The 72089-nt window shown below is 39.4% G+C and overlaps 1 protein-coding gene across 1 annotated transcript; it reads left to right on the top strand.

Annotated features, from left to right (window-relative positions):
- Nucleotides 1-32890: 32890 nt before the first annotated feature.
- Nucleotides 32891-57277, top strand: LOC140513979 (dehydrogenase/reductase SDR family member 2, mitochondrial-like). Its single transcript, XM_072623926.1, is given in 10 exon segments — nucleotides 32891-32969; nucleotides 45358-45529; nucleotides 45808-45985; nucleotides 53997-54060; nucleotides 54063-54097; nucleotides 54702-54772; nucleotides 55457-55508; nucleotides 55835-55979; nucleotides 56356-56401; nucleotides 56683-57277. Coding segments are annotated over 10 exon segments (984 nt in total). The 3' UTR covers nucleotides 56825-57277.
- Nucleotides 57278-72089: the final 14812 nt, after the last annotated feature.

Raw genomic sequence — 72089 nt, 5'->3', positions numbered from 1 at the left:
TTTTATTTTAACTTTGTTTGTCTTTTTGTTTCACGTGTGTCTCTTGTAAACAACATATTGTTGGATTCTGGTTTCTAATCCAATCTGCTATCTGCTGCCATGATTATAAACTGTATGTTTTCCTCTATTCTCTTTTCTTCCAGTTTATCCTTCCTCTCTCTCTCTCTCTCTCTCTCTCTCTCTCTCTCTCTTTCTCTCTCTCTCTCCCTCTCTCCCTCTCTCTCTCTGTCTCCCCCCTCTCTGTCTCCCTGTCTCCCCCCATCTCTGTCTGTCTCTTTGTCTCTATCTCTCTGTCTCTCCGTCTGTCTGTGTGTTTCTCTCTCTGTCTCTCTCCCTCCCTGCTTCCCTTCCTCTCTCTCTGTCTCTCTCTCTCTTCCCTTTTCCCCATCCATCCTCAAAGTCTGTTTTCTGTCTGATCATTGCTTCCCTTAATCCATTCTCCCTTTTATTATCCCCCCCATAACTATCATCTCCTTCCCCTCTTATTTACCTATTGGGTAAGATAGATTTCTATACCCAACTAAGTGTGTATATATAGTCTTCCCTCTTTGAACCAATTCCAATGAAAGTGAGGTTCAAACATTGCTTACATCCCTCCCATGTTTTGATCCAGTATGAAAGCTTTTTTTTGCATGACTCTTCTATGCCAGAAAATCTTCCACCTCCTTTCCTCCTTCTCCCAGTTCCTCACTCTCTTTCTCATCCCTTTATTTTAAAAAGATCATTCCAACATAATTGACTCACACCCATGCGGTCTTTCTATGTAAACTCCTTTTAACTGACCTTATAATGATAAAATTTTTACAAGTTTTATATATCATCCTCCCAATGTAGGAATGTAAATAGTTTATTGAGTCCCTTATGATTGCTCTTTTATGTTTACCTTTTTATGTTTCTCTTGAGACTTATGTTTGAATAATAAATTTTCTTTTCAGCTTTGGTCTGTTCATCAGGAATACATGAAAGTCCTCTATTTCATTAAATATCCATTTTCCCCTGTAGGATTATATTGTTTTGCTGGATAGATTATTCTTGATTGTAATCCTAGCTCCTTTGTCTTCTAGATATTCCAAACCCTCTATTCCCTTTAACATGGAAGCTGCTAAATTTTATGTGAGCCTGACTGGGCTCCATGATATTTAAATTGCTTCTTTCTGGATTTTTTTGGGCAATATTTTCCCCTCAATATGGGAAATCTAGAATTTGGCTATAATATTCCTGGGAGTTTTCATTTTGGGAACTCTTTCAAGAGGTGATTGGTGGATTCTTTGCATTTTTATTTTACTCTCTGGATCTAGGATATTGAGACACTTTTCCTTTATAATTTCTTGAAATATGATGTCTAGGCTTCTTTTCCCATCATGGTTTTACATAGTCCAATAATTCTTAAATTACCTCTCCTGGTTCTATTTTTCAGGTCAGTTGTTTTTCTGATGAAAGATTTCATTTGTTCTTCTATTTTCCATTCTTTTGACTGTTTTATTTTTTGATGTCTCATGGAGTCATTAGTTTCCACTTGCCCAATTTCTAATTTTTAAGAAATTATTTTCTTCATGAGTTTTTGTGCCTCTTTTTCTATCTGGCCAATTTTGAATTTTAAGAGGTTGTATATTTCAGTACTTTTGGTGCCTTTTACCAAGCTGTTTACTCTCATTTTTTATTTTTTTATCACTCTCATTTGTTTCTCTAATTTTTCCTCTAGCAGTCTTAGCTCTTTCTTTAACACTTCTGGGGTTCTTTGGCTTAGGTCCAATTAGCATTTTTCTTTGAGGCTTTGCTTATAGCTATTTTCATGTTGTTTTCTTCTAAGTTTATGTCTTGGTCTTCCCTGCTGGTGTAGTAGCCTTTTATAGTCATATTCTTTTTTGGTTTTAGTTTGTCATTTTTTTCTTAGGGGCAACTAGGTGCCAGGCCTGGAGTCAGGAAGATCCATCTTCCTGAGTTCAAATCTAGCCTCAGACACTTACTACCTGCAAGTCACTTAATGTGTTTGTCTCAGTTTCTTCATTTCTAAAATGAGTTGGAGAAGAACATTACAAACCACTCCATTATCTTTGCCAAGAAAACCCTAAAATGATGAATTGGATATGACTGAAGAACAACAGCATTTTTTTCAGCCTATTTCTTAACTTTGAACTTTATTTTAAAGTTGGGCACTGTTTGAAGCTTTAAGGTTTTGATGTGTTGGTTGGTTTGGGGGTTTTTTTGAGCTACTATTTTCAGAATTAGTTCTGGGGATCTGTAATTTTTTTTTTGGTGGTTCCAAGGTGGTGTGATCCTAGGAAAGGTGTAATCACTGCTCTCCTGTTCTATGCTCTGGTTTTTACCTAGGAAGTACCCTTGCTTCCCTGCAGCTGCAAACACCAGTGTTCCTCTTAGGTCTGGAACTGTGACCAGGTCCTCTTTTCTCCTGTAGACACAAGCTCTAGTGCTCCTCTTTGCCTTGGTACTGAGACCAGGGCCTCTGCTAACTTGCAACCAACTCTAAGTACTCTTCTTTGCCCTAGAACTGTGATCCACAGCTGCATATGAGCAGTAGACCTGCCAGTCAGTGCCAGCTGCACCAAGTACCTGCAATGGGTCCTCCATTATCTGTCTCTGACAAGTTATCTGACTGCCTTACCACCTCTGAGCTGAGAGTCCTGAAGGCTTTGCTTCTGCTGCTATGGCTGTTGTAGACAAATAAGCTGGTGTGGTTGCCACCTTCACTTAGGACTCACCTTGGCACTCACCCTGGTATCACAGACCTCATAGGTTGTCTTAGGCTAGAAAAGTGTCTCACTTTTACCTTTTGTTGCCTCTGTTGCTCCAAAGTTTAATTTGCAGAATTATTTTAAAGTTGTTTAGAGGAGAATATTAGGAAAATTCAGCTGGATTCCTGCCTGCACTCCACCATCTGGCTTCACCTCTCAACATCAATTAGTTTTTACAAAAGGATATTAACTGAAAAACTATAGTAAGAATCAAAATACAAAAACATTCCCCCCAACTGGGGCACGTTCTCCCCTTTACTATTTCCAACCCTGGCCAGATGGGGCTCAAACCTGGCATGATCACTACAGATGTTTCTACCATAGCAGCGTTTATTTCAGGTTGTAGCATAACCAATGGACCAGTTCCTTCCCTATATGCTACTGGACTGAATCCCAGAGGCCACACCCCATGGAAATACCTTTTACCTGGCCTGGCTTCTGGCAAACAGAAGGATGGACTGCTGCCCTTGGAATTTCTGGTAACTTCTTTGATCTTTCGAAGCTCACAAGGTCTTAGCCTTGCCTGTTCCAAAGGGCAGATAAGAATGGAACCCAATAGAGACAGAAAGCCAACAGTGTCGTATGTTCAAGATTACATAGTGGCCCAGCTTGCGGAGAGTAAAATTATCCAACCTACAATCAAAGAGACTGAGACAGAACTCTGAGCCAATGGCACTTTATTAAATGGTTCATGGTCTCCCTAATGAAGTGGATGTCAGATCTTTCTCATGATCTGACCTGCTTCCTTCTTCCAGGAGTTTGTTTTTGTAGGGTTTGATACCAGATTTATTACCCAGATGTTTTAAAGCAGCTATAAATAATACATAATTCCACTGATTAACATATGATACATAAGACAAAATGAGCAAAAATAATATGTCAGCAGGGTGATGACCTGGGTGGAGCAAAGAATGCTGACTAAGTGATCACAAGATGGATGGACTCCTTGCTAGGTAAGGCAGAAGGAGATGGTACAAACCATCCATACACTCCAAGAACATTTGGAGGGGAGGGGGCTGGATCTATATGTCATCTTCAAGGTCTCTTTTCATTCATTCACCCATCCATTCATTCATTTATCTTTCTTCATGCCACCATGCCACCATCCATGCTTCATTTGATCATGGAATTTGAGTAAAACAGCATGGAGTTATCTTTGTCAGCATTCTTGTGGTTGTGTAAGTGAGCTCATAGCTGTTAAACAAGTAATGGACATTGCATTAAAGTTTGAGACCTGTTGTAGGGCCCTTCTGTTAGAATCTATAGTCTTATGTGATTTATACAAAGTATGGATTAATCCACTGCTTATTAAGTGATTGACTAGAAATGTATTATTAGATGAATATATTAAAATAATTACTAACAATCATTACTCCTTATAAAATCATAATGAAGTAACTAATACTGATTAGAGTTTGAGAAGAGGTCCCTCAATGGATCATTTCTCTCAAGGTGCAGGGAAAAGAGCCTGAGGCACCTCTCTCTACCCGGAGGCTTAGAGCATGTTCTTCTTCTATGGCTGCCAGAAAAGAGAGATGAGCTTATTTCTTGAAGCCTTTTCCCCTCCACAGCCATTTTAAAGGGCTTTCAACATCCCTCAGTAAATAGTTAGGAAACAGTCACCTTTAAGTTTTCTGATGTGGAAGACAGGTTTTCATTAAATATGTGTGGAAATGAGTTCCTTAAGCATTCATGTGAATTAGCACCAATCAGGGCTGATTGATCATGTTTGAAAGGTTGGGTCACTATTGACCACTGTTACATGTGTTTCATCTATGTGTTACATGTGTTTCATCCATGTGTTACATGTGTTTCATCTATGTGTTATATGTGTTTCATCTATGTGTTATGTGTTTCATCATGAATCCTGTGAAGCTATGCTTGCTCATTTCAGTAATCAGCGTTCTAAATTTTTCAAGGTTATTTTACTTTGCTTAATTATTGTGTATATTCTTCTAGTTCTACCCATGTTATTGTCATATCATATTTATATGAGTTCGTACAAGTCTCCCCAGGTTTCTCTGATTCTATCCCTTTTTGCCATTTCTTAAAGCACAGTGCTATCCCATTACACTGATATACCATAATCTGTTCAACTACTCCTTAATTAGAAGGCATTCTCTTGTTTTTCAATTTTTTGTTGCAACAAAAATGTTCCTATGAACTTTTTATACATATGGCTCTTTTTCCTCTTTCTTTGATGTCTTTGGATTGCATGTCTAGTAGTAGTGTCTTGGGGTCAAACAGGATGCATAGTTTCTCTACCTGTAACATAAGTATAATGATACTTATACTTTATGGGTTTGTTATAAGGAAAATATTTTTGTAAACACTATCTACATGTCAGTTATTATTACTTCTTCTATAACAGAATCTGCATGTCATCTCCAAGGTCTCTCTTCATCCATTCATCCATGCATTCATTCATTTATATTTCTTCATTCTTCAGCCTCTACTTCTGATGCTGCAGACTTTCCCTACCATAACACAATAGTCATCTCACCCTTGAATCAACCATTCATCCTTGAATCTTAGCCTTCGAATTGATGTCTTCTGAGTTCTTTCCACTACATCATGCTGTGAAGATGACATTTCACAGATGTTACAGAGAAAGTTAACTATAGGGATCAAGAAGAAAATGATATAAAATTTCAGGCTTATGGCATAGTGGTCAACTATGGTCAAGGTACCTAGACTACCAAAAAAATTTCCAGCACAGCTAAATCTAAATAATGAGAAGATTTCTGTAGTTTGGTGGTCCTGTCTCCTCTGGCCCTCTGGATTATAAAGACAGATACAACTCTGCTGATTCATAATGAGTTCCATCTCCTGCAAGTTCTCTCCATCTCTTGCCTTCTTACACTACACACTCTGCCTCTGTGGTTATTTCCTCTGACTTGCCTGTTCCTCCCAGAACCACCATTTTGGAAAGTGCCCAGGTCAAGTCATGACTTCATTTGTCTCTGGGCTTTATACTTCTCCTGGTTTCCAAGACCTTTTTCTCCATGTCCCTGAATGGATCCCTTCTCCATCCCCCACCTCCCCCTTGATTTTCAACTTCCTTTTATGTGTTCTTTTCCCCATTAGAATGAAAACTTCTTCTGGGCAGAAAATCTCTAATTTTTCTGCTTCTAGTTGTATTTTCAGCGGTTAGCACCTGGAACATTAGAAGTACTTAATAAATACTTATTGACTTGACTGAATTGAGTAGCCATTTCCCCTATAGTCTTTATCATTTCCATATATTCCCCTCTTAGCAGGCATCACCTTTTCCCTAGATCCTCTCAAGAACGTTTGACCTCATTTTCCTTTTCCTTGAGAACTTATTATACTTTGTGAATTCCTGCCTACTCTTGCTAGCATATTCACTGGAAGTCTGAGAGGCATTAAGACCCTCTTACTTAAAGATCATAGTTTCATATGACTGCAGAGTTTCAAAGGACTTCAGAAATCTTCTAGTCCAACTCTCTGATTTGGAAGATGATAAAATGATTGCTTTGAGAGGAAGGATGACTCTTGAAAGGTAACAGTGGTCACATAAAGTAAGAGAGGCAAGAAAGTCAGCAGGGTGCTCTGGAAAGGGCATTGGTTTTGAAGATAAATTCAAAGTCCACCTCTATCCCTTACTTGATGTTACATGATCTTGAGTACATAATATATTCCCTGTAGATCTCAATTTCCTTATCCATCAAATGAAGGGATTGGATTGTCCGATTGGGTGTTTAATTTCTCTTTCTTCCTTTTCTAACACAGGATTCGGCAATCAAACATTTTTGTTGTTCAGTTGTGTCTGACAATGGAACTCCATTTGGGATTTTCTTGGCAAAGATACTGGAATGATTTGTCATTTCTTCTCCAACTCATTTTACAGATGAGGAAACTGAGGTAAACAGGGTTAGGTGACTCACCAGGGTCACCCAGCTAGTAAGTGTCTGGGGCCGAATTTGAACTCAAGAGGATGAGTCTTCCTGAATCCAGGCTTGGCATTCTATCCACTGTGACACCTAGCTGTCTCACACCTATTATTCTAAATTTGTTGTTATTTCTACACAGTTCAATGGCTGCCCATCCTTTTGCCTTAAATAATAAAGTTTTGCCAGAAAATGGAGAGAAAAATGTTGCCCTTTTGTGAAATTCAGTGCTGCTGCTTGTCACTCATGGAAATATGGTTACAATCAAATATTTGTCCAGCCTGATCTACTGCCTCAATCTGTTCTATAGCTGACATTTCATGACTTCACAACAAGTGTGATCAATAACAGACAAAAAATCCAGCTCCAAGTCTAAAATTGTGTGATCTTATGATTCAGACTGAGGTCTTCTGAGTTCCTTCCACATACTGTGAAATGACATAGTGGTGACTATGAAATTTCACCCTAGAGATCAAAAAGAGATTCATATAAACTTTCAGGCTTAAGGCATCATAGTCAAAATTCCAGGTATCTAGACTACTAATAAAAAGAACTCCTAATGATTAAATAATAATAACAATAATAAAAACATTTCTATAGCTCGTTGGTCCAGTCTCCTGTGGCCCTATGCATTACAGAGACAGACACAGTTCTGGTGACTCATAATGAGTTGCAGGTTCTCCCATCAATCAATCAAAAAATATTTACTAAGTGTTTCTGTCTCAGTTTAATTCCACCGTTGACCACAATGACTTAGAACTTTAGGTTGCAGTCTTACTATTGGCTTTGGTCTCGATTCTAGCGCTTGCTCTAATTTTGCTATTTTACTTTAGATTTTATTCCTGGAAGTTTAATGCACTTACTGCTGCTAGGATGAAAAGTGGGTTGTTGTTCTTAGATTTTAGTGTCATCTCTTGTCTGCTAACCCCCAGGGCTCACAGAGTGGGACCCAATTGGACCCTAGTTCTGTATTTGTTTTTATTCTTTCAGAGGGATATTCTTCAAACTTTTTTCCACTCTCAGATTTTGGGGGATCTTACACACTCACCTACCTTTTCTCCCTCTATCCCTTGTATCTCAATCTCCTCTGTGGAATTCTCTTGTCTCCCCTCAACTATCTTTTGTCTTTGTGACTTCTTCTCTTGCACTCTATTAAAACTTGCAGAAAATGGTGAATGGGTTTAATTGGTAGGGAGGGGAGTAGAACACCTCACCTTGAGTTTATAAATGGACTATAAAACTTGATATCTCCAAGGGTTAAGGATCAGGGACCTTCCAGACAGCCAGTTTTAGTACCCTAAGAACCTAAAGGTTTCCTTTATATGAGTCCCAGGTTTCTGCTAGTAACAGTTGGCATTTCCAGCTTCTTGTCCCTCTGGGACTACCAGAGGCATAATTAGTGGTTTTTGCACCTGGGTCAAGAACTACCATCTGACCTTGAGTTGAGAAGCACAAAAGGAGCCCTAAACTGGGCCAGGGAATGTATGTGTATATCAGTAAGTCAATAAAAATTTATCAAGTGTTTACCATGTTCCAGCCAGTGGGATGAACCTCTCTCTGCAGTAGGGAGAAAGAAACCTGAGCCACTTGTATGTCCTGTTGCTTGGAAGGCCTTAGTGGGGGTAGAGTTTAGAAGAGAAGCAGACAGCAGCTTGTCTGAGCACATCCAAGGACTATAAATGCTGACGATTACCTCTAAATACGGTACTCTGGACAAAGCTTTGGTTTGCTCTGTCCCAGTGGAATGCCCTGCAGGTTGCCTCCTCGAATCACTATTCAGTGACTTTGCTTTGTGCAAATGTGTTGTCTCAAAAACCACAGCTTACAACAGAAAAAATGAATTATCACTTGCTTTTATCCATTTTAAAAAAATGCTTCACAGACTGACAGTAATTGAGAACTTGCAGCTTTTACTGCATAAGCTCTTGCTTGCCAAGAAATCTCTGAAAATGGTTTGAGAGTCATTTCAACAAACTCATTCAAGATATCCCACCTTTTAGTAAATCCTGCAAATGGCAAATATAATTTGTATGCGCTGCAAAATCTAACAGGCAGCTTTATGAGGAGAGCTTGCTCATTCAGGTTCCAAGTTTGTTAACAAACATCTTTGTGTCTATCATTCAGATATTCTCCATAAACATGACAGTTTTCTATTGTTAATTTTTATTCCCCGTTTCTTGAAAATGAAGGAATATTAATGTATTTGCTAGAGACTCAAGAAAATACAAAAGTACAAAAAGCATCTTTTGTGGCAGCTCCTCTCATGTCGTAGGTGTTCATTATTTTACATTTTCTGTTTGGTGCCAAAGAGAGAAGTTGGGAACAGGATGGTCCAGCTATTATCAAGAGCAATTGTTAGGGTTGTGGTATTCATGGGATCCAGTGGGACTTGTTTACTTTCAAAAAGAATTAACATTAATTTTCTTTCCCTCCTAGTTCTTTTCTCCCCTGTCCCCCACCACACCACTCCCTGAAAAAGAAAAAAGAAAAGAAAAACTTGTAAGTGATATGAATAGCCAAGAAAAATAAATTCTCCAATTGACTATGTCCAAAAGTGTGTCTCATTCTGCACGTTGAATCTACCATGTCTTTGGCAGGAGGAAGGTAGCAGGTTTCATCATTCATCCTCTGGAATTGGGGTTAGTTATTGCATTGATCAGAGTTTTTAAGTCTTTCAAGGTCGTTTGTCTTTAAAATGTTGGTTTTTTCTGATCTACTTTCCAAAGAGCAATATAGCAACTTTGTGAGTATTGTCTCTTGACTGAATATTCACTGAAGCTAACTTTTCTGTGGATGGAGCAGTATGTGCTTGAAAAGGGGCTACTCCTCCAGTTCGTCAAGGACTCCCCACTCCCAGATGGTGACAGTAGGAAAAGATAACATAGTCCATGAAGATATTAAGCAGCAGCTCCATCTGGGTTGGGGGAGGCATCTAGGTAATGGCAACCAATGGTGGTGAGACATGTGACTTTGATATCAGGGGGACATTTGGAGTTCTTTCCACTTTGGTTTTTGATGTCTGTGGGTGGGCTGCTGGGGTGGGTGGGAAGGAATTGAAAAGTTTCAGTGGTAACATCAATGACTATAATTTAGTCAAGCAGTATTTTGATACCATACCTTACAATTTTATGCCACTAATTGTACTCTGGGAGAAATAATTCATTGAGGACCCCCACTCAAACTCTAATCATTAGTCAGTTCATTATGATTTTATAAGGAGTAATGATTGTTAGCAATTATCTTAATATACTCATCTAGTAATACTTACCACCTAATAATAGGTATAAGAATAAGCAGTGAATTAATCTATATTTTGTATAAGCCACACAGGAATATAGATTCTAATGGGAGAGCCCTATAATAGGCCTCAAACTTTAATGTAATGTTCATTGCTTGTTTCCCAGCTATGGAGTTCACTTGCATAGACACTAATAAGGATATTTCCATTCTGTGTTGCTCAAATTCCATGATCAGACCAAGCATGGCTGGTGGCATGGTATGGAAAGTCCCCCCCTGACATGTTCTTGGAGCATATATGTGGTTTGTACCATCTCTTCTTGTCTAACCTAAGGAGGAGTCCATCCATCTTGTGATCTCCTATTCAATGGAGATGCATCTTGCTTCATCCAACCCATGACCTTGCTGACATGCCATTTTTGCTTATTTTAGTTTATGCATCATATGCCAACCAATGGAATTTTGTATTTTGTATGGCTGCTTTAGAATGTATAAATAATAAATATGGTATCAAACCCTATAAAAATAGGTCCCTGAAAGGAGGGGACATCTCAGATCATGAGGAGGATGTGAGGTCCTTTCATTAAAGAGAAAGTGGACCTTTTGATAAAGTGCCATTGGCTCAGAGCTCTCCCTCAGTCTCTTTTACTTTAGGATGAGCAATTTTAATCCCTACAACTTTAACACATATTGAATGAGTGAGAGGTCTTTTGGGGGTCGAGCTGAAGTTGGGAAGACGTTTGTAATCTGTGAGATAAAGAAAATATGTTTCAAGTGAATTATAAATTATGATGAATTTATATATATTTAGATAGAAACCAGGAATATTACTGAAAGGAGAAAAGTTGGGGATGTGTCCCAAGCAGGGCCTATCCATGCATGTACAGAAGTACTAAATAGAGTTCAGGACTGAGAATTACTAGTTCTTGTCCTTACACATAAGGTAACTCAATTTGACAAGCATTTATTAAGCATTCACTATGTGCCAGGCACTGTGCTAAGTTCAGGAGATAAAACAAAACAAAACATAATTGTCTCTATACTCAAACTCACATTCACATGTAACACCCTTAGAGGTAGCTCCCCTTCCAACTCAGATTCAAAGGTTAGTCCCCAGAGAGGTGACTTCCCTCAGGTTCAAGGTACTCTGTGGCTATGCACTCTTAAAGCATAAGCCCCTACTGGTGTGCTTACCTTCAATAATCAGCCAGTAGACACAATTAGCTCAAAGCAAAGGCATTTATAGAGATGGCATCCTAAGAACAAGAGTAAAAATCATTCCTTTCCCTTGCAAACCTGGGATATACTCTCATAAAGTGTCTGTGGGAAGAGTGAGAGCTTAATATAGAATATACTAGGGAAGACACATGGCCAAGGTGACTGACACCTCTAGCACTGTGGTGTTCCTATGTCCTTTCTCTTCTCATGGTGCCCTCATACTACTGTCCTTGGGTACAGTTCTTCTGCTTGGCAAGTCATTAAATTGGATTCCTTGGACTTGTTTCTCTACTCAGCTCAGTTTCTAACAGTCAGGGTTTACTCACTCTCAAATCACAAAGGTTTTCTTTGTCTTGTACCTTGACTCTCTATCTGCTCCCTGCTGAATAGCTTGGCTGCAAGATGATTTAGGCACTAAAGGAGGGAAGGAGAGAAGGCAAGAATCTCCTTCCCATTCTGAGGAGTGAAGAACAATTCCCTCACAAAACAAGGGCACTTTTTCCCTAGCTTGTTATTCAGAGTTGTTTTCTGCCTCAAATGTTGAATCCTTCCCTAGAAAATGTGTCACACTTCAAAGAACTATTAAGGTCATGGCTTGTCTTTGACCAGTCAATGACTAGTTTCCTTATAATCTTTATCATGCTTACATGAAATACTTCTCCACATCATTTAAAGGGATAACAAAATGTAGACACTTCTTTAAGTCTTTAACATCTGGTTGTCTTTGTTATCTGCCTCTTACCCTCAGTAACTTTATCAATGGGGCTATGGCTGAGGGTTTCCTGATTGGTTCCCCACAGTACACAGAATTTAAGAGCTGGAAGAGGCCTCAGCTACTATTTGGTCCAACCTATCTATGTCAGAATCCCCATTACAGATGAGTGATCATCCAGTCTCTGCTTGAAGATGTACAAAGTAGTAGATGGCAAAGTAGAAAGACTCAAATACACTAACTCTTCTCTCACAGCCCATAAAATACCTGTAAAGAAAGTCTCTCAACAAATTCTAGAGCAGCAGAAGCCACAGAACAACGGAGTGGAGGAGATTTCCAGCTCAGGGTGACCTGAAAGGCTGATGGGAAAGGTCTGTTGCACCAGATGCAGAGTGGAGCCCAGTCCAGCCTTGGCTCACTGGGAGGAGGACCTGAGCATGCCTCAGGGGCAGAATTCCCAGCAGCAGTAACAGCAGTTTGCAGATCCCTCAACCCACAAAGATCAGTGAGAGGGTTTTTTCAGCAGACCAAGAAGGGAGTAGTGTCTTCCCATAGCTCCAGCCTCAGGTGGCAGCCACATCAGGCAGCAGCAGCTCCTACAGCAGCACACATCCATTGTTGGATCATAAATTGGATCACCGGGGGATCTGAGCAGCTGATTTGTACCTCAGCCCTGTGTGGTGGCCTTGCCCCCAACTAATGCTCCTGGGGAAATTGAGCAGTTGATCTGAATCTCAGCCCCCAGTGCTGGCTTGGTGGAACTAGAAGCCAGGTGGTTGTGGAGAGGAAACTGATACTCACAGATTCTGGGCACAAAAGTTTCTTGTTGCTTCCAGACCAGTGTACATACTTCATTGTTCCACCTTGGAGGAACTGAGATCTTATAGATTCCCAGAGTATACTCTTGACAAAGAACCCCAAAGTCAACTAACTGGTTGGGAAAATGACCAAAAAAGGAGAAAACGTAAGACTACAGAAGGTTACTTTCTTGGTGAACAGATATCTTCTCCCATCCTTTCAGATGAGGAAGAACAATGTTTACCATCAGGGAAAGACATAAATGTCAAGGCTTCTGTATCCCAAACATCCAAAATAAATATTCAGTGGTCTCAGGCCATGGAAGAGCTTAAAAAGGATTTTGAAAATCAAGTAAGGGAGGTGGAAGAAAAATTGGGAAGAGAAATGAGAGAGATACAAGAAAAGCATGAAAAGCAGGTCAACAGCTTGCTAAAGGAGACCCAAAAACATGATGAAGAAAATAACACCTTTAAAAATAGGCTAACTCAATTGGCAAAAGAGATTCAAAAAGCCAATGAGGAGAAGAGTGCTTTAAAAAGCAGAAATAACCAAATGGAAAAGGAGGTTCAAAAGCTCACTGAAGAAAATAGTTCTTTCAAAATTAGAATGGAGCAGATGGAGGCTAATGACTTTATGAGAAAGCAAGAAATTACAAAACAAAACCAAAAGAATGAAAAAATGGAAGAGCTGAAAAGAAAATTTGACTTTCAAACACAAGAATCAAGAGAAGCATGAAAAGTTAACAGGAAAGAGAAATCCTAAGAGACTTACTAAATTTGAACTGTTTACATTCCTACATGGAAAGACAATATTTGTAACTCTTGAAACTATTTTTAGTATCTGGGTAGTTGGTGAGATTATATACACGCATGCACACACACACACACAGAGCACAGGGTGAGTTGAATAGGAAGGGATCATATCTAAAAAAATAAAATTAAGGGGTGAGAGAGGAATATATTGGGAGGAGAAAGGAAGAAATGGAATGGGGCAAATTATCTCTCATAAAAGAGGCAAGAAAAAGACTTTCCAATGGAGGGGGAAATGGGGGAGGTGAGAGGGAAAACGTGAAACCTACTTTTATCACATTTGACTCAAGGCAAAAATAAAATGCACACTCATTTTGGTATGAAAACCCATCTTACAACACAGGAAGGCGAGGGAGAAAGGGATAAGCAGGGTGGGGAGGATGATGGAAGGGAGGGCAATGGGAGGAGGGAACAATTAGAAGTCAACACTCTTGGGGAGGGACGAGGTCAAAAGAGAATAGAAGAAATGGGGGGCATGATAGGATGAAGGGAAATATAGTTAGTCTTATACAACATGACTATTATGGAAGTCATTTGCAAAACTACATATATATAGCCTGTATAGAATTGCTTGCCTTCCCAGTGGGGATGGGTGGGGAGGGAGGAAGGGAGAGAAGTTGTAACTCAAAGTTTTAGGGACAACTGTTGAGTATTGTTCTTGCATACAACTGGGAAATAAGAAATACAGGTAATGGGGTATAGAGATTTTTCTTGCCCTACAGGACAAAAGAGAAGATGGAGATAAGGGAAGGGAGGGATGTTAGAAGGGAGGGAAGATTAGTGGTAGAGGCAATTAGAATGCAAGGCATTTTGGGGTGGTGAAGGGGAGAGATGGGGAGAAAATTTGGAACTCAAAATTTTGTGGAAATGAATGCTGAAAACTTACAATAAATAAATTTTAAAAAAAGAAATAGAATTTTACCATATGAAAATTTTGTTTCCATGTTAGATTATTATTGTTTGTAGTACATAAATGCAAGTATAAATAAGATAATAAGACTCTACTTCCTAAATGTTAATTTAAATAGTTTCATATGGAAAATGCTTTCATCTTAAATTTTCTAATAAAGGTCCTATTCTGAGCTCTAACAAAAAAATAGAATATGTAGAAAGGAGAGGAACTCAACTCTGCCCCAACTGAATGATTCAGCTCAGAGAAGTCATTGTATCTCATATGGGAGTGGGGTGGGAAAACTTTGAAAACTCATGTCACTCAAAAAATAAAGTTCTCGTATCAAAAAAAGCAACCCATCCACTTTGAATATTTTTAATTGTTAGGAAATCATTCTTGACATCTCACCTAAATTTAACTCTTTATAACCTCTATCCATTGCTCCTGTTTCTGCCTTCTGGACCCAAATAGAACAAATCTAATCCTTCTTTCACAGAATAGTATTTAAATACTTGAACACATGTATCATGCCCCGCCCCCCCCCCCCCCACCTCCAGACTTCTCTCTGAGTGGTCTATTGTCTGTGTTAAATATTCCCATTTCCTTCAGTTGATTCTCATGTGACACAGTTTCAAAGTCCTGCATCATTCTGGTTGTGTTCCTCTGGACACTGTTCAGGTATCAATGTCATCATTAAACTACAGTGCTCAGAGCTGAACACAATATTCCAAAGATCTGTCTGATGAAGGCAGTTCAGTGTATAATCACCTCTCTCTATAAAAAGTCATGCTTCTCTTAATTCAACCCAAGATCACTTTAGGTTTTTTTTTTTACTAGAGTGTCACACTGCTAACTCATAATGAACTTATGCATTAACCTCACCCCCATCTTTTTCAGAACAACTGCTGTTTAACCATGCCTCCTCCATCTTGTACTTTTAAAGCTGATTTTTTAAATTCAAATGTAGGATTTTACACTTGAATTTAAAGTCTATTAAAATCTCTATTGACTTTCATCTCATTTGATTCTCCCTAATGCTCTAGCCTTTAAAGCCTTATGGATGTTAACTCTATCACCCAGTATATTAGCATTCCTACCGAATTCTGTATCCTTAGCAAATTTGGTAAGCATTCATCTATGCTTTCTATCCAAGTCATTGATAAAAATGTTAAACGGCATAGAGCTGAGTACAGATCCATAGAATGTGCCATGGAGACCATCTGCCATGTTGACATTTGTAACAGTAAACACCCCAACATACACAGGAGGGCCTGCTATCACAGGTCCTTGGCTCTGCATTCATAAAAGGAAAGGCAACTTTTGAGGGGCTAACAATCACTTCAACCTAGCACATATATCATTCACCTAGTTTAGGGGAGTCAGCACTCTGAACTTCAAAGAAAATACAGAGAAATTAAAAGTCAACACACATGACTTCCTCTGCCTGAATTCAAAAGGTAGTTCCAACTGTCTGACCATAGTTACCAGAGAGAGAAGCACGACATCTGGGTTCTCAAAGCCTGGGAGGGGTGGGGGGTGGGATTGGGCTCCTTAGTGGCTTCCCAAACTCCTCATCTGGCCAAATACTCTTACAAAAACTAAACCCCAAAGTAAAACCTCAACTCAGAGTATTTATTCTTTTTTAGAGCCAGAGGGTATAACCTTCTGACCCAGTGCTTCAGTAGAAAAAACAAAAGGTACTTGGGACCCTCCTTCAAAACAACTCTTCTAATCAAGCTTCCCACAACGGGCAGTGTGGGAAAGATCTTCTTTAATCATATTATTCAAACAGATGCACTTTTAGTAAAACAAAAACAGCAAAAGATCTTAATTTTATTGCCATTACAACATTGAACCACTGAAGACTGCTCTTTGAGTAAAACAACTACACCAGTTCTGAATCCACATAAGTGTGTTGTTAGATTAGATCTAACCCAGCATTCTCCAAAGTGGGGGGGGGGGGTCTCTCTCCTTTTTCTAATCCATTCTCCGCATATTCTGTCTCTATCTCTCTGTCTTTCTCTGTGTCTGTGTCTCTCTTTTAAGATCAGGACAACATTTGCCCTTCTCCAATCCTGTGGTACCTTCTCTCTTTTTCCAGGATTTTTAAAGTATCATTTGCCATCACATCAGCTTGTTATTTCAATACCAGAGATATAGTTCACCTGGACTAGGAGACTTGAATTTATGAAAGAAAACTAGGTTCTCCCTTACCATCTCCTTTCTTATTTTGAATATCAATTCCCCATTAGTCATTTTTGTTCCATAATTTCTAATGCATGTCTGTTCTAGAAGGAAACTAAGCAATCAAGAAGCAGAAGTGAGGAGAGAGTGCATTCCAGGAGTGGAATACAGACAATGCAAAGACATGGTGATGGGGAATGAAGTGCTATGTATAAAAAACAGTGAGAAAGAATTGTTTCCTTCTCTATCTTCAGAATTTCATTCTTGAACATCTCCCATCCCTCCTGGGTCAACTTCCTTTGTAGCATTTTAGTCCATGGGACCTATTTTTCTTCTGAACCCTTTGAACTCTGCTTTCCCCAAATTTAAGGTACATGTCAGCTTATTCTTGGATGAAATCTCATGCTTCATCACAAATTCCCCCAAATTCCAATTATTTCCACCCCATCAACTAGTTCTTCCCTATTAGGGAAAATCTAATCAAGAATACAAGTTTCCTTTTTTAGTTATTTCACCTTTTCAAGGAAGACTGCAGGATTTCTTGGCTGGACTATTGAGTGAATAGGGAAACCCTCTACAGAATTGGGGTAGTTAAAAAGTGGGATAGCCAATTTAGGGGCAAGAAATCCAGTCCAGTTTTTAATATGTTGAGTCTGAGGTAATAGTGGGACTTCCAAGCAGAGATATCTTATAAGCAACTGAAAATATGAGACTGGTTTGAAATTAAAGAGAGACAGAAATTTGGGAGTGTAGGAAATCAATTCTGAGCTTGCTGATTTGGAAATCATAACCAAAGCTCCACTTGCGAAAATCATTTTATCACTTTATACTAACAAGAAGTTCTATAGCTACTCTCAATGAAATCATCGATCTGAGTCAGAATCCTACCCTTCATACTACAAGGTTAATGTAGTGTCTTAAAAGCTGGTTCAAAACAGTCTGGGTACTTGGGCAATTTGAGTGAAACAAGTTTTCTGAGAGAATTCTACTCATTGGCAGGTTACTCTCAGTTAATAAATAAAAATCTCACTGTTTATAAACTTTAATCTCTATGTATGCATAAGAATTAATCCATGATCCATTTGAAGGTACACACTGTACCTTCTCTCTATCCCTTTCTCTAAGGGGAAATCTGACAGAATTCTAGAAACTCCTTGATTCTTAATGTCTGTACTTTTCTTGAACCTAATTAAGGATCCATTATATTTGAATTCAAACTCTAATACTTATCACTGTGACCCAAGGGACCATATTACTTTGAACCTCAGTTTCAACATCTGTAGAGCGGAGATTAGAGACCTCACTAAGGCAAGGCCATCTTGTATTTGCCACAGGGGGAGGAATTCAAAGGGCTTCATAGGAATTCATAGGACATCTCCAATAAGGGTACAAAAATCTCTCTCTAGTCCATTCCTGATCCCAAAGACAACCCCATCGTATGGTCTCTTCTTCCTTCAATGACCCAGAAAATTTGGAACTATCTCTTTCTTTAGATTCCTTTACCCCTTCCTGCCCTTTGCTCTCATATACATACAAGCACAAAACTTAACTCAGGCAGAAATTGCTAGTAATGACTCTAAGAGCATAATAATATGCTCACTACTTGCCACACAGCTCTATTATAAGGAAAATCCTTTGTTAACCGTAAAGTACCATATACAAACTAGTCTTTGTCTTAGTTAGGCTGAATATTTATTAACATTTCAATTATTCTTTTTGTGGCCTTTTGTTAACAATTGAGTGGAATAGGTTTAGTAAAGACTTCTCAGATTGTAATTCTTCTCCCAGGGGTGAGGTAAGACCAAGAGGCTCAAGGTTACAATATTTTTAGAGTGGAATAATTCCATATAAGGATGTAAAACTGTGTAGTACATTAGGGTCTCAATGATTGGAAGAAACTTACATAATTCTTCGATGTCTTCATTTCAAAAGGGATTGGTTAGATTTCACATCTAGAATGTAAGATCGTATTCTCAGCCAATGAGGATAATGGTCAGTGGAGGGAGGTGGGTCTTGCATTAGGGTCTATAAATATCACTGCTTCTCCTTTGTCTTCGGCTTTTCCTGCTCCAGGTGAACTGGTACAGGAATTGCCTGATTCTCGAGAATCTAATAAATACATCTTTCTGTCATTACTTTGAGAGGCCTCTGAGTAATTAATTTAAGTAAGGATCTGAGCCATCCCATACAGTTTGGGGGCTCATCTGGGATCTGTGGCTTTTCAGAGAGTCGGGTTCAAGGACAGGCGCGCCCATGGGAGATTCCCCCCCACGGTCCTTGAAACGGGGTTGCCAGGCCTTCCTCTCTGCAAAGTAATGACCTGAAGCAGAGGAACTCAGTGAGAACAGAGAGAATAGAGATAAGGACTCCAAAGACTCTGAAGCTGTGAAGTGTGTGAAAATGCCAACTGGTTGGTGTTGAAGGTTGCAGTCAGGCAACTTGTACGACCACCTGGCGGTAAGCATGGGGGGGCGGGGGTCCTGGGGGTCAATTTGTTGAGTCTTAGATAGACTCAGGGAAAAGGAGATGACTCCCAACCAAATTAGTGGACTTCAGGACCCCAGGGTGAAGGGCCTCCCTAAAAACGTTTGTCAGGTGACTGCTAGTGGGTGGGAGACCCCCACTGAGAGCTGGCAAGAGAGCTAGCATAATTCGTTGAGTTTTAGACTCAGAGGTGTTGGTGACAACCCTCGTCCAAACAAAATGGGGAAGGGGCAGTTCAAACCCCCCCAAGCTTCGGAATGGAGTCAGGAAATACCAGTAAATAGTCCCTTGGGAAACTGATTACAAAATTGGCACAAATTACCAAAATATAGAGGAAAGGACAAGAAGAAGATGATTAAGTATTATTGTTTCATATGGGGTGAAAAAACATTGGAGGAGGAGGCACAGTCTGGCCCAAATATGGTTCCTCCGAGGACTGGGTTTGCCAAAAATTTAAACCTATATGTACTATTTTGTTTTGTTAAATGTTTTGGTCTGTATTGTTGTGTTGGTATTTCTGTGTGAATGAAAGTCTGTGTCTCTGTTTTATCTGATAAGGTTGTAAATTTAGCCAGCCAGCCAGCAGGAGCAGAAAGGCTGAGCTGAACTGTCCTTGAAATTCCTGTTACTCCTCTTCTTCAACCCCTCCAGATCAGTTTCAGAGGAGCAGAGGGACAAGGAGGGAGAGAAAGGGAGAGAAAAATTATTTTACTGTTCAGTTTATATGGTTGGTAACAGCAAGTAAAAGAATGTAGAAGTGTCAGGTTAGGAGTAGAAAGAAATGTTATGTGCTGTTTCAAAGAGGCTTGAGGGAAAGGGAAGATATTTAAGCAGGTAGAGATGATAAGAGGAGCAGGGGTACTGTGTAATCAGAAGGCTTGAAAGAAGTACAAAAGGGAGGGAGGGAATTTATCTTTTCCCCTCAGACCAAAGAGGCATGCTAGCAAGCATTTAACCATTTCCTGCCTCACCCAAAAGAAGAAATTTTAGTGTAATGGGAAATAACAGGAAGTTAATTGAATTCATTCTGGTCGTATTTGGAATTGTGAATAGATGAAATGTGTCATTCTTAATTTAATGTTTAAGACAGGTTAGAATTTATTAAAGTTTGGTGGAAGTAAGCAGAAGATTAGAAAGTAAAAAAATCTCAAGTAAGCAACTTAGAGCTGAGAGTTTTGAATTTAGGTTTAATTAGATCAATATATATTTGATGCCAGACAATGTATTTAAAGTAAAAAAAAAATAAGTTTAGGTTTTTCTTTTTCTTTGCAAAGCGGGAGGGCCAGAAGGGGGTAACCTCGGGACTGGCATAAATAAGAGGAGGGCAGAGACACCCAGTGGTATTTCTGTCAAAAATGTTAGATCCAGTAACAAAAGGATAGGTATTTGCTAGATGCAACATTAATCTAATGTAATCGTTGCACGATTTTAAATTTGTAACTTATTACATACAGATTGGGGTTTTAAAAGGATGTGATAGAAATTTGATAATTTGAAACTTATATTTGGTTATAAAAAAAAGAGCTGAATAGGTTAATGGCTTATTTTAAGTCTCAAGTAAACTTAAATAAGTTTAAATTTTTAGGTAATCTATCTAAATATTGTATTAGGAATTGCATTGTTAAGTTAATTGATGAATTGGTTAAAAAGAGCTGTTATGAATTTTTTTGTAAGAGTTTCCTTGTAGCATTCTTATTGAGAAAATGAGAATGCTTTTAAAATGTAATATATATATATATATGTATATATGTATGTGTGTGTGTGTGTGTGTGTGTGTGTGATTTTCAAGCCTGTTCCATCTGAGGATGTATTATGCTAAAAATTTATTTCTGCTGTTGAAAAAGAAATTTTAGCTAAAATTGTTTTTGTCATGAATCAAGCATTTACTCTAAAGTTATGTTTGTCAAAGAAAGTTTATGGGCAAATGTGAAAAGGCTTTGGGTTTAGGTCTTTTCTTGTGATTTTTGCCAATTAGTTTCAAGGGGATTGTGATAAATTGTAAACTGTTCATAAGAGAGGAAATATTTGTTGTATTAAGAAATACTTTTGTAAAATCTTATGTATGGTTTTTGGAAGGCCTACGTATCCAATTTGTATTTGTAAGTTACAAAAGTGGGAAGAATTTAGTTTCTCTAATAGGATATGAAAATGCAATTATGTCATCTGAAATTTATTGTTCGGGTTCATAGCTAAAACAATTTATTATCACTTATGAAAATTATGTTTGCCATTTGTAATTCTAATGCTAAAACCTAAAGCTGGTACACTGTGTGTATATGTGGGGAAAGAAGCAGTCCTCAGGCTAGTAACAAGTGCAGCCCCAGCAGCTGAGGAGATTGTATATAGAACTTGCTTTGGTGAGAATTTGAAAATGTACAAGAAATGATCTTCAGTGATTGGCTCTTTAGGGCAAATTTAAGATCAAAGATGTAAGATAAAATCCCTGGGAACATTCTTTCTAAAATTTAATGGGACTGAAACTCTTTTGGGGTAATGGACAATGGTCCCAACTTGGAATGAGATCTTTACATGTTACAAAATGATGTAAAAGCAATTAGTATTAAAACAATTGACTGAATTAATTACTGAGACTAAATCAGAGACATCTCCAGTTTGGGGAAAAGAATTTCAGTCTAATTTTCTTAGAGATAAGTAGCCTCTGATAATATTTGGCATTGAAAGTTAAATGATTGTTTTGATTTGAATTCATTACATGAACATAAAAATTCAAGTTAGTGTTTGAACTTATCACATGTGTAGCCCATTCTTTTAGATTGAGCAGGATTAGAAAGGGATAAAGCAGTTTGGGAAACAGATATAAATCTATTAGAGCAATGACTTATGATTGTTATTCAGTCAGGAACTAGAACATGTATAGAAAGGCATGTAAGCTACTTAAGACTTGCTTCAAAAGATGTTCCTTGGCCAATGTGAAATTAGTCATGTCTGAAACTGATTATTGGAGCTTGTTATTTTAAGATTTTTGTGGGACTATTAACTGACTGTTCTTCTGAGTCTAACTCCAGGTGTGTTTAGCAAGAGAGGCAGTCTGAGTCACTAATCCATGATGCCAGTAAATCTGTGAGATGCTGGCATGAACTGCAAAAAGGTGATCTCATGGGAAGGTCGAGAGGGCAGCTGTTCAGCCTGGTCTGAGGTAGGATTCTCCTGACTCAATTTCCCCACTGACACCTGGTAGACTTTAAGCCTGGCTGAATGCCAGTTGACAATCTACTCCTGCCTGGAATTGACATGAAGTTAGGGAGATGTTGTTTCCCTGCAATGTCCCTACTCTTAATGGCAAATTCCTAAAATCAAAAGTTTTGTAAGTAATAATACCAGATCTATCGAATAATAGATTGTTGGTAGGGGAACATCTGAGGTTGAGTCTAAAATTGAGCTAATAGGTTTAGGGCTTTAGACCAACAACAGTAAGTTAGGGTCCTTTAATTCTTAGTAATAGTGTGGAGACAATTAGGTCAAGGGCTTGTGAGACTAGCATGCATAGTTATTATTTTGTCTTAGTTGGTTAATGTTAAACAAAAAATGGTTTGTGGACTATATTGAAAATGCTTTAAAAGAAGCATCACATGATCAGAAGTTGGAATTGTTTTATGATGTGATATGCACTGTGTTAAAAATGATAATTTATTGTATTTATGTAAGTACTGGAGCCTGGCATTGATTCCTTAGTGAAATCTCATCTTCCTAATGAGGGAATGAATAATGAATTACTGTGAAAGGCAGAAGCTGCATTTTAATGTGAATTTTCTTTTAAAAAAAAAACATGACAATTTGTCAAAGTTTCAATTTTGATTTTTGTCAGAATGATAGGAATGGTAATCTAAGATGGTATTAAGTTCAGTTTTGTAGGAGAGTGGACATCTGGATTTCTACAAGAAGATAAAGAGAAGAAGATGCTGAGATGTTGTGCTGAAGATTGTTTGAAGGAACATCCAGACCAGAAAACTACATAAGATGATACTTCTCCCCAGACTGCTGTATGAGATGGAACCTCTAAATGGACATTTCATTAATTTAAATCTCTGTATCTGTACTTATAACAAGGGGACTGCCCCCTGTAATTTGATAATGTGTCAGTCAGCTTTGCTTCCTTCCCATATTCATATAAAAAGGGATATAGATGAAGGGAAGGATTCATAGGGGAAAGAATGTGAAGAGGTATTTATTGATTGGATTTAGGTGTAGAAACAGGAATAAATAAGAGGAGGGGAGGAATATGGATGGGATGTGCTCGAACCTTGAACCATCTATTTCCCCATCCCAATTCAGAAAAAGTTTAGCATGATTGAGAAAGCAGTAGACAAAGTTATGGAAGGTTATTGCATTTAAAAAAAAATTCAAAGTTGTTTACTGTCATTTATAATTATTACTATTAGTTATTAAACTCCCAAGCCTCATGCTTGGAAGATGCATTTTGTCAGTATTAAAAGCTCTGTTTAAAGCATGTGTGAGAACACACAAAATTTGGAAAGGGATAGCCAATGAGGCCTGCATATAAATTCATTATATGTTTTGTTGTTTGGGGAACTATACTAGGGTTATTATTGTTTGTTCTTAACAGAGCGGTACTACAACATAGATTGATCTCAGATTATTTAATTGCAGAAGAAGAAGGAGTTTGTGGAAAACTCAATCTGTCCACATGTTGCTTGAAAATTGATGATAATGGAAGAATAGTGAAAAAGATCACCAAGAATATCAGGAAAGTTGTTCACGTTCCTGTACAAACTTGGAACTCCCTTTTCAATATGTCTTGGTGGTCTTAGTTTGAAGGGAGCTGGTAGAAAAGATTACTGTGGTTTGGCCTCATAACAATTAATGGTATTATGTTAGTTCCTATTTGTCTACCTTGTTTGATTTCGCTTATTACTAAAATAGTTAGAAATTCTCTACTAAGACTTGGTAGAGTAGAAGAGAGGACCGAAGGAGCCATTCGCTTGATGATACTAAAGAAGGAAGGATGGGCACCTGGGAAGACAAAAGACAGGAATGACCCAGATTGGGATAAAGAAATTAATAGACAGTGTGAGATCATGTTACAGAACTTTGGTTGAAATATCTGTGAGAAGTCTTCAGGTTAATAAATAAGAGGAGGGATTGAGTGGGATAGGTTTAGTGAAGACTTCTCAGATTGTAATTCTTCTCCCAGGGGTGAGGTAAGACCAAGAGGCTCAAGGTTATAATATTTTTAGAGTGGAATAATTCCATATAAAGATATAAAACTGTGTAGTACATTAAGGTCTCAATGATTGGATGAAACTTACATAGTTCTTCGATGTCTTCATTTCAAAAGCGATTGGTTAGATTTCGGGTCTAGAATGTAAGATCATATTCTCAGCCAATGAGGATGATGGTCAGTGGAAGGAGGTGGGTCTTGCATTAGGGTCTATAAATATTACTGCTTCTCCTTTGTCTTCGGCTTTTCCTGCTCCAGATGAACTGGTACAGGAATTGCCTGATTCTCGAGAATCTAATAAATACTTCTTTCTGTCATTACTTTGAGAGGCCTCTGAGTAATTAATTTAAGTAAGGATCCAAGCCATCCCACACACAGTCTTTCTTAGGGGCTCCTCCTCACCCTGCCTCTCTTTCCCAAGGCAGAAAATGAGATAAAGATGAAAAACTTCATTACATGTGTCAGATGGAGCTCACCCCTCCCCTCCAGAGGCATTACCACAGCAACCTGGGAAAATGGGTAGTTGGCCTGTCCCCCAGGCAGGCACCTGGCCTGCCAAGTTTCCATGGTAACATCTCTAGAAGGGAGAGGTGAACCCTACCCTGGTTACGCATCCATTAAATCTCCTTATGCACAGAAATATGTTTCTTACATGTAAATTCAATAATTCAACAAATACTCAGCTGCATAGCAAAGGCATTATGTTAGGCACAGGGTAGGGGTGAGGGTCCCCAAAGACAAACCTAAAACTCTCTTTCTGCAAAGAGCTCACGTTCTGCGACTGGGGGAAGATGGAAGGGGGATGTGGAGGGGAACCCAGCATGTGCACACGTAAGTGTATGAGCTACTCAAGGAAGGAAAAAACCCTAACATCTGAGGGGGCAGGGAAAGATTTCAGGCTGACTCTTGTCTTCCCACACAGACCAATATGTTTCTCAATACAAGGACACATTGAGAAGAATGTAGGCAAGTTCATTGCACATTTGTGTTGTAAGAAGTCAGGATTTAATCTAATTATCTCTCCCAGTAAGGACACAAAGTACAGCAACACGCACATGCCTACAGGGACTGTCAGTGTCTGAATTAATAAAGATGTCTGAAGTACTCATGACTGCTGAGCAGAGAACCAGAGAGGCTGTGCTAGATAGACAATGACTGTGGTCCCACCTTGAAGGATCTTATCATTTGATAACAAGGACAAATACCCTGTCTAGGGAAATATGTGATTACCATTATTACAAAATTCACCAGGGGATAAAGGAGTCTGAGGTGGCACCAGCTGGTTGAAGAGAGCAGAGGATTTCTTATACCACTGTGTCTACATATTCCTAGCATATAGAACTGGAAGGGACTGATGGGGTACAGACTCTGGGAACCTCCTTGAACTCCCCTTGAATCTTCCCACTTAATCTGGCTTTTCATACCCAAATCTGTTACCTTTAACCTAGGCTGACCCTCCATTGTCTGTTACCTCTGGATTGTCCCTCCTGCTCTTCTCCCCCTAGTCCTCCAGATGTTTCTCAGTTTTAAACAGTTACCCCAGTCCCATTAAGATTCTCCTTGGACTCCTGCTCTAGACCCTTCTTAAACTCCTCCTCCCATCATCCCAGACTACTAGACTACCCTCAGATCCCTCCCACAGTCTTTCTGTCTAAAAGTTCCATCTCGCCTCCATGAAGGTGCTCAGATTCAATCTAGCTCAGATTCTATCTGGCCCAATACAAGCATCACAAGTGGTTAGGCTTCTTAAGAGTCAACCCAATATGGCAAATCTTTAATAAGCTTTGTTTTACTTTGGCTGAAAGAAGACTTGGTTCGAATTCATTTGGGCAGGACCCAAATGTATTCTGGGGTCCCAACTGCTCTAAAGCTCAACATTATGGTTCGCTGTCCCTAGAGGTTATTTAGTCCAACACTCTTGTTTTATCGATGGGGCAACTAAAGTTACTTCCTCAAGGTCATGAAAGTAGTAAAGAGAAGAGCTGAAACTTAAGCCCAAAGTCCTCTGACTTCACACTCTTGTGCTTCTCTCACTGAACCATACTGACTCCCTTTAATAGGGGCCCCATGGATATCTCTCTGCTATCCCTATATCCTTTCCATTTCTTGATTCAAAAAGAATCACCTGCACATGTGACCACGAAATGGCCATTTATCTCCAACCTTTCTGGGACCTCTTCTTACTTACTAGAGTCATCAACCCTATTTCTGTCCTTTCTTAGATCTAGGATTCTAAACTCTTAGGGGAGGATTCACATTTGGGGATGATGTACCTCTGGAAGAATATTCATATCATATATGTGATGCTTTGATGACTTAACAAGCCAGGTGGGGAGGTAAGACAAGAGAGACCCAATGGATATGCACGTATAGAGAAGGGGAAATAAGGATGAATTTGGTTCTTTAAGAGCACAGACCAAATAAGGCATCTGGAGTCCTCAGATAGAACTACTTGACTTCTCTTCAGAAAAAAAAGGCAGCTTAGACCTACCTCTTAGGAAAGAGTTTGCTCTTTTTAAGGACTTTACCTATTCCAGAAGGTTTTCTATCCCTTAGGTAGGAAGTTCTGTGGAGAAAAGTGAGGGGAATAATTGAATATTCATTCTGAAATTGGTCTTCTGTAGAGTTCTAGGTCCATTGATGTCTTCCAAGACAAATAGATAGTTCTGACAGAAAAAGGGGGTTAAATGAGATCTAAAGTCCTATTGAATCCATGATTCGATGATCATTTGCTTTAGTCATTCATACTGCTCTTTGCTAGGACTGCTTAGAATGTGGAGAGGTGGCAGTAAAGAATAAATACATGATCAGGGAGAAAGTCTTAGGGGATGGTGTGGTGTGGTGTGTGTAACAGTGGGTGAAGAATGTCATAGGCACTTCACCTTTGACCCTTCCTGAAACCATTTGTTAATCAATCAGCAAGCATTATTAATTACCTACTGCACTAGGAGGTACCAGAAGGGTTATTCTCTCTCTCTCTCTCTCTCTCTCTCTCTCTCTCTCTCTCTCTCTCTCTCTCTCTCTCTCCCTCTCCTATTCCTACATTTGTATCACACCTTGGAAACTAGAGGCCAAATCTTCTTGTTGGTGTAAGGGGTCCAGATACTCAAGGTTTTGGTGAGACCATGAGTTCGCTTTCCCTGAAATGATGAACCTAAATTAATCCTGGGATGTGTATAGACCTGAAGTCAGCAAGATCTAGTTTCAAATCCTGACTCAAACATTTACTGGCTATGTGACTCTGGGCAAATCACTTACTTAACCTCTCTGTACCTCATTTTCCTTATCAATAAAATGAAGGGATTGGACTCAATGGTCTCTAAGATTCATTCTAGTTCTAATTCTATGATTCTGTATCAGGAGCAGGATTGTGCTCTTATACAAGGAGGCTCTACTTCTGACACTGGCTAGTAGGATGATCCTTTTCACAGAAGTCTTTTATCCTTAGAAATGTAGCCAGAGTTTCTATCATGAATATGGGACCTAGAGAACCTGAAACACATAAGAACAGAGAGTCTAAGAACAAAGTAGTTATTATGTTATTTGTATAAAGCACAAACTATACTAATCATTTTGACCATACCTTATATAACTACCAAACCCAGTAAATGAAAGTATAAGTAGGGATATAGTAAGAGAGGTTCTAGATATCTTTGAGAAGTTCAAATCAATTTATCTCAGATTATTGAAAGAGCTGAAGGATATGGTAGCTGAACCTCTATAAATGCTTTCAGAGATTGTGGAAAACAGAAAACATGATATCAGATTGAAGTAAGGTGAATGTTCCTATTTAAAAAGGGATTCTGCAAACCATAGGCCAATGAACTTGACTTATTCATGGAAAAATTCTAGAATACATTTTTTGTTCATGACTCACAACTGCAGCTCTGGTCCAGGAAAGAATGGCTTCATTTTTGAGGGGCTTCTCAGACATCTCTGGCTCATTTGCCCCATTATGATTTTTCACGGAAACATCAGAATTTGACCTGTGTCTCTGTAAGAGCTCTTGGTTTCTATGCATGTGCTAGAATAATAAAATATCAAATCTAGGAGATATTTTATTTACTGCCCCCAACACCCCACAAATGTCTTGTTCCTATATGTCTTGATGTCTAGAAATACCTAGTCACAATCAAGATAGCTCCCTTCTCCAGTGACTCTTCCTCTTTCCCAGGGAACAATTTAGTTGCCTAAGCTCATAATAGTATCCTAGATGGAGCTCTCTTGCAAGAAGAAAGAATCTGGGCTGCTAGCTCTCCTAGGCCTCCTTGTTTCTCATGCCTACATATTCTCATCGATACTCAAGTATCACTGAATAGATAAAACAGATTTGCATCGTACTAAATATATCCCAGGGGTTTTGCTGGCCTCTATCCAGGGCTAAGTATGTGACTATCTTAAAAATCACTTACATTTATGTCTGTGTGTCTCTCTCTACCTGGCACCATTTCCTCCTGTCCTGTTAAATCATAGGATCTCTTAGTGCATTATCTAGTTCCTTGTAGGGACTATGTGGAAACATAGATCTTTCTCTGAGGAGCAAAAGCCACATTTGTCCATAACCATTTCATATAATTCTGTGTTAAATTAATCTTTTAAAGATTGACTTCGAGGGTAGAGCTCAGTGGTAAAAACTTGAATCAGTGCTAGAAGAAAGCTGTATCAACAAGGCAATGAGAACTCAGGATGAGGGGAATTCATACTATCCAGGGAATTTATACTTTTTAAGACACAGGAAGAAGGTAGTTTGAATGGTTCAAATGGCCAAACCCAAAGAGTAGTCATTTATGATCAACATAAAAGGAGGTCTCACATAGGTTATACTAGGAACATGTGATTGGTCTTCTACTGTTTGTGGGTTTATTTTTTTTTGAATAACTAACTTAAATAAAGGCATCGATGGCATGTTTATCTGATGAATTTTACAAGTACAAAGCTGGCAAGGCATGACTAGGCTGTAATGTGTTTCAAAAAGACCTGGGACTTTTAGCTGACCACAGAGTCAGGAAGACCTAGGTTTAAGTCCCCCTCTGACATATACTGACCGTGGACAAGTCATTAACCTCTTAGTGACCCAGTCAGTTCTTTAAGACTTTAAATTGCAGAGCAAGTGGTGATTTGTAGTGGTAGAAGGAATTTCCGTACCACTAGTGCCCTATGCTAGTGAAATCATAAGTCAGGTCCTTCTCATCCTCCCTACCCAACCCCCACACCTCCTTCCCTCGCCGGTAGATCAATATGAATTAATAGTGTTACATGGCAGCCAAAAAAGATAATGTTACTTTAGGTTGGATTAAGAAAAGTACAGTATAGAGGACCAGGGAGGGAGCTAATCTAGCTGTCCACAGCCTTGGGTTGACCACATCTGCAGAACTACGTTCCATTTTAAGTATTACAGATTAGAAGGATGTGAAAGATCCAAAGGAGGATGAGCACAACAGTAAAGGGCCATGATGTCAAGTTGTGGTCATTGTCTGTTGCTCAGTCATTTCAGTTGTGTCCAATTCTCTGTGACCTTATTTGGGGTTTTCTTGGCAAAGATACTAGAGTGGTTTGCCATTTCCTTCTTCAGTTCATTTTACAGATGAGGAAACTGAGGCAAACAGGGTTAAGTGACTTACCCAGGGTGGCACAGCTAGTGTCTGAGGCCAGATTTGAATTTAGGAAGATAAGTCTTCCTGACTCTAAGTCCGGTGCCCTGTTCACTGCGCCACCTAGCTGCCCCTTGACATCATGTGATAATCTATTGATGGTAACCAAGCATGTTCAGAGTTAGAGGGGACATGCTAGCTACCTTTAAGTGGCTGAAGAGGAAAATTAGAAGTAATGGGGAGAAATTTCAGAGAAGCAGATTTAGGTTTGATATAAGGGAAGACTTCCTAACCATTAGAGCTATGAAAAAATGGAATAGACAATGGGAGGAGGCAGGAAGTTTCCTCCTCACTGGATATCTTTAAGCAAAGGCTGGATGACCTCTTGTTTTGAATGGTATAGAAGAGATTCTTGTTGAGATACAAGTCGGATTAGATAGCAACTGACCTTCCTTCCCTCCAGCAGAACTCCCCTTCCCTCGAACCTACATAGTCTATATGACTCACAGCATCAACGAATGTCTAAAGCTGGTTTGCCTCCTACTATGCAGATCCTGGTGAGACTTTGTAACTCTTCTGTCTTCACAATTCTGAGCTTCTGTGATTTGGTGACTGGCACACAGACTTTCAAATCTCTCTATTTATGATATACATTGTGGTTGGTATGCTTCATTTCTTTTTTAATAGGAAGATACATTTTATTTAAAAAGTTATTTACATCTGGTTTATGGGTATCTCCCATCCTGAGGTAAACAGTATGGCAGAGTGAAGAGCGAGTGGGTGTCAATGTATATAGGGGTTATAAGATTCTGGGCAAGTCACTAAAACTCAGTGACTCCAAGGCAACTCTCTCTCTCTCTCTCTCTCTCTCTCTCTCTCTCTCTCTCTCTCTCTCTCTCTCTCTCTCTCCTCTGTCTCTCTCCTCCCTTCCCCCCATCTCTGTCTTTCTCTTGGTCTCTCCATCTGTGCCTGTATCTCTCTCCCCTTTTCCTTTCTCTCTGTCTTGCTCACTCTCTTTAAAAGTTTTATTGATATATTTTCCTCTTAATCACAAACATTTATAGATCACTTCAACTTTGTGAGAAGTCTCTTGTAGCAAGGAAAAAATCAAGTAAAACTAATAATAGTAAACTCATGTGAAAGTACACGCAACATTGCACATCTCTAGTATCTCCCCATCTCTAAAAAAAAATGAACAGAAACCTATTTTCTCTCCCACCTATTTCCATTCTATTAAAAAAAGACAAGAAAAATAAATTTCTTGTAACAACTATGCAGTTAAGTAAAACAAGTTCCTTCAATGTCTATAAACAAATACATACAAAATGCAAATACGTGTATGTATGTATGCATGTTTCATTCTGTACCCTAAGTCCACCACCTCTCTATACCAGATAGCATATTTCACCCTCAGTTCTCTGGAATTATAAATGGTCATTGTGTTAATCATAGTTCTTATAGCTTTTAAAGGTGTTTGTTTTTTACAGTATTGTCATTGTACAAAATGCTCTAGTTTTGCTCATTTCTTTCATTAGTCTATAAAAGTCCTGAAAATATTCATTTTTATAAGATTGTTATTATATAAATTGCTCTGGTTCTGCTCACTTTGCAAATCTTTTCATAACTCTTTGAAATCATCTATTCCCTCATTTTTTTTTTGCAGTACAATAGTACTCATTCATTTGCCATAGTTTACTCATTCTTCAATTGATGGGCACCTCTTTAGTTTCAAGTTTTTCTTTTTTGCCACCACAAAAAGAGCTGCTATAAATATTGTTGTACATGTGGGCCCTGTTTATCTTTCTTTTATCTCTTTTGGGTAAAAACATAGCAGTGGTATAACTGAGTCAAAGGGCACAAACTGTTTAGTAACAATTTTGGTATAATTCTAAAATGTCTTTCCAGAATGATTGGACTCAACCGTTGACAGGTTCAACAATAATGTATGTGTGCTTGTTTTCAATGGCAATTCTCAGACTCTTAAGCTGCGGGACAGTCACCAGTTAGCATTGGGAGAAGGAGCTTCCTTAGCTGAATGTCATAAAATATACTATTGCTTCTTCACCATGAACCCCAAGCAGTTCATCAAGAACTGTGCTGTCTCACTTTTTCTAACTGGAGCTAAGTCTAGGGGCAGGAAGGCACAAATAGACTATCAGAAATTTACATTAAGAACAATTACACAATCTTTGAATGCTCCCTGAGAAAAAAAGGTAATAAGACAGAAAACAATGAAGGCAATGGTATGTCCTTTATTTTTAATATTAAATTTAAATTTTAAAAATATATTTAATGTTAATTATATAATATTATTTATATATTAAAATTTAATATAGTTTTCTTATATTATACTGATTCACATAACCAGGAATTGACTTTCCCATTAACACACAGATGCTGACACTTTCTTATCATTTGAAGTTTTATATGTGAAAACTCTCCACTTTTCTCTCACTCTACCAAATGAATAGATTGTGGGGATGAAAAAAGTAGGGTTATTTAATGAAAAAATTCTTTTTTTGCTAGTTTAGACTGGTGATCAGAAATTTCAAGTTTTCAAATTCAATTAAAAAATACTGTATTAAGCATCTAGTATGTGTGAGATGCTGCTAGGTTCTATAATAATTCCAAAGAATAACTTCAAAAATGGTAGGTATATGCTGAATGTTAGCATATTTAACATCAAAAGGAACATTTAACATTTAACACTTTCAGGCCATTTGCCTTAGTTTCCCTAACTATAAAATAGTGATGATAATAGTAGTATTTACTTCTCAGGGCTGTTTTGAGGACCAAATAAGATAGTATTTGTAATGTGCTTAGCACAGTGTTTGGCACATAGTAAATACTTAATAAATGCTTCTTTTTTTCTTTTTTTTTCTTTTGCAGGATTTTTTCCATGCTCTTTTCAAAATGTCTAATGATTTTTTTTCTACCTTACTATCACTTCCTGACATCTCTCCCCTCCCCCTCCTCATAAAATTCTCCCTTCTAAGAAAAAAAAATAATTAAGCAAAAAAAAATTAGTACCTTGACTGTGTTGGGCATGCAATTTACACCTGCCACTTCTGTATATGGTGAAATTGTTCAGTTATTACACAATGGAAAGCATGTTGGATGTGGAATCAATGGACGTGAACTCTAATTCTGCCTCTGTTCTTACTACTTGTGTGACCTGTGGTAAGTCACTTAACTTCCCTGAACTTCAGTTTCTCCATTTGTAAAATGAAGGAGTTGGACTAGATCAGAGTGTCAAATTTGGGACAAGCTCCTCTCCTCAAGTAGCCTGCAAAATTCGTATGTGGGACCTGAATCAAATTAAAATATAATTGGAAAATATTCAACAAAAAGAAAGAAAAATACACCACAACATAGAAAATGTTAATTTGTAGTTCTCTAAGCCGGTATTTGGGATCTGCATAGGTATCTGTTTCTGTTTTGAGTGGGACAAGGGGGTACTATGCAATCTTTAAGATACCTTCCAACTATAGATTTATCTTCTTGTGAGTTTCCACAAAAGAATTTTTTTTAAACATTAACCGAGACACAAATAATATTTATGTTGCTAACTTCACAAGCTCTTGACCTAATTGTCTCCACAGTATTACTAAGAATTAAAAGACCCTCACTTAATTTTGTTGGTCTAAAGTCCTATGCCTAATAGCTTAATTTTAGACTTAACCTTGGATGTTCCCCTACCAATAATCTATAATTGAATAGATCTAGTATTAAGCTTATAAACCTTTGAATATAGGAAATTGCCACTAAGAGTAGGGACATTGCAGGGATATAATATCTCCCCAGCTTCATGTCAGTTCCAGGCAGGAGTAGATTGTCCACTTGCATTCAGTCAGGCTTAAAGTTTGCCAGGTGTCACTGGGGAAATTGAGTCAGGAGAATCCTACCTCAGCCCAAGCTGAACAGCTGCTCTCCCACCCTTCTCATGAGATCACCTTTTGCAGTTCACACCAGCTTCTCACCAGCTTACTGGCATCATGGATGGAGGCTCAGACGGCTTTTCTTGCTACTCATACCTGGGGTGAGACTCAGAAGAACAGTCACTTAATAGTCCCATAGCATCTAAAAATGACAAGTTCCAATAACCAGATTTCAAATATGATTATAATTTCACACTGGTGAAGGAACATCTTTTGAGGCAGGTCTTAAGTGGCTTACATGCCTTTCTATACATGTTCTAGTTCCTGATTAAATAGCAATCATAAAATCAAATTTACCATTAAAACCTTAAGTTTTCCATCAATGCCAAATTTTACCCGAGGTTATGTTCTTCTAGGAAATTTAGACTGAAATTCTTTTCCCCAAACTAAAAATGTCATTGATTTGTTTAGGGTTAGTCAATTATTTTAATACTAATTGCTTTTACCTCACTTTGTAACATGTCCAATTTTTCTCCCCATCACTCCCCTCTCCCCGTTTCCTAATACCTTGCATTCTGATAACTCCTTCCCTCAATGTACCCTCCTTTCTATCACACCCCAAACTTCCCTTATCCCCGTCTTCTCTCTTTTCTTGTAGGGCAAGATAAATTTCTATACCGCATTCCCTGTAGTTCTTATTTCCCGATTATATGCAATAAAAATTCTCAGCATTCGTTTCTAATACTTTGAATTCCAACTTCTCTCCCTCCCCCCCCCTCCCCAGCCCCACTGAGAAGGGAGGTAATTCAATACAGACTAAATATGTGTTCTTTTGCAAAAGACTTCCATAATAATCATGTTGTGTAATACTAATTATATTGCCCTCTGTCCTACTCTATCCCCCCTTATTTTCCCCCCACAATTGACCTTGTCCCTTCCCAAAAGTATTTATTTCTAGTGACTCCCTTCTCCCATTTGCCCTCCCTTCTAACATTCTCCTCGCCCTACTTGTTGCCTCCTCTCCTATTTTCCTGCGATGTGATATAAATTTTCATATCAAATTTAGTGAGCTTGTTATTCCCTCCTTCAGCCACATGTGGAGAGAGTAGCTTCATTTTTCCCCCTGTCCCCTTCTCCCTTTTCTCCTCCATTGAATAAGATTTTTCTTATTTCTTTTATGAGTTATAGCCTACCTTGTTCCATTTCTCCCTTTCTCTTCCTGGAATTTTCCTCCTTCACCCCTTAACTTTTATTTTATTTTATGTGGATATCATCTCTTCTGATATAACACATCCTGTACTCCCTATCTATATATGTGCATGCGTGTGTGTGCGCGCGTGTGTGTGTGTGTGTGTGTGTACAATCTCTCCATCTACACAAATACTGAGAAAGGATTCAAGAATTAAAAATATTTTCTTTCCATGTAGTAATGTAAACAGTTCAGCTTTAGAGAGTCTTTTATGATTTTTCTTTACTGTTTATCTTTTCATGCTTCTCTTGATTCTTGTCTTGGGAAGTCAAATTTTTCTATACAGATCTGATCTTTTCCTCAATATGAATGATTGAAAGTCCTCTATATCATTGAATGACCATTTATTCCCTTGAAGTACTATGCTCAGATTTGCTGGGTAGGTGATTTTTGGTTTCAATCCTAGTTCCTTTGACCTCTGAAATATCCCATTCCAAGCCCTTCGATCCCTTAATGGTGAAGCTGCCAAATCCTGTGTTATTCTTATTGTATTTCCACAGTACTCAAATTGTTTCTTTCTAGCTGCTTGCAGCATTTTCTCCTTGATCTGGGAACTCTGAAATTTGGCCACAATATTCCTAGGAGTTTCTCTGTTTGGGTCTCTTTCAGGAGGTGATCAGTGAATTCTTTCAATATTTATTTTGCCCTCTGATTCTAGAACATCGGGGCACTTTTCCTTGATAATTTTCATGGAAGATAATGTCTAGGCTCTTTTTTTTTTATCATGGCTTTCAGATAGTCCCATAAGTTTTAAATTATTTCTCCTGGATCTATTTTCCAGGTCACTTGTTTTTTCAATGAGATGTTTCACATTGTCTTCTATTTTTTCAAAGTTTTGATTTTGTTTACTAACTGCTTGGTTTAACTCAAAGTCACTCATTTCCCTGAACTCAGTTCTCTCTTTCAATGAATCATTTTGTTCAGTGAGCTTTTGAAACTTCTCCTCCATTTGGCTAATTCTGCTTTTTAAAACCTCCTTCTCCTCCTTGGCTTTTTGGACCTCTTTTTCCAATTCAGTTAGCCTCTTTTTAAAGCTGTTATTTTCCTCAGCAGTTTTTTGGTTCTCCATTAGTAAGCTGCTAACTTGTTTTTTAAGGTCTTCTATTGCCTGAGCCCAGTTTAAGTTCCCTTTGGTTACCCTGGAGGCAGAGGCTTTGACTTCCTCTGACAGTATACCTTGTTCTTCCTCATCCTAAAGGATGGGGAGAGACACCTGTTCCCCAAGAAAGTAACCTTCTATGGTCTTATTTTTTTTCCCTTTTTTGGGCATTTTCCCAGCCAGTTACTTGACTTATGAGTTTCCTCTCCATAACCATCTGGCCTCCAGTTCTGCCAAGCCAGCACTGGGGGCTGAGATTCAGATGAGCTATTCCAAACCCTCAGAGGTTTTAGGCAGGGGAAAGGCTGATATTCAGTGTGAGATTAAAACCAGCTGCTCAGGAGGGCGCAGGGACACCACACAGGGTTCAGTTCCCTCAGGGGTTTAAGATGAGACCTTCAACAATGGATGCAGGCTACTGCTTGCTTTGGCAGCCCCGTACACTGCTGCCTCTACTGCTGCCCCCTGAGGAAGCTTGAGTTATGGGGACACCCCACTCCCCTCTCAGCCAGTCGAAAATACCCTCTCACTTACCTTTGGCGCTTGTGGGTTAAGGGATCTGCGCTGCGCTGGAGATTCTGTCCCTGAAGCCTGCTCGGATCTGCTCCTTTTGGTGCTGCATGGCCAAGGCTGGGCTGGGCTCCACTCTACATCCAGTGGGACAGACCTTTCCTGTCAGTCTTTCAGGTCTCTCTGGGATAGAAGTCTCCTCCACTCCATTGTTCTGTGCTTCTGCTGCTCTAGAATTTGTTGAGAGTTCTTCTTTACGAGTATTTTATGGGCTGTGGGGTAAGATCTAGCATATGTGCTTCTTTCTACTCTGCCATCTTGGCTCCTTCTTGTGAGTTTCCTCCCATTTTCATATACCATTGAAATAATAGGTCAGGACAAAATCTGAGTAGAAATTAGACTTCACATTATCCGTCTAAGATACCCTTCTAAAACATAACAAATTGGCTTTTGGAGGAAGCATTTATAATCTTCTATAGAGCTATGTGCCTGAGGAAGAAGGCTTAAATGACCACGAGATTCATTTATCACAATTCTGTGATGGACAGAAAACCTGTGTACTCGATGTACGTGTCAGTGCTCAGTCATTTGGAATTTCTAGGCTTTGTGCCAGCCACAGAGTTAAGTACACTTGAAATCGAGACTCTCACTCTACTTCTTCTGCCACATGTATAAATCAAGACTATGATGTCTTAAGCTGAAGAGTTATTTGTTCATGGTCCCTTAAGAAAAATATTGTATGATAGTCTGTAGTTCTTTTTAATTGTATATCCAAATATGTGAATATTAAGAAGGATCTGTGATTTCATCTGCATAAAGGGCTTCCAGCATGGAAACTCCCTTCAGCAATGTAAATCATCATTTTTGAACCAGTTATCGTCATTGTGTTCATCCTTCATTGCCGAAGAAGACCATGCCATCAGAGAAATGATGACATGACTTGCACTTGACTTTGTTTTGAGGGAGGGAAGGCTGTGCAGGTCATCAGCCTCACTTCTCCTCCAGAGCCATCTGAATCCAGTGACCAGATATTCATCAGGATGACTGGTGATGACCCAGGATGAGGCAATTGGGGTAAAGTGACCTCCCCAAGGTCACACAGCTAGTGAATGTCAAGTGTCTGAGGTGAGATTTGAACTCAGGTCCTGCTGACTTCTGCACTGGTGCTCTATCCACTGCACCACCTAGCTGCCCATTGAACCAGTTATAACTTAGTAGAATATACCCAGGGGGTTGAATGGAGCCCAAAGAACTTAAATGACTTTCCTAGGTCACACAAGATAGGCATGAGGGTAAGTCTTCATTCTAAGCCATGTCCCCCAATATGGATAAAAAATATATGAATAAAACATGCACAATCTTCAATGAGAACATTAGGGCTTTAGCTTTTCTGAGGATACCATAAAAGTATTCCCAATTGTTATCATGATCACCAAGAGGCCCAACTTGCCTTATACAGTCTTTTTCTTTTCTTGTATATGCTTTTCCTGACACCATCAGTATAGCTAGTATTTAAGTAGCCCGTATATGTGCCAAGAATTGTGCTAAATGCCTTAAAAATATTTCATTTGATCCTCATAACAACCCCCTGAGATAAATGTTACTAGATCCCCAACCTACAGGTGAGGAAACTGAGGCAAATAGAGGTTAAGTGAGTTGCCCAAGAACATGCAGCTTGTAAGAGTCTGAGGCCAAATTTGAACTCAGGTCTTCCTGACTACAGGCCCAGTGTTTTATCCCCTGCGTTGCCAAGCTTCCCCATAAGATATCATTCTTTCATTTTCTCATGGCATTAATTCCTCCTGTTGAAATTCAATCATCTTCATTGTCCTTAAACATATTTTAGAAATATATTTTATGGATAACTGTATTTCCCAGTGGATATTTCTACCACCCTCAAAGAGCCATCCTTTAAAATAAATAATAAAAGTAAAGTTCAATAAAACTAACCAAAGTATGAAAAAATTTCAGCATTGTACATAATGTTCCACAAAGAAGCAGTGGGAGGTTGTTCAGTTGTTCAGTCGTGTCTGACTTTTTGTGACCTCATGGACCCTAGCATGCCAGGCCCTTCTATTCTCCATTACCTTTCCAAATCTGTCCCAGTTCATCAGTGGGAGGTACCTTCTCATATTTCTTCTTGGAGGTCAAGCTTGGTCATTATAATTTTATAGCATTCAGTTTCCATTTTTTATTATTGTTGGTCTTTTCATTATTGTAGGCATTGTCTTTATTATTTTTCTAAATATTATTTATTTCACCTTGCATCAGTTCATATATTTTGCCATACTTCTCCGTATTCATTATAATTATGATTTCTTATAGCATGGTAATATGCCATTGAATTCATATGCAATTTTTAAGTTTATTTAGTATTTTATTTTCCCCCAGTTATATGTTTTTAAAACTTTGAGTTCCAAATTCTTTCCTTCCCTCCCTCCCTCATCGAGAAGGCCAACAATTCAATATAGGTTGTATATATACAGTCATGTAAAACAATCGTGTTGTAAAAGTAAGTGTAGAGAAAAAAACCCTCAAAAAGTAAAGTGAAAAAAGTATGTTGCAATCTGTACCCAAATACTATCAGTTCTTTCTCTGAGAATGGATAACATTTTTCATCACAAGTCATTCACAGTTGTTTTGCATCATTGTATTTCCGAGAAGAACGACGTCATTCACAGCAGATCATCTTACAATGTTGCTGTTACGTGTACACAGTACATTTCAGTTTGCATCAGTCTATGCAAGTCTTTCTACGTTTTCCTGAGGGCATTCTGTTTATCATTTCTTGCAGTACAATAGTATTACATCATAATCCCATACCACAACTTGTTCAGCCATTCTCCAATTGATTGGTGGGCTTCCCCTTAACTTCTAATTCTTGATCCCCAAAAGACAGCTGCTATAAATATTTTTGTACATGTATATCTTTTTCCTTTTTTTATTTCTTTTGGGATATAGACATAGTAGTGGTATTGCTAAGTCAAATGGTTTTATAGCCCTTTGGGCATAGTTCTAAATTGCTCTATAGAAAAATGATTGAATCGGTTCAAAACTCCACCTACAGTGCATTAATGTCTTATTTTCCCCACATCCCCTCCAACATCTGTCATTTACCTTTTCTTTCCAATTAGCTAATCTAATAAATTATAGTACCTCAGAATTGCTTTAATTTGCATTTCTCCAATCAATAGTGAGTTAGAGTATTTTTTCATATGGCTATAGAAGCTTTGATTATTTCAGCTGAAAACTGATCATATCTTTAGATCATTAATCAATTATAGAATGACTTTTATTTTTATAAATTTGACTCAGTTCTCTTTATGTTTGAGAAATGAGGTCTTTATCAGAGAAACTTGATTCAATTTTTTTTCACGGTTATTATTGCTAACTGTATTTCCCTCCATCCTATCTTCCACCCATTTATTCTGTTATCTCTCTCACCTTTTCCCTCCTCAAAAGTGTTTTGCCTCTGACTACTCCTCCTCCAGTCTACCTCCCTTTTATAATATGTCCCCCCCCCTTCTTTTACACCCTTCCCCTCCTGCTTTCCTGTAAGGTAAGAAAGACTTCTATACCACCTGAGTGTGTATGGTATTCCCTCTTTGAGCCAATTCTGATAAAAGTAAGGTTCACTCACTCCCCATTACTCTCCCCTTTCCCCTCCACTATAAAAGTTTTTTCTAACCTCTTTTATGTGAAATAACTTATTCCATTCTACCTCTCCCTTTCTCCCTCTCCCAGTACATTTCTCTCTCTCACACCATAATTTTATTTTTTAGGTATCATCCCTTCATATTCAAGTCACACTTTTGTCTATATATATATATATATATATATATATATATATATATATATATATATATATATATATATATATATATACTCCTTCTAATTATGTTAATAATGAGGAAGGTCTTATGAGTTACAAGTACCATCTTCTCATGTGGGAATATAAACAGTTTAGCCTGATTAAGTCTCTTATGATTTCCCGTTCCTGTTTCTCTTTTTATGCTTCTGTTGAGTCTTGTATTTGAAAATCACATCTTCTATTCAACTCTGGTCTTTTCATCAAGAATGCTTGAAAGTGCTCTACCTCATTGAATGTCCATTTTTCCCCTGAAGGATTATACTCAGTTTTGCTGAGTAGGTGATTCTTGGTAGTAATCTTAGCTCCTTTGACATCCAGAATATCATATTCCAAGCCCTCTGATACTTTAATGTAGAAGCTGCCAAATCTTGTGTTGTCTTGACTGTGGTTTCATTATACTTGAATTGTTTCTTTCTGGATTCTTGCTACATTTTCTCCTTGACCCAGGAGCCCTAGAATTTGGCTATGACATTCCTGGCAGTGTCATTTTAAGATCTCTTTCAGGAAGTGATTAATGGATTCTTTCAATTTATATTTTACCCTCTGGTTCTAGAATATCAGGGCAGTTTGCTTGATAATTTCTTGAAAGATGACGTCTAAACTCTTTTTTGATCATGGTTTTCAGGTAGTCTAAAAATTTTAAAATGATCTTTCCTGGTTCTATTTTTCAGGTCAGTTGCTTTTCCTTTTCCTTTTTATTTTCATTTTTAACACAGTTCATGTCACATAAAACAATTCCAACTTTTGGTTAGGTGATACTTCTTTTAAAGCATTTACAATATAGACCACAAATGATTTTTTTTTAAATATTAACTGAGACACAAATAATAACTATGTGTGCTAACTTCACAAGCCCTTGACCTAATTGTCTCCACACTATTACTAAGAATTAAAGGACTCTAACTTATTGTTGTTAGCCTTAAGTCCTAAGCCTAATAGTTTAATTTTAGACTCAACCTTGGATGTTTCCCTACCAACAATCTATAATTTAATAGATCTGGTATTAAGCTTACAAACCTTTTGACTATAGGAAATTGCCACTAAGAGTAGGGACATTGCAAGGAACCAAGATCTCCCCAACTTCATATCAGTTCCAGGCAGAAGTAGATTGTCAATTTGCATTCAGTCAGGCTTAAAGTCTGCCAGGTTTCAGTGGGGAAATTGAGTTAGAAGAATTCTACCTCAGTCCAGGCTGAACAGCTGCTCTCCCACCCTTCCCATGAGATCACCTTTTGCAGTTCATACCAGCATCTCAAAGGCTTACTGACATCAAGGATTGGAGGCTCAAATCGTCTTTCTTGCTATCTATACCTGGTGTGAGACTCAGAACAACAGTCACTTAATAGTCCCATAGAATCTTCAAATACCAAGTTCCAATAACCAGATTTCAAATATGATCATAGTTTCACTTTGGCTAAGGAACATCTTTTGAGACAAGTCTTAAGTGGCTTACATGCCTTTCTATACATGTTCTAGTTCCTGATTAAATAGCAATCATAAAATCAAATATACCATTAAAACTTTAACTTTTCCATCAATGCCAAATTTTACCTGAAGTTACCTGCCTCTAGGAAACTTAGAGTAAAATTCTTTTCCCCAAACTAAAGATGTCGTTGATTTATTCTCAGTAATTAATTCAGTCAATTGTTTTAATACTAATTGCTTTTACATCACTTTGTGACATGTTTAATTTTTCTCTCCATCTCTCCCCTCCCGCCACCCCTTAATACCTTGCATTATGATTACCCCTTACCTCAGTATACCCTCCCTTCTATCACGTTCCACCCTTCCCTTATCCCCATCTTCTATCTTTTCTTGTAGGACTAGATAAATTTCTATACCCCATTACCTGTGTTTCTTATTTCCCAGTTATACGCAATAATAATTCTCAACATTCGTTTCTAATACTTTGAATTCCAACTTCTCTCCCTCACTCCATCCCTACCCATCCCCACTGAACACAAGCAATTCAATACAGACTAAATATGTGTCATTTTGCAGAAGACTTCCATAATAATCATGTTGTGTAATACTAATTATATTGCCCTCTGTCCTACTCTATCCCTCCTTGTTTTTTTATTCCCTCATTTGACCTTGTCCCTTCCCAAAAATGTTTATTTCTAGTTACTCCCATCTCCCATTTACCCTCCCTTCTGTCATTCCTCTCACCCCACTTGTTGCCTCCTCCCCTACTTTCCTGTAGTGTAAGATAGATTTTCATACCAAATTTAGTGAGCATGTTATTCCCTCCTTAAGCCATATGTGGAGAGAGTAGCTTCACTTTTCCCCTCTCCCCTTCTTCCTTTTCTCCTCCATTAAACAAGATTTTTAAAATCTCTTTTATGAGTTATAGCCTGCCCCATTCCATTTCTCCCTTTCTCCTCCCAGTGTTTTCCTCCCTCATCCCTTACCATCCTCTTGACAAAGGATTCAGAAGTCAAATAACTGTCTGGGAAAAAATAAGACCATAGAAGGTTATTTTCTTGGTGAAATAGGTGTCTCCTCCCATCCTTTGGCCATGGTTCCAAATTACAAGCCAGAACACTTGTATCAATTTACAAATCCACTAATAGTGCATTAGTGTCCAAATTTTTCCTCATCCCCTCCAACATTTGCCATTTTCCTTTTCTGTCATATTAGACAGTCTGATAGGTATGAGGTGATAACTTTTAATTTGCATTTCTCAATCAATAGTAATTTAGAGCATTTTTTCATGTGACTGTTGATAACTTTGATTTCTTCTTTTGAAAACTGCCCATTGATGTCCTTTGGCCATTTATCAACTGGGGAATGATTTATTTATTTATTTTCTAAATTTGACTCCGTTCTCTATATATCTGATAACTGAAAGATGTACAGTCTACTTTTGGACAGCACAAATCAGGCCAGTAAACCATATAATTCAAATTTTAAAAACACAACAAAAAGACAATGTTTTGATTTTGATGATGGGAAGATATGAAAATTGGAATAGCTTTGTGGAGAGACTTTTAGGAGACAAAAATGAACCTACTTTGGAGAGAAAAAGAAAATAGATCAAGGCCCAACTGAAACAAGGTACAAAAAGGAAAAGCTGAAGGAAATAAACCCCAAAAAGGGAAGGCAGAAGTTATTCTGGTGAAAAAAGGAAAATTTTAATGAAAAGTGGTCAAAGAGAAGTTTGTCCAATTATTTATTCAGACCAGTACAAACATAAGTGTAACAGGACTAGGCCTCCCCCTCACCCCACTCCTATAACGTATTAAAGGGAGTCTAGTTTTCTGTACACCATTGGTTTCTTTAGTCATTTTTTAGTCACGTCCAACTCTTTGTGAGTTTGAAGTTTTCTTGGCAAAGACACTGGAATGGTTTGTTCCTTCTTTCTCCAGTTCATTTTACAGATGAGGAAACTGAGGCAAACAGAATTAATCCAAGAGTCACACCGTAAGTATTTGAAGTCAGATTTGAACTCACATAGATGAATCTTTCTGAGTCCAGGTCTAGCATTGTATCTGCTGCACCAGCTAGCTGCTTCCTGTGTATCACGCCATCCTCAATCCTCAACTCTTTTTACTTGCTACTGGATCATTTCCTTAGTAATTCTCTACACACATCCCAAAGCAATCAAGGGGCATGTGTTTATATTTATTCACAAATGAAGAGAAATACACAATCTCTCTCACTCATTAATCAAGCAGCTACAAATCCTCACCCCAGTTTATAAATAAACCTCTTTCCCATAAATTTTCTCTCTTCCTTCTACCTCCCCCCACTAAACTTCCTAGTTTCATAGGCTTAGATACACATTAATATTACTGGCTGTACAATTTATTAACAGTGTGTCAGGCAATAAAACAGCATTCAAATATTTCCATAACATCAGCTATGAAAAAGATTACAGCCAGTCATCTCTAACCAAAAATAGCTGCTGACTTCTTCACAGACCATACATAATCCAACAAAAATTTAGCTTCTTTTGGATAGAAAAGTCCCTCAAGGATTCCCTTCAGGTTGTCTTCTCCACCAATAAAAGTTAAACTTAGTTTTCTCAAAATATTTCTTATACCTTTATGCCATGACACTCGAATCACTCATTTTCCCAGGAAACAAATTCTCTCCGTTCTTTCTCTCTATGTTTTTCACAATCTCACGCTGCTATGGCAGTTAATTCTCTCTATAAAACATCTAAACTCTCTCTTCCTAAGACTTTGTTCCCCCTCTCTTAAAGATGTGGTAACAACCTCCCAGTCTCTATAGGAGAGGCTACAGAAGCTGGAAGGGCACTGGTGCTGCATTAACTGCTTTTCCTCATTTTCTCTTCTGCCTCTCTATCAAAGAACAAAGTAGTTGCATTCCTCAAAATGAGGACATTTCTTATAGACTTTGACAAAGATTATAACTTTTAAGCAGCAGGTCACAGAAACTTATAAGTCTATGGCAGAGCTGTGACAGAACTCTGATGGCATGCCCCCGACAGCAAAAACAGAATTCCAATGTCCTTAAATCTCAATGATACTAAGATATCCCTAGCTCCAGTCAGATAGTTTACAAGTATTTATTAAGCACCTACTATGACACTTAGGATGAGGGGTGGGGAACCTGCAGCCTCATGGCTCTCTAGGTCCTCAAGTTCAGTCCTTTGACTGAATCCAAACTTTACAGAACAAATCCCCTTGATAAAGGGATGTTTTTTCTGTAAAACTTGAACTCAGTTAAAGGGCCGCACCCAAGCACCTAGAAGACCACATGTGACCTCAAGATTGCAGGTTCCCCACCCCTGCTCCGGGATATGAAGAAAGACAACAACAACAACAAAAAAAAAACCCAAGACAAAACAAAGCAGCAACACTGTCTCTTCTACTCATGGGTCAAGATTGGGGAGGAGAGTGTGTCAGAGAAAGCCTCCATGATGTACTGAGTCAGAGGTTCCTATATGATGAACGATGTTGACCATTTTCTTCAAGCTTCTGCCTGGATCTGAGTCTACTGGAAAGAAGATCAGACGCTGATTGACATGTTCAGGACACTGTCATTTGCCTGTAGAGCCTTGTTCCCTCCCAGGGTCCCTTTCTCAGTGAGAATGAGCAGTACTGGAGCAGAGAAGAAACCTACTTTGGCTGACAGAGTGGCTTTGATCCCTGGGCCCACCCAGGGGTGAGTGAAGATAAATAATTGAAGTGTGCAACAGGGATATTGGGTCTACACTCTCAGGCGTGTAATTAATCCATCAGAGAGTGTCGCATCAGCTCCTTAAAGTCAAAAGAGGCATATGATTAATTAGATTAATAATTAATTGAATAAATAATTAATTATAATAAAAATTATAGGCTTATGAGAACGATGATTTTCCACTAAAGAGGAGGTCACAGGGAGGTGAGGTAGAGGGCAATAGACTATAAAGGATTTCTTTCTGTCTCCTTTTTTTTTAACAGCATTGGCTTTGCTATTACTCAATGGTTGGCCTGGAATGGGGCCCACATGGTAGTGAGCCGCCGCAAGCAGCAGAATGTCAATCGCGCTGTGGCAACACTGAAGGAAGAGGGACTGAGTGTGAGTGGCATGGCATGTCATGAAGGGAAGGCAGAGGACCGAAATAGGCTAGTGACTATGGTGAGGAATCAAAGACAGTGGTAGATGGTGCAGAGAAAAAGCAAACAGATCATTTTCTAATTCCCCAGCACAGGATCCAAAGGTTCTACAACTGAATTCTCACCCATGGGGCTCATGTGGTCTGCCCTGAATGTATGGACCATCCCGGGTCAATGAGAACAGATCCTTTGAAGGGAAGGTGATCCTGGTGACTCAGGCCTTAGGGAGGCTCTGGATTGGGGACCCTAGGTGCTTAAAGAATGTTTATTGATTTGAGTTGAGGATTCAATTACACATTATCTGGAATGTGATATTCTGACTGGCAGAGCCAAAATAAGGAATTGGTTCACCCATAGACAGGATTGGGAAATTCTAGTTCCTCTGTACCCCTATGTTTGAAATTTTGCCTCTATGCCTCCCTTAGCCAGTTTATTCCTTCAGTGTATAGGGAGACAGTCAACACAGCAAAAAAGGTCAATTTTTTTTAATTGTTAGAAGATGCGGATAAGAAAGGCAGGAATCAGTCCTGCAGAGTAGAGGACAAAGACCTTGCTTTCTTCATTTAGATTTTAATCTTGCTTAGCTTCATTGGCATACCAATCTGGAAAAGATCATGGGAGTAAAATGGACTTTGTAGTCTCAACCTCTGCACAACTACTGTGGGGGTTTCTTTGTCAGACCCCTCATCCCCTCTTCCTCAAATCAATTTTGGGAGCACAGATAAGACATTACAGGTAAACTCCATGGAATTTCTAGCCCTGTCAAGACAATCATCAGGACAATGGATTTCATATCAGCACTGGAAGCAGGTATTGGAAAGAATGGACTTAACCTTTGCCTAGGGGCATTCTGGTTTGGCATTTGGTTCACTGTCCTTAGCTGGATGTCATGGCTCATAGTCTCTGATATGGATTAAAGATCTGTCAGCGTGCCTTTGTTAAGGAGAGGCTTCCTAGTGACTTCATTTATCCTTTGGGAATCAAAAAGGCCATTTGATGACCTTGAAGAGCTGAAGCATAGGATCTGATAATGGAGAGTAATAGTTTGGTGACCATGAAACCAATAGAGCTACCCAGAAGGCATTACAAGACCAGTGAAGTCACCCACCAGCAACCAGGACACAGGGAGTTATGATTACTGGCAGAGAACAGCATGATGACATCAGCAGAGGGCATCAGCAGCCCTAGGGCAACAAAGTTGTGAGTTGCTCTGGGCACATACCATCTTTATGGATGTCCTGGCCACACAGGTCTCTTATGATTGCCCCTTTGTATATGTATCCAGGCCATATGTATTACCATCCATGTGTTATCAGTAACATATTTTCATAATATATGTCCTCTTCACCTCGGATGGCACAGTAACTTTTGGAAACGTGCACTACATGGAAGGGATCTTTTCTTGTTGTTTAAAATGTCATTTTAGTTGGTTAAATGTCTTTTGCTTTGAGTTAATGTGCCTGGTGACTGGCTGGTAAAAGTAAATATATAATGAGGTGCTCATGAGCTATGGTTTTAAGACTCACAGAGGGCCTCAAACTGAGATTGCTTTTCTGGGGGCCCAAGAGATGGTGCTTCATGTGTTAAAGGCATAATACATGCAACTTGTCTGTCAAAAAATGAGGACCTATGTGTCATAAAGAGCAGAAGTCTCTGTCATTCAAAATATATTCATTTTTTTAAAAACAATGCTTTAAAATCAGCATTCTGGTGATGTTAGATGTCTATAAACCATGGAATGCCGTGCCCACAAAAAAATCAAAATAGTGAGTAACACAAGGGTATGTGGGAGATAGTTGTATCTTATTACTAATTATGTGATAAGAACCATAAGAAAATCTTATCAAGAGTATATAAGTGGAAAATAAGGTGGTCTTGCCCATAGAGTAAGAATGTAGAACAGCAAATGGTCAGCCTGTGTGTTTCACTAATATTTGCAAAATGTTACAAGATCCAGATGAAGCTTGATGGAGGATTTAGGAAGAGAAGATGTGGTTGGGTAGCAATATGAGCCCAAAGGTCCCACCCTAAAGATATCATACATTTACCAAAATATTGAAGCGTGTCAAAGGTAATACTGAGTCTCAGTCCTGGAGAACTGATGACGAAGTCTATCTCCTCCTTTCAGTAGAGAGGTGGGGAACCACAGATGTGGCATCTCATATGCACTATGAAATGTAACGGTAACATTCCTTTTAGTTTTGGGGTAGTTAGATGGCATAGTAGATAGAACTTCGGGTCTGGAGTCAGGAAGACTTATCTTCCTGAGATCAAATCTGGTCTCAGACACTGTCCAGTTATGTGACTCTGAGCAAGTCACTTAACCTTGTTTGCCTCAGTTTCCTCATCTATAAAATGAGCTAGAGAATATGAATACAAGTTGAAAGAAAATCTGTTCCTGCCCTCAAGGGGATTATGGTCCAATGGGAAAGATCACACACAACAGGAACCTAAAGGCCAGGTGGGGAGGTTGAGGTCTAGAATGATGGGACCCAGCTTTGAGGGCGGTAGAGGAAGTCCAGAGTCCTGCCATGACAGGCTTGGGTGTCCTCCTTCAATGGAAGGTCTGGGAGGAGCCCTCCAATCAGAGGGAGAGGCCAAGGAATGATGATGGGTACTTCCAATGTGTGAATATTCTAGTGCTGGAGTGAGGTTTCTGGATAAGCTAGGACATGGGAGAGGAAATCTGGAATGCAGTATAATGAGAAATGATTAGACAATGGAATATTACTGTCTTAGATACAATGTATGGTGTCTTGATCATAATGCGTGTGTGCTTAGATACCTCAAGAAGTTGTAGTTTGTGGGTGTGAGTACTTTACTTCACCAACACAGATCACCGCCCCTCCATGACTTGCTAAATGGACTTTGAGAGTTCCTGGGGCCTAAAGATTTACTACTTTGTGGTCAACCAAGTGATGAACCTATCTGAACTTAGTTGAGCTGGCCCTTGGACAACAGACACGCAATCCTTTGTGGGGGCCCAATTCTAAGCCATTTCTACTTACCAAGGTCTGCCAGAGTTTGGGTTCTGTTAGCACAGCCTTGGAGAACCTAGAGTGACCTTCACATCACAGTGAGATGTCAAATACAGATTTACCTGGAGGTTGGACTACTGGTAGCCACTTAACCAGTGTTTGTTGAAAGGAAAGAAAGGTAGAAATGACTGATTGGAATAAAACCTGTGACTGGAAGGAGAGGAGAAGGAGAAACACAGTATTAAAATTAAGGTGCCCAGAAGACCTTGCAAGTTGCACTCTAGGTTGTAACTGCATGATCAGGCTCAGATTCTAGCTATATTCATCCCAGAATATGTCTCCATGGCAATATCATCTCATAATCTGTCAAGAGAAAAAGAAATGGGTCACTCAGCACTTTTAATTTACCAAACCTGCTCCAGGAATAATTGAATGATATATTAATGATAATAAAGGCCTCCTCCAATGCTTCATCATGATGTGTAGGTAACCCTATGTTCTGGAAGAATATGTCAGTGGAGAAGAACTTTCAGGGTGAGTCTGGGGAAAGACTCTGTCTTTTGACTGAGGACCAGCCTAGCTAAGTCAAAAAGGACCTTCCCAGAGAAGCTACAGCAATTCTCAAAAGTAACCAAGCAAGGCAAAGAGAGGTTCTAATCTTTGTAGACAGGAGTGCCTACAAGGATCCTTGAAATATTGAAGAATAATAATGTAGAAGCTGTGACTAGGAGTAGACTGGTCAACTTAGCAAGGCTGAAAAGGTAAGGCCTAGAAGATATCTCTCTGTGCAAAGTTTAAAAAAATATATGTCCTTAATGGGGTATGAAATGACAGTCTGTTCAGCCTAAGAAGATTAAGGGATGAGACCTTTTTTCTGGATATATTCTGGCCTCAAAGACATCTCTCTATGGTCATCTCCCTAATAGTTAGTAGTTAGTCTCCCTTGTAGAGTGTGGGGAGCATATTTGGCCTGGGTAACTGTAACCTCACATGGAGGGTGATTCTTTGAGGAATGACAATTTTTTTTTTTACCACTTAAGAAGCATTCATTTTTTTTGTCTCTCCCACTTCATCCTGGAGAGAAAAGACAGATTTCTTGAATAATGCCAAACTCCAGGACCCAGCATGCTGGGAGGAAGAGGAATAATTCTCAAATTGTTGAGCCAACTCTCCTACAAGGAAGAGGAGTAACACACGGCCCAGGAATCTGATAAAGAGTCTGTAGAAGATTTGGCATGGGCTAAGAGAAAGCCTCACCTTCCAAAAATGCAACAAAGAGGAAAGAATGGGTGTGAAGTTTTCAAGTATGAAAATGGGCCAGAGAACTCTATTAACTAGTATGTGGCAAGATCCGCAGGGAGAGGGAAGGGGAGGAGCGGTCGAGAGGCTAAAGGAAAGAAGAGAAAGTTTGAAGCAACATAGGAATATGATAGAAATAGAACGAGACTGAAGAATGATGTGGAGGGGCAAACCTGGACCTTACTACCCACTACCACCTCGAGTTATACAGACAGTGCTATTCTCATGGAAAGAGGAGTGAGACTCTAGCAACTCCAAGTGCAAAATTCCACAGTTGGGGAATCCCAACCTTAGGGTAGTGCTAACTATCTAGAAGACTATATAGGTCTGGGATGGGGAGGGAAGGGGGAAAACTTGAGTGGCATAGTATGTACCACAAGGTGGCACTATGAGCCTGGAAAATTGTAAAAGTCCCTGAATGGAAGATAGAATTCATCTGAGAGGGAAGAACTCATGTGTTGACTATACATGGGATCTTCTCAGTCCTTCATGTTTTTTGCATCATTTCTATGGGATGAAATGTAGGACATCCTGTATCCAACATATGTTATTAGCTTGAGTGCTTAAATGGGAACTGAGAGCCCTTATTCTATATAGAATAAGAAATGAGTTATATTCTGAGATTCCCAGGGAAAATCATGGAGGGAGATGTCAACCAGACCAAACCAGCTTCTAACCTGTGGATGACTAGAGCTGAACAGAGCAGGCTAGAGACAGGAGAGTCAGGAATCAAACACATAAGTTTAATTTCAAAGTGAGGGAAACAGCTTGCAAGCAAGTAGGGGATCTTCTAGGCATATATGCTAGGGCCCCTGCCCCTAGTGGGGGGACTCGAGGCAGTGTGGGGAGATCACAATACTTATACCAACAGCTACACAGTGAACTATAACCCTGACAATGAGGGGTTAACAGCAACCATTAGACAAGTTTGATTCATAGCAAGGTGTCCTGACTGGAACATGGATGCATCAAGGGCTTGCCAGAGCTCAGAGAACACCTGGTACTGGTCAAAGCAATACAATAATGATGTGATTCTGCCAGAGGGCGAGATCAAACAGAGGGTGAATGACAAGATTGCTGTTATGCCAAGTTCAGTGCACAGCTTGCTCTCCAGGCCTTCACTTTGGAAAGCAGGGTGTCTCCTAATAGCTTGAGAGGCAAAGAATAATTTGTGGGAAGATTGACTAAGACCAAACCCAGTCTATCTAAGTCCAAAACTGGTGTTCAGGGCCAAGGATGACAACCTTAATTATGTTGTAATAATAAGAACGCATTTGTTTTGCCTTTTAAGATGAACAAAGTGTATAATTCAATGAGGAATGTTCTAGACAGCATTTAATAGGGATACTGCAGTATGATACAATAGAGTGCAAGACTTCGACTCAGGGGAAGGGTGGGTTTAAATCCCACCTCCAACAGTTGCTAACTATGGGCAAGTCACAACTTCTCTGAGACTCAGTTTCCTCATCTGTAGTACTTACCTCTCAGAATTGTTATAAGGATCAATCAAATTAAGCATTATATATGCCAGAAACTCTGTTAGCTTTGTGGACACAGAAATTAAAGCAAGACAGTCCCTGAACTCTACTGGCAAGAGGGTGGGTACAGTATGTTCACAGACAAGTAAATGAAAGATGTAGACAAAAGAAAAACAAAATCTGCATATCATGGGTACTAATAATTGGGAGAATTGGGAAAGGTCTCTTCAAGGAGATAGTGCTTGATTTGAGTCTTGAAATGGTTGTGAAGAGAAAAAGCATTCTAGGCATAGAAGACAGCCTATGTCAAGCAACAAGTGGGAGATGAAATGTTATGTCTGTGGGGCAGCAAGAAGGCCAGTGTGGCTGGGGGAGTAGTGAGGAACCAGTCTGAAAAGATAGCCTGGAGTTAGATGGTCAAGGAATTGAAATGACAATAGGAAAGTTTGTATTTTCTTTCAGGAACAGTCAGGAACCACAGGAGTTTCTGGAGCTGGGGACATAGAATAGTCAGACTTGTGTTTTAGGATGGTCAATTCGGCCCATGTGAGAGAGAGGCCAGATTCAGGGAGACCAACAAAGAGGCTCCATAATAGGTTAGATGACAGGCAGTGAGGGCCTACATACTAGGCTAGTGTTGAGTAGTGAGAAGGGGATAGAGATTCTGTGGAGGAAGTATCTATAAGACTTGGCAACTAGGTTAGATATCAGGAATGAGAGAGCAGAAGGTTGTAAATGTGGGTGAATGGAAGAAGACAGGCTCCTTCCATAGAAAAAGGGAAGTTAGGAGGCAATACGGATTTAGGGTTCTATTTCAGACATGTGGGGTTTGAGGCACCCAGGGTATATCTAGGTGATACATCAGGCAATTGGAGATGTGGAACAGGAGTTGAGGAAAGAGATGGAGGCTAGCTATTTAGGTTTGGAAGTTGGCTGCTTAAAGACAATTAATTGAGTCCATGTGAGCTGATGGGATCATGGAGAGAGGTAGATAGAGAAGAGTGCCCAAGAAAGAAACTGGAGTATATCACACATAAGGGGCAAGACATGGATGATGATCCACAAAGAAAATGAAGAAGGAATAGTTGGATAGGGCAGTGTCATAACAACCCAGAAAGGAGACAGTATAGAGAGGGATGGGTAGGCCATTGGATTTCACAATCAAGAGATTATTGGTGACCTTAAAAGAACAGTGTCACTTGAGTATAGTGAACAGAAACCAGAAGGAAGGGCCTAAGAATTGAGTGGAAGGTAAAAAGTGAAGACTATGAGTACAGATAGCTTTTTTTTAGAGGAGTTTGTCTGTGAAAGGGAGAAGAGATATAAAATAATAGGAGATATAAAACAATAGCGTGAGGGATAGGAGAGTCAAGTGAACTTGTTTTAAGGATAGCTTAAGGACATGTTTGTAGGCCATGGGGAAGGAGTCAATAGATAAGAATAGATTGAAAATTTGGGAGAAATGGGATGAATGAAAGGTAAGATCTTCAAGGAGAAAGGAGGGAATCTGATAAAGAGTCTGTGTAGAAGATTTGGCATGGGCTAAGAGAAAGCCTCACCTTCCAAGAATGCAGCAAAGAGGAAAGAATGGATGTGAAGTTTTCAAGTATGAAAATGGGCCAGAGAACTCTATTAACTAGTATGTGGCAAGATCCTCAGAGAAAGGGAAGGGGAGGAGTGGTTGAGAGGCTAGAGAAAAGAAGAGAAAGTTTGAAGCAACATTAGTTAGAGAAGCGTGAAAAGACTGGCCATGCATCAGTAACAAGTGAGACAGTCCATATGAAGAACTTTGAAAACCTTAGAGCATTATATAAAGGTTTTGTTGGTGGTGTTGTTATAGCAAGAACTCTCAGTTTGACAGGAGACAATGTCTGCTTCAGCTTCCAGCAAGGAAAGTCAAAATAGTCTAGTGGCTCAGGAACTGGGCTTTGAGGAAGATTTGAATGCAGATCCTAGCTGTTATGTTCTATCTGTGTGACGTTTGGCATGTCACTTTAACCTCTGTGGACCTCATTTTCCACATCTGCAAAAGCAGGGGTTTATACCTGGTGGTGTCCCAGGGTCACTTCCAGCTCTAAGTCTATGTAGCTATAAGGAATGTTATCCCATATACAATGAGGGATTCTGCAGGTCAGACCACACCCTCCCAATCTAGCAAGAGTAGGAAAGAGAAAGATGGAGACAGAAACAAACACAGAGATATAGAGAAAGAGAGGCTATCTATTACCTCCCCATCATCTCTGACCCCATATTTTCCACCTCATTTTTTCCTGTCCAGGTTACAGACCAGCATGAAGGTGTTGACTTCGTAGTTTGCACTGCTGGAGTCCATCCCTTAGTAGGGAGGCTCTGGGAGCCAGTGAGCAGGTGTGGGACAAGGTGAGGCCTTAGGAGTTGGGCTTAGGGTCAGATTTGATGATCCTTACGCCATGTACTATTTGCCATAGCTGATAATATACTCAAATGTAATCTGGGTTTCCACAAAGTCCCTCTCCTCATTGTCTCATGGAAGTGGTAACCTACGACTCTCTCTTAGTACCAAGAAAACAGATATCCACCATATTAGATTTTCTTTATCCCTATTCACAAACTTTCCTTAGGCACAACCCCAGGGCCAAGTACTTTAGTCTCCAAGACCTTGGGGTAGGATTTTATCCTCCTTGTCTTGGCTCAGGATTCCTCTAATGTCATAGACCAGATGAGATGCACTGTGTCTCTTGGAATGCCATTTTCATCTGCCTGGCACAGTAATCAACCCTTCAGGATGGGACAAGGAAATCTCTGTCATACCACAAGAATAGCTGACTTCACAGTTCTAGGAAAGATACTGTTCTCAAACCCCACAGTCCCAACATCAGCCATGAACCACAGAGGACATGCCCTAATGGTAACATTCCAGTCATTTCCTGCAGCGAATTAGTGAGCAACAAGAGTAGGACATCAGAAATAACCATAACGCATCCCATCTTTGTTCTGAATTCAGATTCTGGATGTGAATGTGAAGTCCCCAGCCCTGCTACTCGGCCAGCTGTTGCTTCATATGGAGAAAAGAGGGTACGAAATAGAGGGGTGGAATAAGTAGGTTACTGGGCACAAAAGCTGGGCCAAGCCAGCAAGGACATGAACATTTAGACAGCCTCTCTTTAGTATGTCTGAGGCTAAACTAATTCTCTCATTCCCTCTTCTTCTGAACCCTGAAGTAGGGATTCCCTAAGAGAAGGCTGTTCCATTTTTATGGACATAGAATGGGCCGCTGTTGGAGTGAGTTTGTCAGTGGAGTTTTTCACACAGCAATCAGATGACCACTTGTCAGAGAGCTCATAGATTCTTATGTTTTGGGTATCTGAGGTCTAATATGACTCTTCAATTCTATGATTTTGTAATTCCACTTAGCTGTCTTTCATAGGGGCCCATGAGATACTGTCCATCCCCACGGACAGTAATCTTATTCCTCTTCCATCCAGGTTTGGACAACCAGAAGACTGTGTGGGCACTATGTCTTTCCTGTGTTCTCCAGATTCCAGCTACAAAACTGGACAGCAGAAACTCTCCAGTATTTCACTACCCTAAGGATCCAACTTCTACCCAGAAGTACTGACAAGATGCCACCAAATCCCCTCCTCTCATCATAGACCTCAGTCCCTCCTCCCACTAGCTTCCATATCACTAGAAAAGCCAATCTCTTGAAAATATATGGTCTTTCAGTTACAATCATCCCATTTGTTTGTTTTGTCACAGGGAGTCTTCTGTGATCTTGGTACCATCAATTTCAGCTTATCTTCCAGTTGCAGTAAGTACTGACTTCTTTGAACCTGCATAGCCACAGTAAGTACAGGAGAAAAGGTATAATAAATCCTGCATTCTAATAAATAACTCTCTTACCCCTGTCTGCTGTCTTATATTTTTGAAAGCATATTTTCATCTGTTACATCACTCAACATTTATCACATCCCCGTGAAATCTAGGGCATGTCTTATCATCATTTGACAAATGTGGCAGTCCAAGTCCAAAGATATTCCCCCAACCTGTGACAGGATTAAGATACAGAGATCAGCCTGGAAAGATTTCCTCTTCTGCAGTCCCAGGGAACTTTGCCTGATTTATTTCCCCTTGTAGAGGTTGGGCCCCTACAACATCAGTAAAACTGCCTTGCTGGGCCTCCCCAAGACACTAGCTAGGGAGCTGGCCCCAAAGGACATCCAGGTGAACTGTCTGGTTTCAGGTATTATCAAGACTAACTTCAGCGATGTCGTGGTAAAACTCTGAGGTTCCTCCTTTAACCCTCTCAACATCCCCACTGACGATTAAATTCCTGATCAGGTCAAGTCCAGGCCAACTCCTATGGAGACCCATTCAGGACAGGAAGGCTCAGTCTTAGACTTATTAATTCTTTCTAGTGTTTATATTCTGAGACTGGGTAGACTTTTCTTTCCCTGTAGCAGTATATGTGTTTTAATCTTTTTTAGGAAAAATAGTGCATAGTGGCTTCCATTTAATTTCCCTAGGCAAGAGCAGGGTTCATGCTCTACAGGCATATACACCATGCTAATCCCCTTTTTATATCTCTCGCCCCCACCCCATGATCCTTCTTACTAAGCACAACAAACCTTTCTATATTTTGCTTTTGTTCAGATCCAAGAAGCAGACAATGCAATCAATGAAGAAACCATATGAAATGCAGAGGTAAATAGTTTTGGAACTTCTACAGATGTGAGGGAAAGAAAATTCTAGGGCATGAGAGATTAATATAGTACTTGATTTGTGGTTGTGAGTTAGATGTAGGAGTGACCCATGAAGAACTCACCATGTATTCCTGCATGGAATAAACCCCCAGGGGCCTATGAACCAGAGAAACCATAAAGATGGAGGTCATCTTGAGTCCTTCCCTTAAAACTACAGACACAGAGGACACGACTAATTAGAGCCTGGTTTTCTGACCTCAGTCCTATTCCTCTTCCATCCAGGTTTGGACAACCAGAAGACTGTGCAGGGACTGTGTCTTTCCTGTGTTCTCCAGATTCAGAACATTGTAGTAGCTGGCTTCTCTCCCAATATGTAAAGCAGCCTGTCAAGGAACATGAAGCTATAACTCTGGGTGGTAAATAGTACATTTGATCGTGGGAACTGAACAGAAGTTGGGTAAGGATAGAAGAAGGGACAAAAAAAGCCTAGGAGCGCTTCATTAGCTCCCAGACACTAGAAAAGGGAAAGGAAGGGAATAAGATTAATATATTGCTTACTACATGCCAGGCACTGTGCCTTTAAGCACTTTACGAGTCTGAAGCTGTAGCTTAGTGTAATAGGTAATAGGTAAGAACTCAGAGGCCTGCAAGAGGAGAATCATTTTCTTCAGCTGTTTTCCTGGTAATCCCTAATTTAAATTTATATCACTAGGATCAAGGGGAAAGCATACAACTGATCAGGGAATCTTACCTAATTCTTCATAAAATATATGAGCTATTGTTTCTTAGTATCCTTGAAACCAATTCAGTCCCTTAATCTATTCCCCAGCGTGTACCTGATCTTTACATGTTGAAATCTGACAATTAATGGGAGTCCCAATATAATTAGACTATAGCTAAAGTGTGATAGGGGCTATTGTTCACTAAGGGACCTAAGAAAAGAGAACAGTAACTTTGTTAGTGCTGAGGAATCATTGTCTCTTTCTATCTGTTTGAAGTTTCTTTAATATAAAATAAAGTGTCTGGAAATTCCTAGATTTGTTGTTTTGAAAACAAGCCACTAACAAGCCCTAACCCTGAATTAGTGCTGTTTTGGTCCAAAGAGATAAGTTAGAAAGGGGAAGTAATTAATCTCCTCTTTCCATATTATTTCTTACATTTAGCAGCAAATGCTTCTCTAAATGAGTGGGGTGTGTGTATTTGTGTGTGTGTGTGTGTGTGTGTGTGTCTGTGTGTGTTTGTGAGATAAATCAGTGTTCAAGTTAGGAAAGGAAAAACAGATCCTACGCCCACAGCTTATGTGCCCAAATGAGAATCTTCAGGAGGGCTAACGACAGAAGACACAAAATTTTTAGGTCTTTATCTTAATAAGGAGTTCCACATAAGTACACAGAATTGTAAACAATTGGTTTGAACAAAAGTATACCAAAAGAGTTCTCTTTATCCAAAACTACTTGGCCATTATTAGATGAATGTCTTCTTAGATTAGAGAATGAAAGCTCTTTTTAAGAAGGAATCATAAATTTTCTTTGGAATTATACATATAAATGATAACTTAGTCAAAGGGGGTTAAAGAGGGAATTCCTAATACAAAAGAAAGCTAACGTTAGGGGGGAAAGGTCTTACCTTCAATATAGCTACGTATAAATTTTTATCCATGTTTTAGATCAGCTGGTTAGGAGTTAAGGACACTTCCTTAATTTCTTGGTTCCCTGGGGATTCTGAGGCAGTAATTAGATGGAAGGTGTTATCCTCAGAGTTAAACTTTGGCACCAGAAAAATGTCTGGTACATAGTAAACAATAAATTCTTGTTGATTGCTATCTAATCACTGTAATTGGTTAAATGGGATTGGGGGCATAGAATTGGAATGCTTATTTCCCTTCTGCCACTCAAGTTTTGATAATAAGGAATTAGAAGATCAGAATCACAGAATTAATTAAATATATGAGTGGGAAGAAACCTCATCTGGCATCTAGTTGAACCTACATACAAAAAGAATCCCCATTAGAATGATGGCTTCTGCTTGAAGACCTTTAAGGAAGGCAAGGTCACTACATCTAGAAACAGGTCATTCTGGAAACCTCAGATTCTTAGCGTTTTGGGTTTTTTTTTTCTGACACCAAGCCAAAATTGGTTCTGCCTTTGGGACCAAATAACAAAGAAATTTTTCCTCCAAATGACAAGCTTTCAGATACTTGAGACAACTTCTGCTCTCATTTTGCCATGCTAAACCTGTCTAGCTACTTCTATCGATCTTCATATGTCATAGACTCAAGGCCCTCACCCTCCTGGTTTCTTCCCTTTGGACACTCACCAGTTTATCAATGCCCTTCTTAGATCATGTTGCCCAGAAATGAATATAATACTCCAGATGAAGTCTGACAAGGGGAGAATACAATGAGATCTTAGTCAGTTTAGGGGTGTGTATAAGGCCAAAATAGCCAGGAAATGGTGCGTGAAACTTAACAAAAACATCAATTGAGGCACATTTCTCTGAGCAACTTGCATTTAAGTAACTTTGCATTAATAAAATGCAAATAGCATTTTATTATCAGAACAGTTAACCTGAAAATAAAATGGGTCAATGACTTGCCTCAATTCATGCCAAAGACCCAGAACTGCAGATGCAACTCATTTTACATAAGCATAGAATAGATAGTACAGGGTAGGGGACATCGTTGAAGACATGATTAGTTACTTAGTTGAGGTGAGGGAAACAACATGATCAGCTGGAAGTCTGGTAGTAAAGGGCTAGCAACAACTGCCTTCTGTCCCCAGTAATTAAGAAATGCACATCGTTTGAGTCGAACTGCAAGGTCTGGAGATAATGGATCAGACTTTTTAGACAGCAAACCAGATGTCATTGACCTATAGCTTGGTGATGTAAAGACATTAGACCCAACTCCCTTATGGCAAGGCACATACCCCAAGGCAAGTTAAATTCTTTGAGGCAGGACTAAAACAGTGATTACTAAGAAAAGTGTATTTCTAAACTTAACCCATTACAGGCCAACTGAATTGTGAACTAAGTTTAGAGACAAAGAAGTCCAACTTCGGCAGTTATAGCACAAAAATCAATTAATTGTGAGTAGGATCAATAATAAATGAAACAGGATCAATCAATCATTTCAAAACAAAACCACATAGGTATGTAGAGTTGGAAACAATTGATATGAGCAAAAATATGCCAAGGGAATTCTCTTTCTCCAAAGTTACTTGGCCATTGTTAGATGAATGTCTTCTTAGATTAGAGGACAAAGGCTTTTTTTAAGAAGGAATGATCGATTTTCTTTGGAATTACATATATAAATACCAGTTTAGTCAAAAAGGGGGTTAGAGAGGGAGCCCCTAACACAAAAGAAAGCTAATATTAGGGGAAAAGGGTCTTACCTTCAATATAGCTATGTATAAATGTATTTTTGCAAATCTGCATTTTCTTGTACATCACTTCATTTATATTTGCAGAGGAAAGATGGCCCTTATTGTTACAAAAATCCTGAATAAGAAATATGTTCTTATATACATTATAAGAAGGGTCACAGCAGCCACCAGCTAGGCATTCTGGGATGTCAAGAGTTTACCTGGCCCTACCATAAGCCCTAAATCATTCTTTTCCTCTCTCTTCACCATGTCCGGTCATCTTGCCAAAGTCTTATTCTTAATCACCTAAGGCTTCTTGCCTTGTTGCTTCCTCAGATATCCAATCAACCTTGGGTCCTCCTTCCATCCCAATGACCCTAATGGCTGACAGGGAGATCTATTATCTCCAGATTCTTTTTTTTTTTAGCCAAAGAAAAACAAAATTTATTAGAAATTTGCCATATTGGCCAGACTCTTAAGGAATGTGAGCATTTGTGATACCTGTATTGACAAGTAGGCCAAATGGAATCTAAAGCCTTGTGATGAGGGCAAGATTGAATCTGAGCCTGCCTCCGGATTCTTGACCTCTGTTTCCATAATTTCTTTAATGACTCCACCTTTCTGCCTTAGATGGAGTCCCCATTGCTTCTCCAGCTCACCCTCAATTCCCAGGTTCAAAGAAAACAATCCTTGGTGGCACCATATACATAGCACTGGGCCTGGCGTCGCAACAACCTGAGTTCAGATCAGACCTCAGACACTTATTACCTATGAAGCCTGGGCATGTCAATTAACCTCTATCTGCCTCAGTTTCCTCAAACTGTAAAATGGGAATAATAACAGCACCTACCTCCCAGGGTTTTGGTGAGGATCAAATGAGATATTTGTAAAGCATTTTACAAACTGCGTAGAGCACTATAAGTAGGCTCCCATTAGAGAGCGAAGCACAGAAAGAAAGGAATCTCATTTCTTTTTTTGTAAACAAGTTTAATGAAACAATTGCCCTTTCACCTACTACCTTCTCTTCCTCCCTTGACTTTCTCCAGGTTGGCTGATCCCCGCTCCCTCCCCACCCCTTATTTAAATGACTAGATATGAACTCTTTCACAACTCCTACCTGGACCTAGACCTTTGGATTTGATCACTCTGTGAACTCTGGCTCAAAACAACAGGGCATTCTATTTACCCTCTCAGTTCAACCACCTGGACAAGCCTATTTTTGTTTAAGATGGTTCTCTCTAGAAAACCTTTATGATGTATTCCAAAAGCTGGGAGCTATCTTGGCCTCTGTAGAGTAGTGTGGGTGGCAATAGGATAAGGGTTAGATATTATGATAGGATATATGAGAGCTGTGCCCTGAAGAAAGGCAGGGATTCTAAGAGGTAGATGGAAGGAAGGAGTGTGTTTCAGACATGGAAGACCACTTCTGCAGAGGCACAGTGGTGGGAGATGGAAATTAAAAAATGAATGATGATAACCCATACCACCATCATTATGACTGCCATCACTAACTGCTAACTACCACTGACATTGATATAGCTCTTGAAATTTCCCAACAAAAACATGTTATCTCATTTTGAACTCTTTGAGGTAGGTGCTACAGAAATTGTTCCCACTTTATAGAAGAGAAAATTGAGTCACAGAGAGATTAGGTAACTTGCTGATGAGAGAGGTCAATCAATAATTCTCAGAGGAAAAATAGACAATGGACTTGATGCAGGGGTCCTGAGGAATAGGAGCCATGTGTTTCTCTATCATGAAGAGTGGAAAGGTTCATTGTCTTCCAAGACAGGACTGGAGAAGTTCCAACCACTTGGAATTTGTAGTGACTCATATGTGAACAAATGAGAAAAGAGGAACCAGATTAATAAATCTCCCAGTTGAGGCCGAAGACTAATTAGATGAGGAGAAGAAAGAGAAGGCATAGGTATGAGGGCATAGAACACCAGTAAGTAAACAAGAGTAAATCTATAAATATAGGAAAAATAGGGGAGTCCCAGGCTCTTAGGCTGCAGGAGTACTAGAGTCTCCACTGCTACAACTCCTACCAGTGGATCCCAAAAACATTTTTAGACAGAAGATGAAACATCATAAGACCGGCGGAAGCTGTATGGTGCAATGGAAAGAGTATTAAGCCCGTACTCAGAAGACTTGGGTTCAAATCTTGCCTCTTATGCTATGTGACAGGCAAATCATTTACCTTCCCTGGACCTTTGCATCCTCATCTGCAAAATGGGGAGATTGGACTAGTTCTCAGAGGCCCCCTTCTAGCTCCACTTCTATGATCCTGTAAAGGAGGTTGTGTGAAGTCTCATAAACATGAAAAAGTACAAAGTGAATGGTTTCTGCTCTAGAGCAGTTTCCCAGGCTTCAGCTGAGGAAAATCTGTTTGTGATGGGATTTTGGCAAGAGGCTGCTAACTACAGATCAAAGGTAGCTAAGTAAGCTTGTGTCCTATGGAGAGGAGAGTCAGGCTCCCTAATGATAAATAGAGCCTCACTCAGGAGCCCCCAGACACAGAGCCCTCACTTAGGGTAAATATGCTGCTGCCACACAGTGAGCACCAAAAGACCAAGGGTGAAATGGTTTATTTTAAACAGGTTGAGAGAAGAAGAAGTCTTCTGTAGTGAACTACATGCAGAGTACATGAAATGCATTTCTGCCACTGCTGAGTAACAGCTGGGCATGTACAAAGCACAAGTCTGTCTCCCTATGAGAGGAGGGCTAGTCATCAGTCAATCAATCCGTAAGCATTTATGAGGCACCTCTCATGTGCCAGGCACATAAGGGTTGTGAATACAAAGAAAGTCAAGATAGTTCCTATTCCGAAAGAGTTCCCAGTCTAATTGAGGGAGAAAACATACAACGACATCCAAACATATGTGGAATAAGTTGGAGATGATCATGAGGGAGGCTCTAGAATTCAGAAGAATTAGGAAAAACTTCTTGGAGAAACTGGGATTTGGCAGGGACTGAAAGGAAGTCAGAGGAGCAAGTTGGTGGAGATGAGGAGGGAGAGCACTCTGGTTGTGGAGGAAGGCCATTCCAAGACCAGTGAAAATGCCCAGAATTGGTAGATGGAGTGTCTTGTTTGACAAACAGGAAGGAGGTCAATGTGGATCATAGAAGATGTGGGCGTAAGGTATAAGAAAACTGAAAAAGTGTGTGTGGGGGGTCAGCTTATGAAGAGCCTTGGCTAACAGCATTCTCAAAGACAGCTGAGCATTTCTTGGAAAAGTGGGAAAAGTGTTTCAAAGGGAAAAATAAAGAGGGAAAACAGTCCAAAGGTAATCCTATCTTGTGTGTGTGTGTCCTTCATTGCCAAAGAAGACCATGCCATCGGAGAAATAATGACATGGCTTGCACTTGACTTTGTTTTGAGTGAGGGAGGGCTGTGCAGGTCATCAACCTCACTTCTCCTCCAGAGCCATCTGAATCCAGTGACCAGATATTCATCAGGATGACTGGAGATGACTCAGGATGAGGCAATTAGAGTTAAGTGACTTGCCCAAGGTCACACAGCTAGTGAGTGTCAAGTGTCTGAGGTGAGATTTGAACTCAGGTCCTCCTGACTGCTGCACTGGTGCTCTATCCACTGCACCACCTAGCTGCCCCAATCCTATTTTGTATCAAGAGACTGAAGGGTGAAAGAATGTGGTCCAGAAAAGGAAGGGAAGAACTAACGAAGTTTTGGAGTCTAATAGGTAGCAGGCTTTTCCTGTAGAGAGAATGAACTGGATCCTCTCATGAGGCTGCAGCCCCTTGTGCTCCAAGAAATGTAAATTCAACAAATATTTATTAAATTGTATAAGTCCCTGGAGATGCAAAGACCAAAAAAAGTAGTCCTTTACCTCAAGGACTTTGTATTCTATTGGGCATATATGAATATAACGTGTATTCAAAATTATACAAAGTAAATTCAAGATCACTAATGACTGGGGGGTGAGGAAATTAAGAAAGATCCTTTGTAAGAGGTGGCACCCAAGCTATGTCCTGAAGGAAGCTAGAAAGTCTAAAGGGGAATAGAAGCAAGGAGTGTATTCCAGACATGGAGGACCACCTCCATACAAAGGTACAGAGATGGGAGATGGGAATTCAAATATAAATGATGATGATCCATACCACTGTCACCACCACCACCAACAACAACTAATGACCACCACTGACATTTATGTAGATAGCTCATCAAAGTTCCTTTCTATTTGTTATCTCACTTTGAGCCTCAATAGCAATTTGAGGAATTGTTCCCATTTTACAGATGGAAAACTAAGTCAGAGAGCGACTTGCTGATGAGAAAGGTCAATAACAGAGGAAGAGCAGACAATGGACTTTGTGCCAAGAGGTAATGAGAATTAGGAGCCATATGTAATCTATACAGAACAGCAAGGAGGTCTTCCTGGTACAAAATTCCAAAACATAATTGAAGAAACTCCTGAGACTTAAAAACCTGAAAACCTGAAAACAAGACTGATTCGTAGTGATTCACATGTGAACAAATGATACCAGAAGGAAGCTTTCTGTTGATAATCCATAGCTAGAAGAAAAAAATAACATGCTGAATGACAGTCAAGATCCAAAATAATTTCTACAAGATGAAACTCTGGGCTGAACATAAAAAGGTGAAATTGAAGGGGGATCAATATCGTTGTACACTTAGCTTCACCAGAATCAATAGTCTAAGTACAAGATAGAGGAAGTGTGGACAGACACAGATCATGTGAACAAATATTTGGGGATAGGATGGGGTTTGGCAGACTGAACGCTCAATATAAGTTACTTTGCCTTCTTTTCTCTCAGCCCTCAACTAATTTAACAATTTTAACATAGCTTTTATAAGATTTCTCAACAACTTGTCCATGGACTTGATTCCAGTGAATGTCTAGGTGAAGTGTTTACCGCATAACGCAGACCAAGTCCAGTCAGATTTGAAGGTTATTCCTTCCCAATACTAACACATTTGTGATTAATTCATTCAGAAGGCATCATCTGAGCCAGGTCAGCTTGAGAAAGATCTGCATACTCAGCAAAAGGAAAGGCTGATGGTAAGGAGATACAAAAGTCTGGACAGTGAGCTGAACTAGAAGTGAGTGAGCATTGTCGGACTCCCTTAGGAAAGAATGGTCTGATTGAGGAACATATCAATCAGAAGAGCAGACCTCAGGACAGAGGCTTCTTCAGGGTTGCAAAGCTACTGACTGGAGGAGGTAGAAAAGTATGTCAATGAGTTGATCCATGAGGAATTTTATAGTTTTTTTCATAAAATAACAGTTAAGACCATTCCTCATTCTCTTTCTCTCTACTTTTTCTAAAGTTTCTCTCAAACTGTGTCCATCAATTCTTTTCTCAGTTTTTTAAAAACTGCTAGTTCCATCTGCCAACCCTCAGATATTCCATTTGGTTCTTAAAGCTACAGTAATTCTATCTTCTATAAGAGCAGCTTTTGAAACAGATGTTACACATTTTAATAGAAGAGGGGAATTCCTGTCTCTTTAATAGGAAAGGATATAAAATGTACAAGGCCTCTTTCACTGAGAGGCAAATAAAGGTCCAGATGAGGTATTCTAGGAATATTAAGGAAGGCATGAACACTTTCTGCTAGGTACCTTAGAGAAGACTATATGAAGGAAATGGTACCTCAGATGAACTTTGAAACAAGATAAAGACTCGATTTTTAAAAATTTATTTATGTCTTTTGTTTTCATATCACAATAATTTCTAAATCTACCCTTCCATCCCCACCCCACCCCAAAGAGCAAGCCCTCCATTATGACAAAGATTTTAAAAAGAAAAAAAAATGTTCAGCAAAACCAACGAACACATCAACTACATATGATAACATATGCAACATTCTATAACTCTAGTTTCCCCCCATCCCTCCAATTAAAGGAATGACATGCATTTTCTCAACCCTTCCCTGGGCACAATCCTGGTCAGTATAATCCTACACTGTTCACTCTCATTTTGTTGCAGAAGTTAAAGATTCTGAGAGGCAGAGGAGAGAGGTGAGTGTCTTCCAGGAAGAGAATGGCCAGTATGAAATCATAGTGGTAGGAGACGGTATGTTGGGTTCAGAAAAGAGTTAATCTGAAGAAATCTAGGCAGGGAATACTATGAAATAAAACTAGAAATGTAGATCAGACTTCAGATTTTGGTGGTGCTTTAATGCCAGGCTAAGGAAGTTTCACTTTATTCTAGGAGCCACAGGAGGTTTCTACGCAGGGTGGTAATCTTGTGAAATTTGTACCTTTGGAAAATTATTTTTGCAGCTATGGGAAAGACGAGTTAGAGGGGAGAAACTGGAGACAAAGAAATCAATTCTGAAGCTATTACCAGAGTTCAGATCAGAGGTACTGAGGCACTGATCTAGGGTGGTGGTAATACGAATGGAGAGAAAGGGAAGATATATACATGATGCTGACAAAAAGAATAACAAAAATTGGTAAGTGAGTGGATATGGAAAGGGTGATGCCGCCAACAAGAATAAGGAAAAGTGGGATAGGGTGGGGTGGAAGATGTGAGTTCAGTTTTAAACACGTTGAATTTGAGGTGCCAGTGACACATCTAAGCAGAAATGTCCAGCAGATAACTGGACATGTAGGACTAGAATTCAAGGGAGTGGAAGGGAGGCAGGGAGAGGGAAAGAGAGGGAGGAGAGAGACAGAGATGACAGAGAGAGAGAGAGAGAGACAGACAGACAGACAGAGACAGACAGAGACAGAGAGACAGAGACAGAGGGAGGCAGAGACAGAGGGAGAGACAGAGAGAGAGACAGACAGACAGAGACAGACAGAGACAGAGAGACAGAGACAGAGGGAGGCAGAGACAGAGGGAGAGACAGAGAGACAGAGAGAGACTCCAGTTTCAGCAAGACACAAATTAGTTTTACTTGCAGATATGATGCAAGAAGCAAGAGAATTACATGGAGGATGAAGGATAAGCAGGAAAAAAAATAGTGGCTGTGAATATGACAGCCGTTTTTGTCATGATACAAGTTGCATTAGATTTGTGACAATCAACGTTCTGTGCAACATTGAAGCTTCAGTCCTTTTCTGTGCTGGGGTTTCAGGGACAGGCATTACAAGCTAGACTTATGCAAATCAGAGTTTCCAGGAATCTGATGTCAGCAGTACTGCTGTGCTGTTTGCCTGCGTAAGTCTCATCCAAATCTCTGAAAGCTCCTGCAGCATTTCTCAGTCTTTTGTAGCCTCCCATTGTGAGTGAAACCCTCATACCCTCCTCCCACTTCATTGGGAGAAGATACTGGACGTCCAGTTTGGCCCTCCCGTGGTTAAGGAGACTAAAGATGGATTAGATCCAGAAAGGCAATTCTGCCCTTGGTATTGGAGTTGAGAAGCTATTGGAATGTTACAGATTAGACATGTGTGTTGATTTTTACTATAGTTGTACTAATCTAATGAATTGTCGTATTCTTAGAAGTTTGAATGGCAGTTAGTTTTTAGATCCACCAAAGGGAGCTGTCAATGGATAGGAATAAGATGAGCTGGTGTTTTACAAGTAATAGAAAATATATAGCTCAGCCTCACCTACAAAGTACTTTGAGTCAGGGATAATCTAGGACCCTACATGTCAGGGGACAAGAAGTCGTTGGTTGTTATATCTATATGGCTTATCACATTTGAGAGATAATTATAATCCTTTGCAACAGCAATTGAGGGTCAGTATGGAAGGTTTGGAGAATGAAGGAAGGTTTGGAGTGGCTGCTGCATGAAGTATGATAGGAAGGACGTGCAGTGTAAAGGGTCCAGTTGAGGTTAGATGACTTGAATTTGCAGTGGTTCTGGTCAGCGTGGGTTTATGACTGCCTCCAGCAGCATTCAATAACTCAGGAGTAGGAGCTGGGGCTGACCCAGGATTGAAGTCTGGAAGGATGTGAATAGGAAAAGAAAAAGGGAGTAAAGGATTCCAGCACAGAAAACAGTGACTATTGAAAAGTTGAATTGTATAAATATATAGTCAAGGTCGAAGGGAGGAAAGTAAGGACAGAACAGGGAGGTCAGAATAGGAGAACAGGGAGTGATAGAAGTGAAGGACATGAACAGTAAGTGTGGTAGTGGGAGGAGTGATAGAACATAATCAAAAAGTGAACTTTAAAGTTCAAAATTAGGGAAGTAGGGGCAGTTAGATGGCACAGTGAGTAGAGTGCTGTGCCAGGAATCAGGAAGACCTAAGTTCAAATCTGACCTCAGACACTTACTAGCTGTGTGACTCTGGACAAGTCACTTACCCCTGTTTGCCTCAGTTTCCTCAACTGTAAAATAAGCTGGAGAAGGAAATAGAAAGCCACCCAAGTATCTTTGCCAACAAAACCCCAAATGGGGTCACCAAGAATTGGACATGAATGAAGTGACTGAACAAAAATTTAGGGGCAACTATGTGGTGCAGTGGATAAAGTAACAAGTCTGAAGTCAAGAAGACTCATCTTCTTGAGTTCAAATCTCGCCTCAGACACTTACTAGTACTGTGTGACCACGGGCAAGTCACTTAACCCTGCTTGCCTCAGTTTCCTCATCTGTAAAATGATCAGGTGAAGGAAATACAAACCACTCCAGTATGTTTGCTAAGAAAATGCTAAATGAGGTTACGAAGAGTCAGACGTGACTGGAATGACTCAAAAATAACCACAAGAGACAACTGAGGTTCAGCAATTCACCCATATAACCAGTTTGTAACAGAAGGGAGCCTTAGGTTCAGGGCTAAGTTCTAGCCCAATTATCTTTCCATAACATCAGGCTTCTAAAACCAAGCTCATTCTCCAATTCTACATTTCCGTTCCTCTCAAAGGGATTCCTTCCATTCTTCTATAGCCTTCTTTCCCACAGTAGTAGATAATATAACAAGTAGTTTGAATGAATCATACAATCGCTGCTCAAAAAGGCCTTATGAATGAACCTCACAACAGACTTTTCCCACTGGTAATCCTTCTGTTTCTTCTTTAAGATTTGAATATTTGGAGCATGGCATCGTTATCCCCTTAAACTGGGAGTGTGTTAGTAAATGTTTAACAACTGGCTCTCCCCCCCAAATTCAGGATTCAGGACACAATTTTATGTTTAATCTGCATTATTAACATTTTCTGCATCACTTACTTAACTCTAGGAAACAACAAAAGAATAGACTAAGTCCTGATCTGCAGTGTTTGCCAATTTCTGAGCTATAAATGCTCACCCTGAAAATTTAGTCGTCTGGTTCAACCTGGCTCTCGAAGACCCCTGCCTTAAACTGACCATTGCCCCCAAATGACTGACAGGTTTAAGGGTTCCTTCCCTCTTTTTTTCTCCTGTCCCTTATTGGGCTGAGAAGGAAAATGGAGGACTAAGAGCCAGGAAAGAAAGTGTGATGGGCCTCTGCTCAGCAGACTGGGTGAGACTGAGTTAATGATCTGACAAGTCCAGCCAGCAGATTTGTAATTTTGACCAGGAAAACTTTGTACCTTGTTTTGTTGATTATACAGTTTTCTTTCAATTCCTGAGTAAGGTGCTGTTTTTAATTCTAGAATATCAGTCAGTAGAAGGAAGGGAAAAAAACCCTTCTTCACATAGGCCTGGGTAGAATGTGGACCTAGCGGATGAGAAAAGAGGGTATGGCTAATTAAGGGGCAAAGGGATAATTAGAAAATAAGGTAAATTTTTGTCTGTCTATCAGTTCAGCTATATGTGTTCTTCCTCTTCTTATCTGGGGTATCTCATTATAGAATTCAAGAAATCAACCTAATTCAGTCTTTTTTCCTTTTAGTTTGATAATATATTATTAGCTTTATTTTAGAAATAAGACAAGTAAGGCCCAGAGTAATGATTTGCCCAAGAAGGGGGCCAGTTTGGGGTGAGAGCTAGTAACCTGAGAGTGCAACATCTACTCAAACTGGTATCCTAATGGCTCCCTAAATAGGACACTCATATTCCCTTCTGTAACTTAAGTTTTAAAATTTGATTTTTAAAAGTTGACTAAAATCTATTTTCTCTCCCTTCTACCTCCTCCCCCCACCACCAGAAAACCCTTATAACAAATATGCACGGTCAAGAAAAACAATTCTTCCATTGTTCATGTCCAAAATACATTTTTTGTTTTTCTTATTGAGTAATTTCAGTCCTATCATTCTCCATGACCCCATCTGGGGTTTTCTTGGCAGAGATACTAGAGGAGTTTGCCATTTCCTTCTCCAGTTTATGAGAAACTGAGGTAGAGTAAAGTGACTTGTCTAGAGTCACACAGCTAATAAGTGTCTGAAGTTGGATTTGAATTCAGGTCTTCTTCATTCCAGGGTCAGCACTTTATCCACATATATAGGTGCATACATATACATATATATGTGTGTGTGTGTATGTATATGTGTATAGATGCATGTATGTGTGTATGTATGTATTCCATTCCATACCTTGACCTCTTCACATCTCTCAGGAAGTGGGTAGCAAACTTCCTTTTTTATCTTAGATAATCGTATAGAAGTAGGTCATTGAGATGATCAGAGTTCTGAAGTCTTTCAAAATTGTTTTTACAGTGTTGGTATTTTAAAAACTGTTCTCCTTGTCTCCTCACTGTATCAGTTCATATAAAGCTTCCAAGATTTCTCTGAAAGCATCCATTTCTTCTCTTATGGCACAATAGTATTGAATTCTCATTTGGTGTGTTGCATAGGCTATGACTTGTTCTGCAGTTCTGTAACTGACGGCCATCCTCTTAGTCTCCAGTTACTTGCCATCACAAAAAGATCTGCTATAAATATTTTTATAATTATGAATACCTTTCTTCCTTCTTTGATATCTTTGGAGAATAGGCCTTGGGGTGATTCTGTTGGTCAAAGGGTATACACAGTTTAGTGACTTTGGGGTTCTAAGTTTGTCTCCATAATGTCATTGATCCATCAATAGTCCATTGATGTTCCTGTTTTCTTGTAACCTCTTTAATATTTGCCATTTTCCTTGTTTTTTCAATTTTGCTAATCAGATGGGTATGGAAACCTCAGAGTTCTTTCAAATGTGCATTTCTCTAGTTATGAGTGGGGTAGCTAGGTGATGCAGTGGATAGACTGGCTGACATGGAGTCCAAAAGACTCATCTTCTTGAGTTCAAAACCAGCCTCAGATACATACTAGATGTGTGACCCTAGGCAAGTCATTTAACCCTGTTTGCCTCGGTTTCCTCATTTGTAAAATAATCTGGAGAAGGAAATGGCAAACTACTCCAGTATCTTTGCCAAAAAGCCCAAACGGGGTCACAGAGTTGGACATGACTGAAAACGATTAAACAACAAGAACAATGATGAGTAATTTGGGACATTTTTTCATGTTTCTATTGATATTTTGGATTTCTCCCTTAGATGACTTCCCACTCATTTCCTTTGAGCATTTATTCATTCCCTCTTTACCTGATCAGCTAGGAGTTCCCTTTTTTCCTTTCTGCTTTTCTAAGTCTGGCTTTTCTTCTAAGGCTTAGTGTAAGCTCTACCCCTTCTCCTGACAGTCTTCCAAAGCTGCACCTGCACTTTTTAGAGGTTCTTCTTTTTGCTTCATTTGGAAACAGGCAGGATCATTGAATCTTCTATTAACAACACTAGGGGGCAGCTAGGTGATGCAGTGGATAGAGCACCAGTGCAGCAGTCAGGAGGACCTGAGTTCAAATCTCACCTCAGACACTTGACACTCACTAGCTGTGTGACCTTGGGCAAGTCAAACACCAATTGCCTCATCCTGGGTTATCTCCAGTCATCCTGATGAATTCACTGGATCCAGATGGCTCTGGAGGAGAAGTGAGGCTGGTGACCTGCACAGCCCTCCCTCACTCAAAACAAAGTCAAGTGCAAGTCATGTCATCATTTCTCCGATGGCATGGTCTTCTTCAGCAATGAAGGATGAACACACACACACAACAGCACTAGGAGGAATGGTCTAAGCGGGATACTCAGGGTGGTATGCCTGGGAAAGCCACTAGGTGGAAATCTAAGCTCAAATAGTCACAGCTTACTGGGCATATTAAAATGTAACTCCTAGCCTGGTCAAGCTTCTGTATAGACAGCACTCAGAGCTTCAGCTCTTTCACCCCAATCCTGACACATGCATGAAACACCAGTTTTTGCCAGTCTTAGATTTTCCCATTACTTTCTGAGGCTCCTCTTTCCAAGAATACAAATGATTCAAGTGCTATCTCCTCAATCTCTTATGCTTTGGACCCCATATCAATAATATTCTGATCTTTTTTCTTTCATCACACAACTCAGAAAGGATTACTTACTCACAAAAAGATTAAAGTACCTCTACTAAAATGGAATTGAAATGGACAAAATGATGGGTTAGAATCCTAAACCAGCTGCCTA

This window comes from Notamacropus eugenii, chromosome 7 (genome assembly GCF_028372415.1).
Source record: "Notamacropus eugenii isolate mMacEug1 chromosome 7, mMacEug1.pri_v2, whole genome shotgun sequence".
Lineage (NCBI taxonomy): Eukaryota > Metazoa > Chordata > Mammalia > Diprotodontia > Macropodidae > Notamacropus > Notamacropus eugenii.
The sequence above is the reverse complement of the archived record's forward strand: the minus strand, read 5'-3'. Positions and strand labels throughout refer to the sequence as shown.